The 59650-nt window shown below is 34.5% G+C and overlaps 7 protein-coding genes and 1 long non-coding RNA gene across 10 annotated transcripts; 5 read left to right on the forward strand and 3 right to left on the reverse strand.

Annotated features, from left to right (window-relative positions):
• Nucleotides 1-3267: 3267 nt before the first annotated feature.
• Nucleotides 3268-5712, forward strand: LOC130993291 (late embryogenesis abundant protein At5g17165-like). Its single transcript, XM_057918125.1, has 2 exons — nt 3268-3481; nt 5197-5712. Exons 1-2 carry the CDS (start codon nt 3387-3389, stop codon nt 5447-5449), a joined length of 348 nt encoding a protein of 115 aa, XP_057774108.1. The 5' UTR covers nt 3268-3386; the 3' UTR covers nt 5450-5712.
• Nucleotides 5713-15399: 9687 nt separating this feature from the next.
• LOC130993292 (60S ribosomal protein L13-1-like) lies at nt 15400-17677 on the forward strand. Of its 2 annotated transcripts, XM_057918127.1 has the most exons (5): nt 15400-15596; nt 16397-16509; nt 16662-16795; nt 17039-17197; nt 17282-17677. In XM_057918127.1, exons 2-5 carry the CDS (start codon nt 16404-16406, stop codon nt 17483-17485), a joined length of 603 nt encoding a protein of 200 aa, XP_057774110.1. In that variant the 5' UTR covers nt 15400-15596; nt 16397-16403; the 3' UTR covers nt 17486-17677. The 2 variants fall into 2 exon arrangements, with proteins under 2 accessions (XP_057774110.1, XP_057774109.1); XM_057918126.1 differs by having other exon boundaries at nt 15449-15596; nt 17039-17677.
• Nucleotides 17678-19081: 1404 nt separating this feature from the next.
• LOC130993293 (aluminum-activated malate transporter 4-like) lies at nt 19082-23993 on the forward strand. Its single transcript, XM_057918128.1, is given in 7 exon segments — nt 19082-19872; nt 19949-20086; nt 20271-20534; nt 20645-20781; nt 20870-21016; nt 23056-23109; nt 23111-23993. Coding segments are annotated over 7 exon segments (1743 nt in total). The 5' UTR covers nt 19082-19502; the 3' UTR covers nt 23744-23993.
• A 345-nt stretch (nt 23994-24338) lies between these two features.
• Nucleotides 24339-27166, reverse strand: LOC130993294 (uncharacterized). The gene is made up of 4 exons (XM_057918129.1): nt 26603-27166; nt 26402-26455; nt 25728-25853; nt 24339-24708 (listed from the first exon to the last, which is right to left on the reverse strand). The coding sequence occupies exons 1-4, from the start codon at nt 26981-26983 to the stop codon at nt 24523-24525; spliced, it is 747 nt and encodes a 248-aa protein (XP_057774112.1). The 5' UTR covers nt 26984-27166; the 3' UTR covers nt 24339-24522.
• Nucleotides 27167-30661: 3495 nt separating this feature from the next.
• On the forward strand, nt 30662-34267 carry LOC130993296 (uncharacterized). The gene is made up of 10 exons (XM_057918130.1): nt 30662-31166; nt 31272-31350; nt 31436-31530; nt 31720-31824; nt 31914-31993; nt 32601-32691; nt 32855-32962; nt 33426-33512; nt 33665-33733; nt 33836-34267. Exons 1-10 carry the CDS (start codon nt 30972-30974, stop codon nt 33989-33991), a joined length of 1065 nt encoding a protein of 354 aa, XP_057774113.1. The 5' UTR covers nt 30662-30971; the 3' UTR covers nt 33992-34267.
• Nucleotides 34268-34338: 71 nt separating this feature from the next.
• On the reverse strand, nt 34339-37329 carry LOC130993297 (uncharacterized). The gene is given in 7 exon segments (XM_057918131.1): nt 34339-34542; nt 34620-34715; nt 35582-35693; nt 35809-36110; nt 36112-36598; nt 36924-37018; nt 37116-37329. Coding segments are annotated over 5 exon segments (903 nt in total). The 5' UTR covers nt 36421-36598; nt 36924-37018; nt 37116-37329; the 3' UTR covers nt 34339-34458.
• A 9411-nt stretch (nt 37330-46740) lies between these two features.
• LOC130993298 (uncharacterized) lies at nt 46741-48873 on the reverse strand. Its single transcript, XR_009091617.1, has 2 exons — nt 48500-48873; nt 46741-48388 (listed from the first exon to the last, which is right to left on the reverse strand). It is a non-coding gene; the product is annotated as an uncharacterized LOC130993298 (long non-coding RNA).
• A 378-nt stretch (nt 48874-49251) lies between these two features.
• LOC130993299 (protein RESPONSE TO LOW SULFUR 2-like) lies at nt 49252-55863 on the forward strand. Of its 2 annotated transcripts, none has more exons than XM_057918133.1 (3): nt 49252-49440; nt 49628-49818; nt 55473-55863. In XM_057918133.1, the coding sequence occupies exons 2-3, from the start codon at nt 49636-49638 to the stop codon at nt 55626-55628; spliced, it is 339 nt and encodes a 112-aa protein (XP_057774116.1). In that variant the 5' UTR covers nt 49252-49440; nt 49628-49635; the 3' UTR covers nt 55629-55863. The 2 variants fall into 2 exon arrangements, with proteins under 2 accessions (XP_057774116.1, XP_057774117.1); XM_057918134.1 differs by having other exon boundaries at nt 49408-49496.
• Nucleotides 55864-59650: the final 3787 nt, after the last annotated feature.

Below are 59650 nucleotides of genomic sequence, written 5' to 3' on the forward strand. Positions count from 1 at the left end.
GAGTTGGTGGTGAAAGTGGTGGGGAAAATGGTGGTGAAAGTCAAAAAGTAGATTTAGTGGTAAAATGGAGTGGGGAACAAAATTAATGGAAAGAAAAGAGAAGAAAAAGAAAGGAAAAAAAAATGTAGAGGAGAATTATTGATGTATTTTCTCTGTCTCGGTGATTCTGTAATTGTAAGATGGATCGTGTGCTCGTATATGCTTGATACTGTTTATTTAAATAAATCTCGTATTTCGACATGTGATTTCTCACTAAAATCGATAAATTATAAAATGAATCTAAATTAAATCCGTAGATTTAATTCGTTCGTTGTTCTGATATCTAAATTAAATCCGCAGATTTAATTAACTTCCTGAGTCGGAAATAATTCACGATCTGAGTAAAAATAAAATCAAATTCCATCTCGCTTAAATAAATAACGTGACTTTGCTAAGTCAGTTATAACTCTGAAATAATATCATTAACTGCTTTAACAATATAAATTCAGGATCATAAGCTGAATTCATATTAGGATAAAAACCGTTTTCATTCACTGATGAACAAAAATAAACACTCATTACTGGATTTAAAATATATAAAAGAGCGGGTCACTACATTTTAACAACTTAATTAATATTTGTGTCCAACACATAATAAGACTATTTTTCATGAACAACGAATATTTTTTTTAACGTATTATATATTTATAGTTATTTTGTGCCTTCATAATGAGAAATTTCTGGATCCGTCCCTGTTGATAGATATCGTATTTTAGATTTACTTGGTTTATGGTATTTAAATTTAAGAAAAGAGAAGTAAGAAATGAATGACACGTGAGTGCCGCTTAAAGAGAAGGAATCATATTCTTAACTGTGTTTTGATTTCGTTCGTGTATAAAGGGAATCATGAATTCTCCACTCGGTGCTATTCATACTAATAATACTAATAATTAATAATATACTATTAAAAAAAGTAAATGGTGTCAATACCACATCAGTTTTGTATCAAATAATAAAAGTGTGATTACTTTAGAATTAAGGTAAATATATTAATTCTCATTTCCCTATTTTGCATTCTTATTCTAATTCTTTTCACAAATCTAAACCTCGCAAGTTAGCTTTTTGTCTAATAGTTCGATTAATATTCCCTGAGAATATCCTTTGCTCAGAATAAAGAATTCTGATTTACATAAATACATTTAGTCAAATGCTTAGGCCTCAAAATCAGACTCCGAGAGTAATTTTGTTGACCATTCCGCGTATCTGTAGTCTAAATTATACTATTACAATTTTACTTTCCTTTTAGACCATTCACACTATATTTAATATTTTTATCAAGTTCTTGTATGTTAATTAATACTCCCTCTGCTGTCATGTCAAAATAATTATAATTTTTTTTTCTTAAAGTGTCCATAAAAAATAATCATATTCTATTCATAAATATTAGTACTTTATAATAGGTACCCGCCATGCATTAACTTATTACCAATTCTACGCGATAATAGGATTCTATCTCTATTTACAATATAATTAATTATCATTATTACACTATTTTTATGTTGAGACCATTTCTTTACTTATAGCATACTCCCTCTCCTCACAAAAAGTAGTCCTTTTTTTTGTCATTTTTGGAACGTCTACAAAAATTAATTCATTTCTATTTTAGAAACTTTCTATCAAATGGTGGACCACTTTCTTCACTCACATTACAATTGATTATCATTACCAATACTACTGCTAAGTAGGATCCATTCTCCACTCATAATATATTAATTATTTTATTAATATTCGTATCACTCTCTTCTACGACTATTTTATAGGACGGTTGAGATATAAAGTATATATTATAAATATAAATTTATTTGTACGTAAAAAAAATAGCATAAATGCTTGAACGAATTGGGATAATGATACGACTTGGAAGCTTCGAGGTAGCTTCTTTTATTCAATTTTTATTTTTTATTATTTCTTCGGGGAGTTGTCGAGGTACCCCATTTCACCAAATGGGATTTCTCTATTTCAAATGTGATGTGTACCATTCTTAATTTTTTTATAATTTTAATTATTTATTATTTAATTTTAATTTATTATACTTTAATATAATATAAAAATAATTAGCAAAGGTTTACTCATTCAGTTAGGATTTATAATTATTTTTTTATATTTATTTGAGTTAATAATATATTATTAGAGTTCATTCATTCAAAGTTAGAATATATAATTTTTTACATTCTAATTTTAGTGATAAATATTAATTAGACTTGATAATATAATAATATTTTTTTATTTATAAAAAATAATATTAAATAAAAAAATTAAGAATTATACACGATGAGTCGATGATACACACTACATTTTGGAACAGAAACAGAGGATCCCATATGTTCTCTTCGCAAACCCAAAGGATTAACTCGAATGAGAGGGGGCATAAGCGTAATTTTATTAATCAAATCAAACCGAAAAAATAGTTAGAACAGTCCCAAGTCCCAACGGATAAAGCCATTGTAGGATCCACGTAATCTACCATACCTTACACATGGATTTATATGGATATTCCCATTTATCCCATTATTATCGTACTTTGACACACAGATCCATCTAATTTTTTTAATTTTTTTCAAGAAGATGAATACGATAATTCCATCTCCTACTTTGTTACCATGAAGAAACGAAAAAAGTTACAATTACAAAATTATAAAGTACTGTATATCATCATGCAAGCCTTAATTATTTATTTTTTTATTAAAGAATTTTAAATTCCATTATTTTAATGAAGAATATAAATTAAATAAAATTAATTCAAATAATAAAAAATTAAAAGGATCTTGACATATTCAAAATTTAAATCTAGTTTAATAAAAAAATTATATTATTTTATCTATTTAAATTAATTTTCAAAAAGGTAAATTGCACCTATAAAGAAAATAATTAACTGGTTGAAAGATGAAATTATTTATCAACCGTGTATACACAAATATGGAAACAAATAATTTCAGACAATAAATTATCAATTAGGCATACCGCATACGACCAAACTTTGTTGCAAATGAGAACGACAATATTTATATAATGAATAATCCAAAAAGGTTTAATTTCTACAATCCAAACAGTGCCTTTCCCGATTCCGTTAACTGCGACCGCAGCCGACACAAAGGCGGTCCATAAATTTGACGGATAGGGTGCCAACCAGGCGGGAAGCAAATAAACAAAAGGCAATATTCTGTTTGGATGGAAGAAAATAAAAATAAATAAAAACGAAGAAACAATGATAACAGTGTTGCAACCTACCTCGCACACTATAAAAGGAGCCATTCTCCCTTCACATTTCAGCACTTATTTACTTCAATCAATTCTTCAAAATTCTTCAAATTTCCTTCTCTCTCTAAAAGAAAATTTGTGTTATTTGTATGGCAGCTAATTTGCAGGGTTCCAGACTGGCGAGCTTCGGAAAGCGATTGGTTGGCGGCCAGATCCGTTCTGTCATTCCTTCACTCTCCATCAGGTGTGTGTGTGTTGTGCGTTTTTTGTAATTGTGTGCGTATAGTTACTTCACTGCTTGGCTATGGCGGATTGTTCTGTCTCTGTGCACGTGTTGGTTGGGGACTTTGAAGAATTCGCAGTCTCTGCTTTCTAAATTTTGTTGATTTGTTTCCTGTTGAGGTTTCGTCTTTCTGATCGGTGTTGTGGTAGTGTTCTTTGCTGAATAACTCCTATCTTAATTTTTAATTACGTACACGGTTCATCATTAAATCTGCTCTACTAACTGAAATGGTTTTTCTGGATTATTGGGGATTTTTACTTTGCAGCATATTTAGGATCGATCTGTATTAATTTTTATTTTACTTTCTGCAGCTAAAGTTTCACGTAAATATAAATGCGGAATTTTGTTAAGTTTACTGGAGAAGTTGAAAAGCAATATCATGCAGATTAAAATTCTAATTAAGCTACATCATGGCGTAGATCAATGATATGCCCGTAACAGAAATTCTCTTGTTACATTTGTTGAAATGTCAATTTTTGGACTCAATGTATCCATAGTTCAAATCGGCTGGCTTAAAATATTGAAATTGTCGCCCGGTAAATTATAACACTAGATAATCTTATGTTAATCTAATTCGTTTCGTATTTGGTAGGTTAGTTGGGATAAGGACACCACATGAGCCGTAAATTACACTTCATGATCTCCAGCATAGGTGGGGGCGAACTAGTGTCTAGCTAGTGACCTAACTTATGTATTCGTGATTTAGTCATTTATCCATACGTCTTGTTAAATTTTTATGACATGGTAGAAGTTGAGAATATATCACTCATACTTTTTTGCAATTGGATCAATAGTATTTGATAGATCAGTAGAAACCCCAATGATGCGTGATTCATTTAACGCTTATTGCGCCATAACTACTGCATAAATGAGATAAAATGACTATGACTGAGTAGGCCTACTCAGATGCACCATTTCTTCAGATATAGAGTTTCTTGCAGCTTTTGCGACCTACATTAAGAAATGAATTCAAATGTGAAATTAATGTACGTGATTAAGTTGCAGTCATCTTGCAGCTGTTTGACTGTGTTCCAGTGGCACTGCTAACTTCATTATTCAAGTTAAAAACCTGATGTGCTTATGTTTTGTTTGTCTTAGGGTGATTGGAGGTGATAAATTTAAGAAATTCAGCTGAATTATGTATTATGATCTCATTTATTACGAATATTGCTATTTTCCATAGTTTGTGTCGACTAGCTATTTATATGTCTTAATTGCTTCCAGGTATGGCAGGCCATCCCATGTTAGGCACTTATTTTGACTTTGATCTTAGTTCAATCAGATCCATTAACTCAAGTCTAAATTTGACGGCCATGTAATTTAATATTGGGGGTTCTTATTTAATTATCTGTCCTCGTAGCCCACATTACAAGATTATGCATGGAAAAAATTTGGGCTTTGATTTTATATTCATTATTAATTGGCTTGTCTGAGTTAGGTAGCACGCTGCAAAAGTTAATTGTGACACTTAGCCCACTAAGGTGGGATGTTATCTCATTATATATATAGCACGTGTTCACTACCTAACTCATATATGCACCTGCTATATACTGTATCAATTAACCAAATTATGCAAGCTTCTCAAACATGAAACAATCTTACGAAAAATGCTCATTGTGTTAGGCAACTAGATGTATGAGAAAGTATGATGGTAAGTGATTGTAATGTATATGCAGGAGGAGTGTCCACGTGTCGGTGTACGACAAGAACCCCGAGGAGCACATCCGGGCGACTTTGGTCCCGGATGATGTGATACCACCCCAGCCTGAGCATTACTGGTCTCCTCACCCTCAGACCGGAGTGTTCGGCCCTGCCAAGGATCACAGGGCGGAACGTGGGTTGCATGTGAGAGCGGCTGCAGACTCGGTGCTGGAGCAGAAAGCCTTCTTCCGCCCTCTAGAGGACCTTGACAAGCCAATCCACCATTGAAACTAGCCCCCCCACAAAGCAGCAACTTCTTCACGCCCCTATAATAATAGGCTCTTACGCTTTCTAACATGTCTTTATCAAGACACTACTATTTGTAGTGAACCGGAATAACTCATCTTTCGCTTTTGGTCGATATGTATACTTGTGTGGGTGGGGGAGAGGTTGCTTGTAGTCAAATGATGTTGTTATGTTATGTTTTCGAAATAGTGGATGTTGTAGCTTCATCCTCTATAGTTATGGAAGAAGTTGTATTACTTTTGGTCTTCGTTGTCTTTGGCTTTCTACTTGGCTTCATCTATATATATATATATATATATATATATATATATTTAAAATGCATTTTCATCTATATATTCATAATAATAACATGAGCTATAAAATTAATTTCAAATATTGTGTAACTCAAATATATATATAATATTATGTAATGCCATAACTTAATTCTCTACATAAAGTGAGGATGGTAGCTAGTGAATAGTAATTATAAGAGGATAGTGGTCTATCTTGGATTGCTAGTGACTAGAATTCATGAAAAATGTTCTCTCCAAAATTGATGTTTCTTTTGTTTACATGAACTAGAGTGTAACGAGTGATTCTTGGTATGTATTAAACCGTTTCGTAGCATCAAATAGAAAGAAACATAATTATACATGAGACATGAAAATTGTTAAGTCGTTGAAACATCGCTTAGAATTAGGAAGTTGTTGTTGACCACTGACCAGTAGAGGTCATTTCAAAATTAGGCTTAAACCATGACTTCTTCATTAAAAAAATTAAATAAAACTATGCTCACATGTCACGCTACTTATCCAATTAATATTCTAATATAAGCCAATTTCATGGCAGCTGTGTCACTACTAAGATTAGATTAACTCTATTTCCTCAATAAAAAAATACATAGCAAAAAAGGAATAGATAACTCCGAAGTTGAGCCCAAAAAAAAAAACTCCTAAGCTGATCCAATTTCATTTTTTCTTTTTCATATTTTATGCTTTAAAATAAATGAGACCCTTTTACTTTATAGCTTTAAACAAGATTTTTTTAGGGTTATTAGCCTGTAAATACACGAACTTTATTAAATTTCTGAAATTTAACATGACCTTTTTTTTTAGCCCATAAATACACGAACTTAACACATTTTTTGATTTTTGACATGGCACGAATTTTTTTTTTAATTTATTGGTGACGTGGAGGCCGGAATAGATGACATGGCTAACCGGAATAGATGACATGGTCACATGGCTAACCGGACGCTAGAATAATTAAAATTAAATTTTGAGGTAGCCACCAAGATTAGGGCTTGCAGACACCATTTTCCTCTCCGTCCGTCTCATTTCTAGCTCTCTTCTCCATCAAATCCTGAGAAGAACAGACCTGGACCATGTAACCTTGAGCCTTGTCGGCCTTTATCCGCCATGTGATTCCCGTGCCCCTGCTCTTGGCCTTGTCGTAGCGCTCCTCCGCGGCCTGATCGCCTCCGTCAAATTCTGCTGCGCCACCTCCCAGGCTGCTGCTCATCTCTAGCCTTATCAACTGGCGACTCGAAGTGAACTGCCATCTTCGAAACCAGATGGGCAATCTCTGATCCATCTGTCAACTCCAATTTCAGGATCAGGAACATCAATTGGGAAGCTATTTCTGGAAGATCGTCATATACTTACGGGGGCCGAGATAAGGCTGAAGCATGAAGTAGTTGAGATTTGAGAATGTCTCAATGGATGTCTAGTAACAGACGAAGGATGAATTTGAATGCTGATGCTTTACTAATAAATATGTGTTCAATTAATTGTATTTGTATTAGGAGAATTCTATTGAAGTGCCACCAAGCCCTGCATCTGTATGTATGCAGATGATGATTTCTGGAGCATAATTTGATTCCTCTGTCAAATCTGCGCTACAATTTTTTGTATCAATTTTACTTAACTAGCTAAATGAAGTTTTTAAACAAGATTATAGTGCTTTCATGTATCCATTGATCTTGTTTCTCCTTCCATAACTAGGCTGTGATATTAGTGCTTTCTGCAGCAGCAATATTTACAGCTATAAAACTCTGCAGCATAGTGGGTTCAAAATATGACAACACTCAGCTATGAAACTCTGCAACATAGTGGGTTCAAAATTATGAACATGTAAAATCTACTCATAAGTCATCAAAATCAACCAATATTATACCACCAGCAGCATAAACAGAAAGCTTCCAGTTAATAATTCATCATATACTTCACATTACAAGCAATAACCACCATTGTCACAAAATCAACTAATATTATACCAATGCCAATAGTATATGAAAAACCACATTGTATCTTACAAAAAACCAACAATTTCTTAGCTATTGCATTCACAAAAACTGAACTCAACCTATGTTGTCTAATTAATGCTTTCTTGAGTTGCTGGGGACTTCGTTCTTGGTGGCTTCCAAGTTGTAGGATTTATCGCTTTCACACTCTTCCTAGAGCTCGACTTCACATAGATATTACCGCTTTCAGTTTGCAACACACCTATTCCCTTGTTTGCCAATGCCCTTTCCTTTGCAAGAGCTCTTCTGTCAAATGTTGGGTTTGAACATGCTTATGTGGTTATAGTTGTTGCTGAGCTTGCTTGTGAATTCCTATTCATTTCGTTGATAGTTTTTGGTGGTCTACCCCTTCTCCCCTGCATCAAAACAACATAAATGAGTATCAACAATAAATGCATGAAATAGGATTATAGACTACAAATTATACCTTCTCTTTCTTAGGTTTCTCAACTGGCGCATTTTGGCAACGAGCCTTGTTATGTCCCTGTTGAAAACATTTCTGACATGTCATTTTTAACCCGAATCTGCGCAGCTTATTTGGATTGGTAGAGTCCCTCTCATCAGCATCTCTCTTTCTTTTAACCCTCTGCCTTCCCGGCATTCGCCTACACTTTGGTGCTTTAACAACCCACCCTTCTGCATTAGGCCACAGCTTCTCACCATTTAATGGTGCTATACCAAATTCATATGCCTTTTTGTACCTTTCAATTGTGAAGTAGTCATGGACTACTTCAGCCGGATCCTGCTTCAAAAAATATATTGCAGAAATGGCATGGACACATGGGATTCCTGATAAGTCCCATGCTCTGCAAGTACAAGTCTTACCTTCAACACTCACAACAAATTTATCATCAAACATATCCACTTCAAAAAACCCACCTAAGGCAGGATGTGGAATACAAAATCTGCTTTGAGCCTTTAACTTCTCCAACTTCTTCCTAACCTTAGGACATAATCTATCATGAAGGGCCTCAATTTCTACTATTTTCTTGTATTGTCTCTCCATCAATGAGCACCTAATATCCTCTAGCATGTCTATAACATGTTTACCTCTAGCATTTATTATGTACCCATTGAATGTTTCACTAATATTATTGTCTACCATGTCACAACAAGGAAATGTGTTCAGAAAAGCCTTACAAAATTTTTGTGGCCCTCGCTCAATGAAATCCTCATACGCTGCAGGCTTCTCACTTTTAATCTCCTCAATTGCCAACTTGTATTGTTCAACATATGTGGCTCTAACTGCATTCCAGAACATATTCTTCAGTGTTATACCTTTGTGTTGTTTCTTCCAATTAGCATATGCATGTCGGGCACAATTTCTATGCTCTACTAGTGGTGCCAATGTGCTAACTGCATGAATAAGACCCTGCATGAATAACATGAGTGTTGAATGAGATAAGTGTTATGGCAATCATGATGAATCAACAATATATATGAAACAAAAATCTACCTTTTGTTGGTCCGAAATGAAGGTAATTCCTAGTCCATTATCCAGTTTTCAGTGTTCTCAACCTCCACAACAGCCCATGAAATAGGGAACATTTGATCATTCCCGTCCTTCCCAATAGCACACAACAACACACCTCCTATATGAGTCTTCAAGTGACAGCCATCCAACCCAATGATTGGCCTGCAGCCATTGATGAAACCTTTCTTGAATGAACTAAACCCAACATATATACCTTTAAACACTGACTCCTGACCCAAAAGTAATTCAAATCTGCCTTCTCCATCAGCCATTTTCAGCTCAGCTATGTAGCTCCTAAGCTTAGCATAATGCTCAGCTACTGTCCCTCGCAAGGTATCAAGTGTTATAGTTCTTGCTTTATACAACCTATTCTTACCAACATCCACTTTAAACCTCTCCATCAAGTCACCTTTTAAATAAGCTACCGTGAAGTTGTGCTTCACTCTAAAAACATTAAGATATTGCTTTGCAATCCATTTAGAACTCACAAGCAAATTTTTCATTGCCCTATGACAGTTATGTGGTTCTTCGAGGACTTTGATTATGAAAGTCTCATCACCCGTAACCATACTGCCATAGCACCTCCACGGGCATGGTGGAGTGCATTTGGCTTCACATCTATCCCTGCTGACCCTACTAAAATGAATCTCCCACCCTTCAGCTATTGCTTTGTTCGTAAGTGCCTCCCTACATTGGATACCACTCTCAAACCTCATCCCAAGCTTAAGCTCTAATGTATTATAGTCACATTTTGGATCATAGGTCACTTTCTTTCTTTTTCTATCATAATCATCATCATCATCATTTATATCAGAATTCACCTCAGCATCTGAATCATCATAGTCAGATTCACACACTATATGCTCATCTGGTACAATCTCAACCCCAACAAACTTCCCAATGTCATTAAAGTATGCCTTATCTATCCTAAGATTCCTCCTGCTCGTCACATACTCTTCATCATCAGATCCTAATTCATTGTCACTAAGACAATCATCAGTGTCTTCATCATCACATGGTACATAGTTCTCATCATCTTCAGATGACTCAGCTCGATTTACATCAGTGGTTTGCTCACCCTCTCTACCCTTCTCTTTTTCAATTATTTTATTCTGTTTGCCTTTCCCCTTTGCACTGACATGCTTTAATTCATCATAAACTTCAGCTATATCATCTTGTAATTTACAAAAAGGATCTTCTCTGTATAACTCATCTAGCTCAGCTGCACTCAATTCCTCTACCTCTACTGCTCCAGAATCCCCTACTTTAATCCCACCATCAACATAAATATTTGCATGTCTACATGTCAATGTTAGATGGCTCAACATATCAAGTATATCTTGATCATTTTTTAGAGACCTATAATTCTCAGAAGAAGGGATTCTATAGCATAATTTCAACCAAGATTCATACCCTAAACCCTTAATCACATCCTCCAAATCAAAATACCCAAATCTGTCTACATCAAGATGATGCTTTGTAAATATATCACCCTTAATATATAACTCTCTACCTCGATATTCAACAAATTTGCCACCATGCGTAATATACAGTGCAAATGTGTCTCTGCAGCAAAAAGTTTTAACAAAGTTTCTCAATTAATTGCCAAATGCAGAAAGGTAGAATGTCCTAAAAATATTCAAATATTCTAAAGTAATAAAGCTATAAAACAAAATTCTATACATTCGATTATTGGAGAATAAAAGAATAAAAAAGGGACCTACCTGTTTTCCATTGTAATTGTAGAAGTTTGAACCACCACGAGCTTCAGAAGATGTGCCTGACAACAAACCCCCACTTCCAATTAAAAAGTTACTCACCTGTATTCACCAAACGAGAGGAAATTTCAAAGACCTCAATGCTTTATTGTGGCGGCGGAAATAAAGGAAAATCTTGGAATTAAACAAATGGGTTACATGTTCAGATTGTTTGATTCTAAATGAATGGATTATTCGCCATTTGCTTGGGAAGAAAACTAAAAAGGTTTAAACAAATGGTGGAGGCTTGGGAAGAAAACAAAAAAGGTTTAAACAAATGGTTATTCTCCAAACGTGGTCGTTTTCATAAGGCAACAAATTAATATAAAAAAATATGCCAACAAATTTGCCATATCAGCAAAATAATTAGCCATGTAAGCAATAAATTACACGTCATTATATATAAGTCGCCGGATTTCTTGCCGGTGTCAAAAATCAGAAAAGGTGCTAAGTTCGTGTATTTATGGGCTGAAAAAAAAGGTCATGTTAAATTTCAGAAATTTAATAAAGTTCGTGTATTTATAGGCTAATAACCCATTTTTTTAATATGCATGCTCAAAACACTTAAAAATCAAACTTAATAAGACGGGGTAAGTAACTTGCTCATGCATGTGAGTGGTTGAGTTAATTTATTTTGCAGCACTGTGTCCCAATCATCCTAACATTTTGCATCACGTATTCATGTAATATCGAAACTTTAACTGAGAATAATACAATGACGGTTGCCCAAAATCGCCATATGCCTACCTCAATTAGGAATGCTGAATTTGATTGATGCATACCTAGCTTTAAAGTGGCGTGGAAGCATGAATTAAGAACAAAATATTTTAAGATACTATTAAACAATCTAATTAATTTTATCATGAAATCTTTAAAAAACCTAGACCATCCTTTTTTTCCCATTTGGATCGATTGTATTAATTTGTTTGTTGAATAAATTTATTGGTGCTCTCCACAAAACATAAAATTAAAATAAAATCAAAATCTTGTTGGTTTTAGCAATTGAAGGGGCGTTGCGTTTACTTTGAATGATATGATTGATTAATAAAAATAATAAAAGCACCATTTAATTTGATAGATTGATTAATTTTCAACTTGTTTGATCTTCTTATCCTTTAACTACTCAACTTCATATTTATCAATCTATCACTTCATTCAAAAAGCAAACGCCTCCTTCGAAACCTCTTCTTACGAGGATAATATGTTAGATAAAAAGGGGATAATAAAAAAGATAAATAAATAAAAATCTTTGTTTACCCATGAAAAGAAAAACTCGAGATGTATATTTCATAACGAATATACTGATTTTTTTATTTATTTATATTCTTTCAGTTTTATGCAAGATTTTTTTTAATATGTGGCTAATTATTATTTGTGCATCATACACACAAGTATCTCGATTTAAGAGAAAGAAATTCAATTTCATTATCCATTAATCCGATTACTGTCACTCTACTAGGCATTATGAAGAACCCAATTTTATTTGGTAAAAAGTGTTGCGCGGCCCATTTTAAAACAAACAAGTCCATTTTTCTTTGGGGACATTTTAGGTGGGATGCACAATACTAATTATTTAATTAAATTATTAAAAAGTATAAGTAATTTATATTTTTTAAATTTGAATGTCTTTTTATATTATACTAATATAACTACGATAAAATTAATAATATTTACATAACTTAAAAGATAACATTCATAATTTTTAACTTATAGTGACTAATACTATAATTGTTCAAATAAAGGTGACTTTTTATAATTGTATGTGAGTCAAATTAATGACCAATATGTCAATTAACAACATATTTTTATAAACGATCATTATTAGCTAGTTAAATGTCCATCAAAATATCCATGTAGTATATTTTATTTTAGGTTTCTACTAAGCAAGAAATATTTTCTAAATTTTTTTTAATGCATATTAGCAAAAAAGATTTTCTAGAAGTTTTATTCTTTGATGCATATTATACAACTCATAATTTCTCAAAATACTTCATTCGTCCCAATTATATAGGCTGATTGAATTCTGCACAAGGATATATTAAGAAAATCATTGGAAAAAAAATTATGCAAGTAACTTCTTAATATGTCCGTATTTATTATTTGACAATACATTAATGCTAGAGTTAATCAAATAATTAAATAGATATGTATTATAAATAATTTATAAATACATTACCTTTTACGGAAATCGACCTATATTTTGAGATATCTGAAAAAAAAATGTCTATTTAATTGAAATGGATATAATATGTTTTATCATGCGGATCAAGACAATAGAGATGAGAAGAAGTTGGATGATTCTTTTGAGTACACTAAAACTAAAATTTATACACTTTTCGGTGTAAATTTATGATATTTTTTAGATAAATTTGAAACTAAAATAAATTAAATTTTTAATGGAATAAATTGAATGAGGAAAATGACATAAGATAATATTAAAATTTAAGATTTTTTAAAGAAAGTAAATGATTTATTTTTAAAAAATTCAATTAAGTGAAATTATTTTGAATTGACATTTTCACATTCTTGCTTTATTTTTATAGAGAAATAGACGCTTCATGAAAAAAATTGATCATCCTCATAAGTTCAAATTGTAATAATGAATTTGATTCGATTCTAAATTTTTTAATCCTACTCACCTCTTAGTTCGTATTTTATACTGAAAAATTATAAAGTTGGTAACAAACGTAGTAAATCACTTGTCTTGATCGAGAGCTAGTGAGCTACTACTCTATAATATCCTCAAATTTTTAAAGGTGAAAATTTAATCTTTTTATGTTTATGTATGTGAGTGACAAATTACTTTTAATGAACTACTTTGATTTCATATAATATTGCATGTTATGAGTTATTTTGTTTAAACAATTATGATTTAGAATATTTGGATGTTTTTGCCCCTTCTGTACTATTATATATAAATATATATTAGATTGAATTAATGAACATTCATAGACTATAATATCTCATCTATTGTAGATTACAATCTATATATACATATATACACACATATATTGTATGAAATATATCATTGATATAACAAAACTAGTATTTGCACTCGTGCAACGCACGAAAAATATTTTTATATTTCATTATATATAAAATTGATATTAATTTGATTATTATATAATTTTTTTTAAATATAATTAAAAAAATACTGAAATTTAAGATAAATATTTTAGTTTAATATAAAAAAATAAAGAATAATTCACATTAACAAAAACTGATATTGTGAAAAAAGAAAACTATATAAGTTAAAAGATATTTGAAAAAAATAGATTTATTCAAAAAAAAAGAGGTGAGAGGAGAGATAATTTTCTTAAGTTTTAATCTTTAAATAAATATAATTTTTATATTTTAAATCTAATATTTACATAACATGTATCAAATTAACCCTCTTGTCATGATCTTTAATTTGATATGCATATCAAATATTTTATTATTAGTAGAATTTCACAATTTTAGAAAGAAAAAAATAGAAAAATAAGAAGTTAATGAAGGAGAAAAGAAAAAGATGTATAGCTTATATATAAACCTTTAATTTTATTGTAATCACAAATTTGCCATTCAATTTTGAAATTGATTTGAAATCAATTTGAAATTGAAAACTCAATTTTTAATATAGTATAGATATATTATTAATTGTATATAAGTAAATCTTTTTAAGTTTATTACATATCACCATAGAAATAACATTCAATTAAAATATTAAAATTAATTTGTTGTCATGAGTTATGTCATTGCAACATTTGTTATTAATTATTGATTATCAATATATAAATATGATATGCCATTTATACATATCATTTATTCTCCGAAACTCGTTGGGTAAGCCTGTTGCAATGGGTTGCCAGAGGATTGGTTATACTCCCACGGTGCTCTTGGCTGAATTGCATACTCTTTTAGTGGCGGTGGATTATTGTTTGGAGAATGATTCGGGACCAGTGGTGATGTATACAGCTCTTTATTGGCTGTACATGTTCTTCAAGAGTCTAAACAGGGGGCGAGTCTTTGTGCGATGAGCTTTGGGAGGCCTTTGCTCATGCGCGCTAGTATATTGTGTTGGATTTTCTTCTCGTTCATTGTGAGGCTAATCGAGCAGTTCATGAGCTTGCTCATTTTTCTTTGTCTTCTTCTGATTATTTATTTGAAAGGCCGATTTTTCTAATTGATTTCTAGACATTGTTGCTTCTTATTTGAGTTAATATGTTGCACACGCCTTCTTCCAAAAAAAAAAATATATACATATCATTTTTAGAAACTATAATAACAATATGGGGTTGTTATTATATACTCCATTATATAGATAGATTAAATCGAGGTCTAATAATCGCTTCCATTCTTTTCAAAAACTATAATAACAATATGGGGTTGTTATTATATACTCCATTATATAGATAGATTAAATCGAGGTCTAATAATCGCTTCCATTCTTTTCAAAAAAAAAAAGAAAAAAATCGCTTCCAAATATATTGGGCCTTTTCAAACGGCCCATATTTACGGCCCAAGACAATGAGGTAGGGTTTATCTTCGATGTATACATATTTTATCAACGCAGTCGCCATTCTAAAATAGAAGCAGAGCTCCACTCCTTCCGCCACGGCCCCAACCCTCGCTACCGTAAGTTCAAATTTGCATCCCAGTCGTTGCCTTCATTTGTCTACACGTTTCCGTTGAAACTTATTGGATGAAAAATCCAATTTTTAGATTAATGTTGTCTAAATTGCTTTATTTTTCGAGCTTGAATTTAGTTGAATTTGAAATGGGCTGTTCTGTCTTTTCTTTATTATCTGAGGAATGTTTTAACTAATTTGAAGCGATCTATTGCGCTACAACTAAGCTATTTAATTGTTCATGGTTTTTTGGGCTGTGTGTGTATTTGATATTCCATTTCATGTTTCTGTAAGGGCATTTTGTGATCCGGTGTTCAAGTTTGTTCGTTGGCTGCTTTAAGCTTAGTTATGGAATTAGGTTACAGTTATGCTGGAGTTCATAATTCTGCACAATATTTTTAGATTGTTAAAGGTGTAATCTGTAAATCTCGCAAACAATATATGCATGGGACCTACTTGGTAGTGCTTTCCTTTACTTAGCTGAAGCCAACTCTTTGATAAAAGCGTTGTTGATGTTGTGTTTGAATGATTTAGTTTCATCGCAATTTTGCTGGCCCTTTTCCATGCTTATCTTTTGCTGTATTAATTTTTTATCATGTGCATGTAAAAATTGATTATTTTCATTGAAATTAGCGAGAAGGTTGTATTTATTTTAATCATACTCATGTTGAGATATACAATTATACTTGTTGAGAGTTGTTGTGATTCTCTTTAACCTTATATTCTATCTATTGTGTTTGTATGAATGTGTGAGGTTCAGTTTATCTGTTAGATCGTGGTCTCAATGGTGAGTCTTTTTTGCTTTAGATAAATCATGAAGCATAACAATGTTATCCCAAATGGGCACTTCAAGAAGCACTGGCAAAACTACGTGAAAACTTGGTTTAACCAGCCTGCCCGAAAGGCCAGGAGAAGGACCGGTAATCATTTTGTCTTGTTCTGTCTTCTTTCTTTTTCATTTGATTAGTTTGGAATTATGTTAGTGCATTTCTATTCCAAGCTCTGCTGAACTGATTCATTTTATCATCCTGTATCATATGATTGACTCTGGCTTGGTATATTTCATTTTCAGCACGACAAGAGAAAGCTGTTAAGATTTTCCCCAGACCTACGGCTGGACCCCTTCGTCCCGTTGTCCGTGGGCAAACACTGAAGTACAACATGAAAGTCAGAGCTGGCAGGGGATTTTCTCTTGAGGAGCTTAAGGTGAGCTCCTCTCACTAGCTGTATCTGATTGAACTGATTGCTAGTAAGATCTACATATGTTCTTTTTGGCTCAGGATTTGAGCAAGTGCTCTGCTATTTTTTTTTTCTATTTTATTTGTTGTGAATAATTCACTATAATGTGTTTGATTGAAGTGTCCCCACATAATTCCCAGTTTTAGTCTTAGTAATTGTTGTGACTTTTTTAGTTTGCTAAATTTGCTGTTGCTATATTGTATCAATCAGGCTGCAGGCGTCCCTAAGAAACTTGCCCCAACTATCGGCATCTCTGTTGATCACCGCCGCAGAAATAGTTCGTTGGAGGGTTTCCAAACTAATGTCCAGAGACTGAAGACATTCAAGGCTAAGCTTGTTGTCTTCCCGAGACGTGTTCGCAAGTTCAAGGTAAAATGGGCCCTTGAACGAATGAAGCTTTTTTTTTTTCTAGTTATTGTGGATCTCTTATACGCGCATCCCTTTCTCTTTCAGGCCGGCGATTCTACTCCCGAGGAGCTGGCTACAGCGACACAAGTTGCTGGTCCTTACATGCCTATTGTTCGTGAGAAGCCGACTATGGATCTTGTTAAGGTCACGGAAGAGATGAAATTGTTCAAGGCATACGACAAGCTGCGTCTGGAGAGGACGAACGCTCGCCATGTTGGTGTTAGGGCCAAGAGGGCGGCTGAGGCCTGAGAAGGAAGATAAGAAGTAAAGCAATTAGAATGAGTTCAGAGGCAACAAATTGTTGGATTTGCATTGTTGCTTATATTTATATCTTTTAGTTGTCTGAATTTTGACACAACGTGCAGCCAGGTCTATGTTTTCGGACTGTTTCAGATTTTGTAGTTAATATTATTATTCTAATATAAATTCATGTGCTTGCCATGTTTATGATTTATCGATGATTAGAACATCTTTAGCCAACTAACTGTGTTGCAGGCTTAATTTGATAATCCTCCTAGACGTGCCAAGGTGAAACTTCTCTCAATAATCATGTATAGATTGCAAGTATTTCAACTCTCAAATAATTTGATAAAGGTTGTCGCATTTTAATTAGCTTTAGCTGTGACGCAAGCATTTGAAAATATGTACGATGTGATTTTGTCAAATTGCGTGACTCGTCTAATACGCGTTAATCAACAGTATATCTATTTCAGTGAGATCTTTCCTGTTTTTATTTTCTAGAGGAAGAAAAAAATTCGAAAGCACAAAAGTTTTTCCATTAGACTTTGTGAAAGGAGTCACCACACTTACCGACCTACTTGACCGTCTTGATCTATATGATGAATTTTAAGTATAGGAGATAAGCTATATGATGAATTTTAAGTATAGGAGATAAGCAAATATCTTGCGTGTCTTGACCAAGCGATAAGAGATTAATGTCTATTGTTTAAGATCAAATGTCTTTATTCGAGTCCCTTATGATGCGGTCTTTAATTTTTTTATTTAATACTGTTAATGTTTTTAAAAAAAATCTTGAAACAATGTAGCTTGTAACACAAGCACACATTTTACTGAAATAGAACGTGCCACGTACTCAAATACATTGGATGTAAAAAGTAAACATATACTCGGATCGTTGCATAAAAGTTTATAATTTTTGTTATTTTGATACCTTTCATAAAAACGTGTAATTTTTTATTTTTGGACATTGACTCACCACATAACACTACAATAAAGTTTTTTTTTTCTTCAATCAGTCACAACACACTCATTTAGTATTTATTAAAATTTGTGTCACTAAAAGTGATGCACACTTCTAAGGGACGGAAAAATATAATATAAATAAATTAATAAATAAGTATAGCATATCATATTAAAATATTAGTCTTAAATTAAATACTAAGAGATGTAATAGACAAACGAACTTTGTAAAACAAAGAGATAGGTAAGATGCGTGTTTATTTTACACTCGAATAACTCATCTTATTAAACTAAATATAATTGTATTTTGTTTTATCATCTTTATATACTTGTACATATGTAATAAATTGATAAGGACAGTTTCGCATTGTCAATAGAAGAGGAAATAATTTATTTGATAAAAAAATAATAGATTGGCAGTTGATCTCTTATCCTTATATCTAGAGTAGGACAGATATTTCACATTTCAGTTAACCACCCCTTTTCTTGAATTTGAGTCCACCTAAAAATTAGTGCTCCCAATATTTTACTATTATTTTAGGGCACGAAAATTAAAAAATATATAAAAAATTATAAAATTGGTTGAAATTATTTACATAATAAATATAGAATATATTATCAAAAATAAAATGAAACACTTATAATGAAACATCTTATTATAAAAAAATGGGACATTTAGAACTTATTATTGCTCGTTATTCATTACCTAGTACTACTATTATATACAAGCACAAGCAAAAGAAGATACTTAATTACGACATTCATCTTCTTCATCAAAAAGTGAAACTTATCCCTTCCCATATTCGTACATTCAGATTCTTTTCAACGCTCACCTACAAAAAAAAAATATGCGAGTCGAACTCGCCAGCATAGTACCAAACATTCGGAAATTTCCCAACCGCCCTTCACTGTCAAGATCCATAATATCACAACCCCAACTTAAATAAAAATTACTAAAAAAAATCCCCAGCCGTTAATTCCTGTCCGAAAAAGGGCAAGAATAAAAAGGTACTAGTATTAAAGTGGAGTTCTTGCAGAGATTTGTTTGGGCAGTCGCATAAAAAAGATGGCCGGTAATTTTGGGTCGTTGAGACAGAGCTTTGTAGAGAGAGGGAAAGAGCGGCTGCTGTCGAGAAAGTACTACTCGGAGGTGGAATTGGACGACTACTACGTCAGACATGAGGGCTGCTTCCACTGGCTCTTCCGAATCATGGGAGAGAGCTTGTCGAGGTGGTGGAAGAGTCTCGAGGAGATTGCAGTTAGCGCCTACCAGATGGGAAGATCCGACCCGAGAAAGGCCATGTTCGCCGCCAAAATGGGCTGCGCTTTGTCTCTCGTTTCTCTCCTCATCTTTTTCAAGGAGCCCTCCACTTATATCACCAAGCATTCCATCTGGGCCATTCTCACCGTTGTAGTTGTTTTCGAGTTCAGCATAGGTAACTCCCAATTTACCCATCATCACTTGTGTTGCCGTGTGCAAGTTGTGATTTTTTTTTTTACAATTTTGTGTAGGGGCTACATTAAACAAAGGGTTTAATCGAGCTTTGGGGACTTTCTCTGCTGGTGCATTATCTTTGGGAATTGCAGAATTGGCAAAGCTTGCTGGAGAATTTCAAGAAGTGGTGGTTGTCATCAGTATTTTCATAGCAGGTCAGTTTCTTCAGACAGATATTATATAGCATTTTCGTTTTTATGCACAGTTTGTATCTTGGATCGAATTGATTTTGGGATAGTTAGATCTAATGGAAAAGTAGCTGCAAGACTCTGTTTTTGTGGTTGAATTTGATGAGAATGGGTTATGATTGGTGATTTGTGCTGCTTCTGTGGACCTCAGGGTTCTTGTCTAGTTATTTGAAGTTGCACCCGGCCGTGAAGCAGTACGAATATGGATTTCGGGTATTCATGCTGACGTTTTGCATAGTACTGGTGTCTGATTCATCGGAGTTTCTTCAAACCGCTGTTTCTAGATTGGTGCTGATCGCATGTGGCGCTGGTGTTTGCTTGGTCGTGAATGTATGCATTTTCCCTATTTGGTCTGGTGAAGATTTGCACAAGCTGGTTGTGAAGAACATTAAAGGGGTTGCCACGTCTTTGGAAGGTTAACATCCTCTTGAATTATCTGTTGTGCTGTTGAATTATCTCATATGCAAAAGTTATCAGATTTAATCTTGTCTTAACTCTTAAGCTCATACCGTGCGTTGTTTACAGGTTGTATCAATATGTATTTGCAATGTGTTGAGTATGAAAGGATACCATCAAAAATCCTTATCTACCAGGCTTCTGATGATCCTCTTTACAAGGGATATAGAACTGCTGTGGAGTCCACGAGCCAAGAGGAGACTCTGGTATGCCTTGTATATTTCCTTTTACTCGATTCTCAGCACGATATTGTGGGGGTGATGAAATGTTGATTGTAACTCTCGATTTTCACAGTTAGGGTTTGCTGTATGGGAACCACCCCATGGCCGTTATAAAATGCTGAACTATCCTTGGGGCGACTACGTGAGAGTCAGTGGTGCTCTGAGGCACTGTGCTTTCATGGTGATGGCGATGCACGGGTGTATTCTTTCAGAAATACAGGTATTATAGTTTGTAAGCCTTGAAATGGTTGTTTATTTATATGTTTTTGCTTTTATGTTTTCACTTCCAACCATGTTGCCTTAAGCAATGTATTAGGTGGAACCAACCAACGATTTGGGTGCAACTTGTATTTATTTTATTTTATTTGTTTCCTTGCCTTATAAACACTCTTCAACTTGGTGTAAGCCGATTTAGTGAAGCTTTTGAGGCAAGAAAATGCTTCTGATTGATGAAGCTTCGTCAATCCTCACCTTTTTGTTGGCTTTAGGAAACAAATATTGAGGCTTGAGTCTCGTAGCTGAACCAGTTGTTCCTTCTTCTACCACTCAATCATGAAAGCTTATAATTCCATGTTATGGCATTTACATGTTCTTCTTGTAGAACTTTACACATTTTAAGTGACTCAAATTTTGACCTTTGTAGAACCTCTTAGGAAAACTATTGGGCCATTGGCATAAATTAGCATAATTTGGGTTCCTGTATAAGCTAAATTATCTCTTTATTTATTACATAATTGTTTACAGATAATACCTTGTTAGAAAACGAAGGTATGCATACTTAATCGGAAAATTAGTTTTAGATTGAGGGACCAGACTGTCGTCTTGGGGGATTTAAGTCCTTAGGGACAAAATATTCGTTCTTCTTTTGAAATTATTCTGTTGTCCTTCTCTCCAGTAAATAATATTTTCTTCTACGCTTCTGTGATTACGGAAGGCTAAACTGGTTCATTTTTTAATATCAGCCTTGAGGAAAAGTCTAGTTCTCTATGCATACTGAGGAAAACTGGTTCATTATATGCATTTATAGATAACATCCTCGTTGTCCCCTTGGGATGGCCTAGTGGTTGGGGTGGTTGCCTGTTGTCCAAGAGGTCACAGGTTCGAATACTCTCGGCCACAATAACCACTAGGTGGGGTGTGTGTGTGGTTTGTATTATTGTGTGGTTTGTATTATTTATAGGGTGTGTGTGTGGTTTGTATTATTGTGTGGTTTGTATTATTTATAATGTAATTTCATCAAAAAAAAAGATAACATCCTCGTTAGAGAATGGGGCATGCAGAAAAATAATCGAGAAATCAGTTTTTAGACTAAGGGACGAGACTATCAGTCTTGTTGGTGGATTTCAGCCTTAGGAGCAAGACATTCTATCTTGTTGGCAGATCAATCCCTCCATTAAATAAAATTTTATTTTCTTCTATAATTTTATGTCGTTTAACTCCATCAAGTTGATTAGCTTGTTTAATCTTTTTCTTGAAGCAATGGTGAACAAAAGTGAATATATTATACTCTTGTGTAGAATTCTCACCTTATGGACCTAGGATACCATAATGAATTCTGGAAGTAACACAATGGGAATACGTCTATGATTTCCACATAGCATAGACACAGTTATTGCTGCCAGTGTCCTTTGTCTCGGACTCTTGCTTGCACTCCCCAAGTTGGACGTAAATTAATACTAATGAGTGACTCAAAACCTCACTTTAAAACAAGAATAATAGAATTTTCTCAGTGGTGGTTAAGTTGCAAGGAATTTCTGCCTCTATGGACATTTATACTTTTGATGGAAAACACACGTTGCAATGTATCAAGTGAATTTCATCCCATCTTTTGGGCTAAGCATGATTCAGTATGACACTTGTATATTATATTCAGCGTAGCAAAACGGAAGAGGAATGTTTTGGTCACCTGACTAAATTATGTTAGTGCTTTGCATTGTTTATTTTCGATATAAAAGCAGAGCATGGTTGTATTTTGTCACCTCCAATTTGATTTTAAGTTCATACTTGGCTTCCTAGCTGTTGGATTATGTAGATCATGGAGGTCTTGTCCATACATTTTGAGTAGGAAAGAGAAACAGTGTGATGTTGGCTATCTTATCTACACACCTTTACATTGTGTTTAGTTTCACAAATCCTATAAAAGATGCATTTGTTATCTCCAATGCATATCTACTGATGTTGTGGTTGAGGAATATCAAACTAGCATTCTGCAAAATGTTATTTGACTGTCATATTCTCACTTGAGGCTTCTACTTGCAGGCACCTTCTGAACTAAGGCAGGTGTTTAGGGAAGGAATTCAGAGAGTCGGGACCTGAAGGAGCTAAAGTTTTGAGAATGCTTAGTGAAAAAGTCGAAAAGATGGAAAAATTGAATCCAGAAGACCCTCTTGCAGATGTTCATGATGCTGCAGAGAATTTGCAGATGATGATTGACCAGAAATCTTATCTTTTAGTGAATGCAGATAGTTGGGAGAGCGATAGACGGCCTGAGAATTTTGATCCGGAAAAGATTCGTGAGCTCAAAGAGAATGAAAACAAGCCATTCTTGATCAAGTCTCTCAGCTCAATCAATCAGCAATCGACTCACACACTGCGAAACTACGATGCAGTCAACGCAAACAGGAGCATCAATTTCTCCCGCTCCGAACTGGGTTCTGGAGAGGACGTCCTCAAAGAGCAGACCATGTGGCCTTCGCGCCTCTCTCTCATCGGTGATGCCATCCTCAACGAGCGTGAAGTCCGGACATATGAAAGCGCAAGTGTGTTGTCTCTAGCAACTTTTACTTCTTTGTTGATCGAGTTCGTTGCCAGGCTTCAGAACCTGATTCACTCGTTCGAGGAACTCAGCGAGAAGGCCAAGTTCCGGGAGCCGTTTGAGACGATGGAAACACAAACCAGCACCGGTTTCTGCTCCAAAGTGCTCAAATGCTTATGCTGCAAAGACTAATGCAGTCTCGAGAATAAATGGTTATCACTTGTATTACCAGTAAAACAATTTTGTGAAATATGGCCATAACACAGCTTTGGGGTGAATAATATGCCCCATATAAATCAAGCAGTTTGCTGTCTTTAGAATTGCACTGGGAAGCAGGTTTTTGAAGTAAGCTCCCAGAAAGTTATAGAAAATGTAATTCTTCACCATTTCTTCACCTACTTTTTATTGAATCAAGCAATGAGAATGGTGTCTGTTAATTCAAGGGCTATACATTTAAGCTTTCTGCGACATACGATGTTTTGAGATCTACGTAGCATTAGTTCAAAACTGCGAACGAATCGACCCCTCACCCAAATAGTAGCAGCAAAAACGGAACAGCCTATACATGCTCGATGAAATAATAGTTACAGTTTGCAGGAGGATGATCTTGGGTAATTAATTGAGCCTATAAATAGTGTTTTTCTTGAAGATGCAGCAAGTTTGATGTTTCTATTTCTGTTTGCTGGCATAAACAAATATGCAATTATGGGCAAAGTTGGTGACTTTGTGCCACTAGGATGCCTTAAAACCAGCTACTATAAAGGTAAACTTGCACATAATTACACTATTTACAGCAAAGATGCCTTCCATTGGTGTGAGTAAGGTTCAAGGACTACTACATGAAGATGATTGGGGCGTGGGGAGTGATTGTCACAAACTGTTAATAAAAGGAATACATGAGTTCTCCTATATTTCTATAAGATAACAAACCAAGAATATCGACATGAAGAGGGCAAACTCACAGCCTTGGCTCATTTCTCTTCGAATTCAACATCGATGATGTCTGGTTGAGACTTTGACTTTGACGAGGAAGGACCTCTACCGCCTCTTGAGAAGAAGTCACCTTGTGGTTGCCAAACAATATTTCCACAGCTAGCACATCGTACAGTTTGGCTCTTGTATCCCACAAATTGCTTCTTACAAGCTGGGCATTCACCCTGCCACATATGAATTGGAAGAATTAAATGAGGGGGATAACTAAAATCTACAGCCACGCTAGGATTCAATCAAGCATCGAATAGAACAGAACAGAGTGGAAGAAACAAATGAAAATACTTCCTCCGTCCACAAAAGAACTTCCTATCTTTCCTTTTTGGGACGTCCACAGAAGAACTTCCTACCTATTTTTGGATTATACCCCACCACTTATAATCTTCTTACTTTTCACTTTTCACAACTCCCAATATTAATTATAACACTTTTTCACCACTCTCAATACATTCAACTATCTTTTATCCACTCTCAATACACTCAACAATATTTTTTCTTAAAATTCGTGCCACTCCCTCCTAGGAAGTTCTTTCATGGACGGAGGGAGTATTATTTAAGTGAGAAAAGAAAGCAAAAGGAAAATAAGAAAAAAGTTTCAATATATACTGAAGAACTAGCATTGCAAAGGGAGATCACAAAACTGCCATATGGAAGGTCTTGCAAAACTTTTTATCGCAAAATTATTTAACAACCTAAACAGTAACACATTTAAGACTTAGAGAGAGAAGTAGAAAAAAAATGACTAGAAAGTAAGAAGAAATAATCCAAACCATAGAGACTTAACCAAAATGAAATCAGCCACATGCAAATCTTGAATCTTATTTCCAGCAAAGCTTCTAATATTTGCATGTAGAACCAGATGAGCTATTCCAGAAGTCCCATACATTCATGTAGTTAATACAAATTTACAATGTTTCTCTACTCAATACTTTACACACAGGATGATATAGTATATCAAATTATGATTGAAGAACACAAGATCATAGTCATCTAGTGTTGTCCAAGAAGGAAATAACAGTAACTCAAATAAGGAAGTCATTCAGTAACCCCAATAAGGATTTACAAAATTAAGATGAAACATCTTACAAATACAGGGACACAAGTCATTCAAGGTTTTCCATAGATGAAAATAGCAGAGCAGATCTTTAAAATAAGGAAGAAGAAACTTAAAGAACAAAAGATTTACCTTAATGACTAGGTTATTTGCCACGGCCCCAATTAAGAGAGGACCAGCAAATGGCAGCACCCATGTAGCAAAAATCAGAATTCGGAATAGCCATCCCGACAAGGCAAACCATAGAAAGAAAAGTGTCTGCAAGGAGACATTTTCACCAATTACAAATCAGAGTGCAGAGGGGTACAGCAGCAAAATAAGTACACATCTAATATTTCCTCAATTCCAGAAAGGCGTGAACGTATTGATTCACGTTAACCAGAACATGCTCATAGAACTCATGCACAGATCAGTCATTCAGCAAGATCATCCTTTTCATGGGAAAAGATTGAAAAACAAAATCGAAAATATTCAAAACGAAACTCGACTAAGTGAGAAGTAATGTAGATTAGAAGCTACAAGACTGCTGTATACATAAAATTAGACTAGTGACAAACATGAGATTGCAACAATACATGGCTTTTACCAGATGTGAAATTCCACCATCCTAAGATTATCCAACTTCATCGATATATCCAAAATTGCACATAGAAATTGACTTCCTTCACTTCAAAAACTATAGAAACTAAATGACTACAGAAACTAAGCACTACATTTCATGATTTCATCTTTATTGTTCTACACAGTTTGAATATCAACTTTTTGAAACTTGAAATACATCAACTGATAATGTTAACGATGCTTACAGCGAAACTCCGCCCCAATGGAGTATCGAGAAAATCATTGAGCTGCTTCCTGTACTGCAAAAAATGAATAGAAAAACCAATTACCGATTAAAAATCTATTGTCATCGACGTCACTCGAAAAAAAAATTCTCAGAACCCCAAATTCACCGAGGCACAATAAATTGCATCATATAAACAAAATAGTTGCAGTCAATTATATACCCTTGGCAAGTTTCTCCTAAAATCTAGCGAAAATGTCCGCCAGCGCTGAGTAATTTCAAATTCACGATCAAGCTCACGCGCTCGGTCGGCGGCGGACTCCGCCACTGCGGATGCCCGCCTCGAGACGTCGTATCTTCGGTCTATCCGCTCCGCCGTCTTCCGCGTCTCATAGACGAACAACTCGAATCCGTCGTTGGCACTCCTCCAGGCGTCGCGCCACAGCTCGCCGGACGTGACGCGCCTGGCGAATCCGTCGAGGTCGCTGCGCCTGAAGGCGCGTATGCTCGCGCGGTGGTGGATGGAGATGGGATTAGGTCGGTGAAATAGACGCTTTTGGGGCTTCGCAGCCAGTAGAGGGTGCCATGGCAGGCTCGACGCCATGAATAAGGTAAGATGGTGAGCTAAGGTCACAAACAAGGTTTTTTGGGGTTTTTTTCTTTTTTCCTTTTCCCCTTTTTTTTTTTTTCGTGGTTCGCCTAGAAGGCTACGGGTAGTGTACTCGGGCAGTTGCACATAAAGTTTTCGAATATCTCGTTTTCACCCCTTACCTTTGTCATAATTGATTTTAGGGCCGGATTTCTATTGCAAATGTTATATCTCTCTATTACTTCTGTGGAAATTTTAGACCATATTTTAAATGTTTAATGATACTCCTATTTTTTACGCATGAACTAATTGTTTTGAGTAATTGAAAACATTGCTTTCAGTTTCAGGTTTACATCTCTTGATTTGATATTTACATAATTAAAGTTGCATCCTACTTTTCCAGAAGTAGTAGTAATTAATTCTTACTCATCTATATATTTCTCCAACAATTTTTCTACACGATTGGACATTTATGGCAAACATTAATTTTCCCAATTCCAACAAATCAATTCTCTCTATTTTAAACTTCGACTATTTCAAGATGATCTACCAAACATCCTGTCACCACACAATAATCGTTAATTTTATGTCGAATTTACTCTCCATCTCAATTTGTGACATCCATATTTCTTTTTCTCAGCCTTCACATATTTTAATATTTATTTTTATTTTTAGTAAAAGTACTTGAGATCATTATTTCAATTTAATTATTTTAACACTCATATAAAATATTTTATATGAGACTCTTATTCCACTCAAAGCACATTCAACTACGTGTCACTTTCAAATGAATACTGAAATATGAGACATAAGGAGTAATTATTTTTTTATTTTATTTAAAAATATATAATTAGTGTAAGTAGTTAAGATTAAACTAATATAATTAATTTAGATTGTGTTGTTAAAAATAAATGGAGTATTTAGTAACTTCCAACTTCATTTTCTCACACCAATCTATCATAAATTATGTTAGAATGAATCTTACTTAGTTTAATTAGTTAAATTGTTGGAATATATTTGTAGCTATTGTTTTTTTTTTTTTTGTCTTGAATATCATATCATAAGAAAATTCCATTAAGAAAATAGGGGAAGGGGATAAGACCAGCTTCTGGAGAGACAAATGGATAGGGGATGATAGTTTTGCTACTACATTTCAAAGATTGTTTAATATTACTTTAGATAAAGAAGTTATCCTTAAAGATAAAGGTGTTTGGACTGGAAACACTTGGGAATGGAAATGGAAATGGAAATGGAGTTGGAGAAGAGATTTTTTTGAATGGGAAAAAAATATGTTCTTGTTTACTTTCTCTTTTATCAACAGGTTTAAGTCAGCTCAAGATAAGGAGGATGAATGGAAGCGAAATGTTGAAAGTAAAAAGCAAACCAAAGAAGCATTTCACAAGATTTTTTGAGGAAGTTATGGTGCAAATTGGCCCCATTTAAAGCTGCCGCATTTAGCTGGAAACTTCTCCTAAACAGGCTACCAACCCGATAAAACCTTTTTAAAAGACGAGTGTTGCAATCATTGGAGAATGACATGTGTGTTCTCTACTTGGTACAATGTGAAAGTGTGGAGCACACCTTCTCTTCTCTTGTTCGTTTGCATACAAGGTCCGGTCGTCTTGTTACAGTTGGTTCGGACTCAGTTATGTCGGACATCTTGATTCAATATGTCACTTTAAGCAGCACATGGGTTTTGCAAGGCATAAACGTTCATCTGAGTGGTGGAAAGCTCTCTGGATATGTATCGTGTGGAATTTATGGAATCATTGAAATGGGGTGGTGTTCAAAAACTTGCCAAGTTGCTTGTGAGGACTTAGTCGAGTTGATCAAAGTGAGATTTTGGTTTTAGTTGTCTAATATTTTACCTATTCTCTCTTGTTACAGTTCGAGAAATTGGTTGTGTGATCCGTCTGTGTGTCTTAAGTTGTAATTTTGGTGTCTGAGTTGTATACTCTGAATTTTGTAGCTCGTTTTTGGATTGCACCCTTCGTGCATTTATTTTAATTTGATTTCACTTACCAAAAAAAAAGGAGATCATAAGAAATTTTCAGTATGCCTATAATATAGCCTTTCATCAAAGAAATCGATTGTTAGCAATCGTGAAAATAAAGTGTGACAAATAATGATATTTTGGGACTATAGTACTTAAAATGGCTCTTCCCAGAGCATTGTACGTCCGACAAGAACATCATTGTAATAATTGTATTAAACTAATAATTAGATAACTAATATTTACTACACAATAATATTCCATGACTATAATTCAGATCAATAAAATAATTCAATAACCTCAATAAGCTTACATTTTTTTTCGAAACTGGACACACATAAATAGTGAATTAAATATAAAATTATTGTATATTTCAACTTATGTATGTCGTATGAAAACGATGGTCTGAGCACATCAACACATACACACTCATCGAATAATGTGGCAATATACCGACATATAATACGTGGCAACTTCAATAGATTAATTAAATTTCACGCATGTATTTGTGGTGTATAACTGATGCTATGATTCCATCCACAAAAAAACTGATGCTATCATTCATGTATCGTTAGCGTTGAATTTTGTTAATTAAGCAATTGCCCTTTTTTTTAAAGGTAAAATAAATATAATTAAAGATTAAGATGGAGTATAAAGGATACTCAAATCCGTAAAGACGGTAAACAGAACGGACATACAAATATCGAAAGAGAGGTCACAACCTACTTCGACAAACAACAACTAAAAGGATCTAAAAAATCAATCTTGGAATGGGTAACAAAAACTAGTGGAGAAGAAAGCTTTCAACCATCTCCAATACTAATAATAATACCATCCATGGTTCTAGCAATATTGAAACTTTCGTCATTGAAAATTATTTCGGCTCATGACTTTTCAAATCTTCCAACAAACACATTGTCAGAAAGATGTTGCACATCATATTTTCAGACTTATTTTCGCCTTTCTCAATAGCCTCGTAAAAGTGGTCTATAATCGACGAAGAAGAAAAAAGGGGAACTTTCAATCACTTACCGATATACTTCCACACCAAATTAGAAAAATGTCATAAGAAAAGGATATGATCAGTGGATTCCAACTAAGAACAAATGGGGCTAGTTGTGGTCGTCATTATCGAACAAAATTTATCTCTTCATGCAAATTGTCTTGCGTTAGAATTCTGTCTTGAAATGCTTTCCGGACAGCAAGAAGAAAACTTTGCAATCAAATGTCATTGTACAAGTTGGGAAAGAACAAATACATTGCTTAGAGTTCAATTTAACTTATTCTAAAAAAACTTAAACGTTTTGTTTGTTTGCTTTTTTTTTTTTTTAATTATGGCCTACATTAGAATTACGGACCTTAATTAGGAAAACCTACAAAGCTATATCTATTTACAACAAGACTATAAATAAAGATGTTTAAATTTATGATCGGAGTCAAATGCAGCGTATAGGGCATTGAACATTAGCCTCTCTACTAGCATCCCAGTCTGCAAATTTGAGCTAATTATGGATACCTAATGACATGTTTGGTCCAATTTTGTGAACCATTTTTTTTTTTTTGGCTGCCAAAAATAAAATAGTATTGGAATTATTGAAAGTGTGTACGAGGGAGGCGTAGAAGCCGCTAGGTCATTTTGGTGTCAACGTGTGTAAATCCATGCTTTAATTTATTGTACATAACCGATATATGTGTACTATAGTCTATATACACAAATTTGATAAATTTTTTACTAAAAAAATATAAACAAACGGCTCTCTTCTGTGGCTGAAAGAGCTGACCCCATCTTAAAAATTCCCCTCTCCACCAGTTTTCCCAATTCCGATAAAAATAAAAATCAAAAATCAAAATCCCAAGATTTATTGCTCAAGCAGCAGGAAGCACCCATTTGTGTGTATAGCGTTAATAGGAGAGAAAAAAGCAAAGCTAAAAATCATAAAAAATTCTCTGCGAGTCCACCGATTAAATCTGAAATCTCGAATCGGCTGATCGGACGGCAAGCGTCATCCGATGGGGGACTCGCCGGGAGAATCATTAGCTGGCGCCAGCGAACTTTCGAGGCTTGTGGAGCAAGCAAAGGAGTTGCAGGAGGCGGCGGCGTCGCTCATCTCCCGCACCTCCCGCGAAGAGGATGCGCTCCGCCAGCGCGTGGCGTCGCTTGATTCTCGCATCAACTCGCTGCGCAGCTCCAAACACGACGACACAGTATGTTTCTGTAGATATTTGCAAACGCATGCGACTGTATATTACTGTCATTTGTTCTTGTTTAATGTTTTTAATTAGTAGTATTATTTTTTCTAAATTTGCTAGTTGGAGGATGAGTTGGTGAGAGCCAGATACGTGTTGAGTGAAGGAGATGCGGCGGCGTATCTTCCGAGCAAATCTCACGGTTTGTGGTTTTTCGTTTACTACTTCATTTAGTGTTTGTATTTAGGGGAATGGATTAATATAGTGGTTTAATTATGTGACTGTAGGAAGATTTTTGAGGATGTTTTTGGGACCGATTAATGTGCGGGCAAATAGGAAGGATGTGCAGTTGAAAGTAAAAGAAGAATACAATAACTTCAGAGTACGATCCTATTAGCATTTTCTGGTGTCAATCTCTGTGTGTTTGCTTGTTCGTATGTGTGTTTTGTTAATGTTTCATTACTTGCTTTTACTGTCTATTTGATTGTGATTATAGTATCAAGTTGGTCGAGTTTGTGTCGTTTAGGCTATGAGCTTAGCCAGTTAAAGTAATTGAGTGTTGGAATGGCAGGATAGAACGTCGTATCTGTTCCTGTTTTTGCCGTCTTTGCTGCTAGTGCTGAGGTCTTGGATTTGGGATGGATGCTTACCTGCATTGCCAGTTCAACTTTACCAGGTATTATATGGCGAGGGTTTCCTTTTGTACCTACCTAATGCATCTTGTGGATGTTCAAAAGTTATATCGAACTGAATGTCTTCATCCAGGCATGGTTGCTGTATCTCTACACAGGTTTGGCCTTGAGAGAAAACATCTTGCGAGTTAACGGAAGTGATATACGTCCATGGTAACTGGAAACATATCTGACCTTGTTCTCTACGATTAAGAAGTTATCATTTGAGCTGAAGCATCTTAATAGAAGTTTTGTGTCTTTTGAGAAAGAATCTGGTTTCTTTCTCTGAAAGAGCACAGGTTGCTTGTGTTAACCTCCTACAAGTTGTGTTGGTATTTCTACATGTATTACTGCTTAAGTTAGGAATATAACAAAGTCAAAGACTTTCATAATTTTATCTTGGATGTAGTAAACAAGGGGGGAAGACCTGCTTGAACTATAGTGACCATGAGAATTACGAGCAGTTGCAAGATAAAAGTCCACCGCTTTTGAATGTCAGTATGCAAGCCTTTTTTATTGATTGCAATAGTTGTCTGTGCCTTGCCAACACTTTTTGAGGGTCAAGTAATGCACATTATTCGAAGGGTAGCTCAATACTGCACAACAAAAGTTAACCTGCTAGTTTGGTTTAACTGCTGTATGCTACATCTTAGTTGGTCTTCTGACCTGGATATTATAGATAAATCCCAACTGCAGGTTTTCTTTTCTGTGGGACTGAGACTCGTAATTGTATTATGCAAGAGAGTGCATATTTAATTAAATTAAGATTTCACTTATGCAGGTGGATTAAACACCATTATTGTGCTATGGCTATGGCTCTTATTAGTCTTACTTGGGAGAATGAGAGAGGACCTGATTGTGCTCAGAAACAGGTGGTTTATGCATTATCATTTTTTTCCCTTACAAACAAAAATGCTCAACAACCAGCCAACTAGAAAATTAAACTAGCATAGATACTTTGTTTTGTTCATCTATCTGGTTCTTTCTTCTGCTCCATCTATATATTGTGTGATCAAAAGCAAAATGGTCATGCAGAGAGGCGTTGAGCTGTTTCTACGATGGGCTATCATGCAAGGAGTTGCAATGATTCTTCAGAATAGATATCAGAGGCAAAGACTTTATACACGTATTGCACTTGGCAAGGTAACAAGTTACCCTCTTGAGTTTTGAGTTGCTCTGTGATTCACTCTCTTGCACAGGATTGGTCGTAGGAAACTTTTGACTCCATTTTCGTATTGCCCTTGTACATTTTCTTACTCATTTGATGTTATATTTGTATGCACTTTTGCATTATTAACAAATTGTTTGGCATGTGATTTTCAAATATTGTTGCATAATCAATCATCATTTTGCATGATATTAAGGACTCCTCGTCTCTTATTTTGTTTGTTTCACTTTTGGATAAAGTTATTATCCGCCTTGTCCATTCAGTCTTACTTCCCATGAAAAGATTATATAGCCTTATCGTATTTCTGGAAGTCCCTGGAGCTTTGCCAAGCTATTGACTATGGATTTTTTTTTTTTAATGTAAAAACTACTATTCCTATGCAAAACAAACATGAACTTTGTTTATTGAAAATCTATTTTGATGTTGCTTTTGTTGTAGGCAAGAAGAATGGATGTTGTTTGGGGGGAAACTGCTGGAGTGGAGGGTCAGTTATTGCTGCTGTGTCCTATACTTTTTGTACTGCAGGTATGTGAATGACTAACCATCTCTTCTCTCTCTCTCTCTCTCTCTCTCGGTAGTACCATGGTTAAGACTTGATTCACTAGCCCCCCTTCATAGTAGGCTAGCCACTCAAAACTATCATTCTAATTTAGTGAGTATTTTGGTCCCTGTTTTAGGGTTTCGAAGCCTATGTCGGTGTCTTGTTGCTTAAAACGGCACTTGCTGGATTCAGTACAGATTGGCAGGTGGAGTATTCATGATTCGCAACTTTATTGTCTAATTACTTGAGAATATTGAGTTAGAGTTGATATCATAGGGAATAAGATGTTGACGCATACCTATTTCAGGTTATTACGTGCGGGATTGTATTCATAATCATGGCTGTTGGGAATTTCGCTAACACGGTGCAGACTCTGGTGACCAAATCTAAGGTGAAGGCAAAAATAAAGAAAGGTAAAAGCAGGCAAGAATTAAACCACGGATCTGGCAATAAGAGCTTATGATGAAGAGGAGGGCTCTCATTGGTAATAACGGTAAGGAAGGCTTAATTTACTCAGTTTGTATCTAGCAACGGGATTTTGACCTTTGTGCATGGGGGCTGTTGACTGCTTTCTGACACTGACATATTTCAAGAGTTTAGAGGTTGACTTATTGTCCTATACCAAATCTCGTGTTACTTATGATATACACGTTCTAATTTGTTAAGAGTTTTTACTTGTATAAACGTCGCCCCGTGTACAATTATTTTCCATAATTTTATTTAACGAAGCTTTGAAGAAGCCAAGCCAAGTCAGTTCGAACTATACACAATAAAAGCACCGGCAGCGGCAGCATATCATATTTGCGAATGTTGGAAGCAAAGGCATTTTTTGTTCCTTGATTTACAAGTATACATGGAAGCAAAGGCATCTTTTGTCCACCGACAAAAAAGTACTTGGTAGATAACATTGTTCAATTTCAAGATTATTTTCTACAACTCATGAAGGACACTGTGGATGTCCTTGAGCTCCTCCAACTCTTCCCCGCTTGCAATTCCAGGATCAATATAGCATAACTGGAAAAGAAACCAACTTACTTTACTTTTAAAATCACACACAGACTAACGGAGTTGAGGGTAAAGACACGACGAACCTGGTATTGCGGCTTCTTCAAAGTGTGCGTGCCTCTCTTTATCAATTTCTGCCAACCAGCATTTTCCCTCAGAGATTTCTCCAGAGCTCCTGTTCTCTACCACAAAATTAAATCCGAAATCAAATATTTTAGAGTTTTCAGCAGGTATCTGGAAAGTTCTAAATTCAATTTATACTAAATATTCAGCTTTAGGAATGAGAGCTCAGGCTCTCGTAGCCACAACTAGATTAACCAACACGAGTTCAACAATTCTGCTCTCAAGTAGACACTAACAAATCTATGCTTATCAAACTTCAAAACTTCCCAATATTTACACTTGAATCTGGTCATTTCCACCACCAGAACTGTGATTCAGGCATTGATTACAGAGCATTAAAAAATAAAACAACCAAAATAGGACTTAGAATCATTAAAGGTGAGACCATACTCTATAAGATGATGAGTAGATTCTCAAGTTATAAATACTCTTTATACTAACTCCATAAACATCAAAATTCCAAGCTGCAAACAACTTTTTTACATGGCTACAATCCATGCACTAGCATGACAGTGCCATAGAAGGAAACAACACAACCAAAAGTAGCACAAGGGAAAATCTCAAGTAACCAAGCACAGCAACAAAGTTCAGGTGTCTTTCATCGCTGTGCTAGGCCTGGTAACTAACCAATGAAATCCATATATTACTGTCAACATGTAGTCTCTCAACAGAATATACTTTCAAGCATCATGGCCATACAATTAGCAAATTGTTAGATATACGCACATACATATTGAAGGATCCTATGAGTAATATAGACAAATTATAGTCATGAAGGTGATATCCAAATTTGCAGCTTCATAGAGGCTACACAAATTCCACCTTTAAACACAATTTCGAAATTAGCATCATATCTCTGGACAAATATAGAAACATCGTTGACATATTTAGTTGATGGATTATGAAGGCAAATAAATTTTCTTACTTCACCAGGATCCAGAATTAGTAAGTTGTACTGCTGCATCCCGTTCCTCTCAGACTTAGTTTGAATGCCAACAATGGTTCTTGAATGGCCATCATGTTGGAAGTACAGTGGCCTGGTTGGGAATTCTCAGCATAAGTTAAGATTGTCTCACACATATTCAAATTAAAGTGGGTCATCATAATATAAGTACCTAAAGGATTTTTAGGTTAAATACAATATGTACTTACGATTTCTCACTAAGAACAACGCGATGATTGCCTGATCTATCCGCATTGCTGCTAGAAAAGTATTTCCAAACCCACCGAGCAAGAACCTGATGACCCTTACCCTGAATCCCGGGTAAAACACTAGAATCTCTATAGCTTTCTTTCCCAGAGGATACTGAGACTGAAGAGCCTACTTTCCCCTTTGAAAGAAACCTGTCCATTGGACCATAAACCTCTGTGGCTTTCCTAGTAGAAAAATCCACAATTCTGGCACGCAGACCAAAGGAACGGAATAGTGCAGCACACTCGGTGGTCCCAATCCAATTTCTCTGTGCCATAGATTTTCCGATCAAAATCATCTGAGCCAGGGGGGTCGAAACCTTTTTCCCAGGCAAGTTCAAGCCATCTCTGAAGTGATTCAATATTAGGTACAAACCCAGAACCACCATAAAGGACTTGTCTTGCTTCTTGTCTTTGTTTGATCAAGTGAGAGCTGAGCATCTGGATATTACGCCACCCACATCCCCAACCAACATCATGGGATACAGTGCTCTGAAAATGATCAATATACCCACACAATACAGTTCTTGAGCTTCCTGATTCTGATTCCAAACATTTTCTCAGCATAATCATCAAATCACCTTCAATTTTGTAGAATGCCTCCTGTTTCTGTGAGAGGACTAGAGAAACTCGTGCGTGATCATTATGGTTCCCTCCACTTGCAGTTGTAGCTACCTTGGCACTCAATACCAGAAGAGCTGCTCGGAGGGCTATCCCAAGAGGCTAGCTCACAAATTGAAAAATCTTTATTCTGCAAACAAAATTATATATTCATCAATTGCGAAGAATACCGATTGCTTCTGCGAGCAGACAACCTAGATTATTGAAGTAAAGCGCCTTATCACCTCGTTTCAATTATAATAACACTTCACAGTGTGGCAGAGCTTAAGGAACAAAATTACGCCAAACTGATACGACAACTTAGATACTTATTTTCAATTTGCAAAGTGGCTGACTGTATCTTAATCCGACAAACAGAAAAGTTTAAATAACCTAGTAACTTAATCAGCAATCACAAAAGTTAAACAATCGCAAACTCGAAAAGCGAATATAAATCCAATAGACATAGAACACACAGCTGGAGATGGACTGGGCGGAAGAAGAGCGATTCGGCGCGCGAACTCGATATCTCTCGCCTCATCTTCATCAATGAAAGTGCTGATTCGCATGTCTGAAGAATTGATTGAACTTGAAAATCAACAATAATTAACAAAATCAGATGTAAACTATCGCGTTAACAAAAGACCAAAAGATATTGGAGAGAATACCTCTGTAGTTCGTGAGTCGGAACGCTGAAATTACAAATAGGGCAAGCTGAGAAATCCATGAACAGAACAGAACAGAACTCAGAATTTTGAAATTATAATTTGTGTTTGGATTAACCGCGGAAAAGGGGGTCATTTGTGTGCGAATGCTGTATTTCCATTTTTCGAGGAATACTACTTTTTTTTTTCTCTCTTTTCTCTTTTGAGTTGAATGTAGTCTTAATTTTCTTTAGATTTTTGGATATATTATGCAATCTGAATCAGTTGAGAATTTGAGATTATTTTGCGATACTTACGCAGTTTACGATAAACTAGCATTTGTATCCCGGAAATATTTTTATAAAATTAATATCAACTCAATTATCATATTTATAAATATAATTAAAAAATTAATAAAATTGATATTATAAAAAAGTTAAAAATTTGAAAAATAAATTTATTCAAAAAAAGGTGAGCGTGGATAGATAATTTTTTAAATTTAAATATTTTAATAAATATAACTTTTAAATTTTAAATTAAATATTTATATAAAATATATTAAATTAAAGTTCTTTTCGTAATCTTCAATTTGATATACGTATTAAATATTTTATAATTAATCAAATTTCATAATTTTAAAAATAAACAAAAAAAAGAAAAATAAAAATAAAATAAAAGGAAAAAATATACTTACAAATAAACTTTCGATTGAAATCAATGTGAAATTAATTTATAATATATCTTATCGAATTTTAGATTCATGAGATTCAAAAATTAAATAAGGTATGAAATTATTAAAATTAATTTCTTTTTCTTTTTGATAAAATTTGAAATTAATTTCAAATTAAAATATTAACATTTTAAGCTAGAATAGATTCTCATCAAAGGACTATGTAGAATCGACCATCAAAAGTTTAAATTTGACTAGATGTATTATTTGAGAGAAAAGATACACGTTTTTTGGACTATGCTATTCATATTGCTTCTCCAAGTGTCAGAAACACAAAACACTATTCTTATTCTTTCAAAACGAAAAAATTATAAGAAGATGAAAGAAACAAAATAAATATGTGGAAATAAAAATACAAAAATTCACGTAATCCTCTGTATAGCCATATAAGTGGCTGGTCAAGTGACTTATTGTTTGGTAGAATTATGATTGGAATTGGGGATCAGAAAATCAAACAATGTTTATATTACTAACGGCCCAGCACTCTCTCTCCCTTTGATATTTTAGCCCAATAGCTGACTTGTGGAATATGGGGATCATATATTTCATATTAATGCTTTAGTATTTTTAAAAAAACTCAATATATATATATATATATAGGGAAGAGTTCAATGGAGACCACTCCCCTATATAGAGAATGAAGACCAAATCAGAGTCATTGATCTCACCAAAATCAATGAATCAGATTCATCTGAATTCTTCAAATTTAGGAAATCCCGTAAATTTCTCATTTTTCAATTTTGGGAACCAACGAATATTATTATGAACTTACGAATATAAATATGTTTATTTGTATGTTCATTTGTTTTTATACGAACATATCGACGAACATTAGTATGTTCATTTGTTTTTTATACGAACACATTGACGAACATTAGTATGTTCGTAAGTTCATAATAATGTTCGTTGGTTCCCAGAATTGGAAAATGAGGAATTTACGGGATTTTCTAAACTTGAAGAATTTGGATTAATCTAATTCATTGATTTTGGTGAGATCAATGGCTCTGATTTGGTCTCTATTATCTATATAGGGAAGTGGTCTCCATTGAAGTTGACCATATATATATGGGGTTAGCTTCTATGGAGACAACTCCCCTACATAGAGAACAAAGACCAAATCATGTGCGTCGATCTTGCTTAATCTATCGGTTCATATAACTTCCTGATTTGATTTTTCATGTAATTAAATACTGGTTGATTAAATCCACTGAAATCTGGGATCACGTTGAATAAATCTCGAAAATTTCGAAACTTCCTGTTCTGGGACCGATCCGTCAATGAACATAATATGTGAACATTATTATGTTCATTTGTTTTCCTACAAAAATATCGACGAACATTAGTATGTTCATTTATTTTTTTACGAAAATATCGACAAATATTAGTATGTTCATTTATTTTTTACGAACATATAAATGAAAATTAGTATGTTCATTTATTTTTTTACGAACATTAGTATGTTCATTAGTATTTTCTTCGAACATATCAATGAACATAATATGTGGATACATTATTCACGTAACAAACTCTTCATCAAAATAATATTCCATAAATAAAAGATCTCTTATATCTATGACAATTGACGAAAATATCAAATCTTCACCAGATGAATCATTACCCTTGGATATACCAAGATCGACGCACAAGATTTGGTCTTCGTTCTTCGAATTTTTTATGGTCTTCATAAAACTTTTAGGCTGTGTTTACTTTGATGGATAAATTTATCCATGAAAAATGATGGATAATAAAAATTTATGCCTTTAAATGTCTCATTTCTTTTCCCATATTTTACACAAAAGAGAAGTTCACTATTTTTCCTTTCTTATTTTCACTTCAAGGATGAGTAATAATATTATCCCTAATAATATTATCTCTCCTAAAATGGAGGGATAATATTATCCATCCTTGAAGTGAAAATAAGAAAGAAAAAAATGCTTTTGTGTCAAATGTTTGAAAAGAAATGAGACATTTAAAGGCATAAACTTTTATTATCCATCATTTTCCATGGATAAATTTATCCATCAAAGTAAGCACAACTTAAGAGTATAAAATAAGAATAGATTTACATCATTGATCTACTCATAATTTAACTATTAAGATTTAATTTGAAATCATATATAAATGTATGAATTCTATGTAGAATACGTATGAATCTGTTGTGTAAATGTCTGAATTGTGAAACATAAAATTTTCGCTACGTACAAAATTCGAACTCAAGACTATAAGTTCATCCAATAAGGCGATGAATTAACCGTGGATCTTGATGATCTAAGGGCAGAAAATGATTCTTATTTCAAATTTTAAAAGGTGTTTTTATTATATTATATTATTCTCTCCGTCCACCAAAAGTATGACATTTTTGGTGAGCACAAGTCTTAATAAAATTGAGGATCTCCACTCATTTTCAGCTAGTGCCTGTGGTGAGGCACGACCCACAAGCGATGGAGGTGAGTTTGCTGCCCTTTCCTTCTACTGATTCACCTTCTTCTCTCTTCATTTAGTCGGGGATTTCCTGCATTCCGCCAGAACTTTGAGACCTCCGCTCAACCCTGACTGATGGAACACCGAGAAGCCTTCCCCATTTATTGTTCAACCCAGGCCAGCCCAAGCATTGTTCTGTTTGGATATCGTACTGCTAAGCAGTCTTTAAGTAAAGTAGGTGATATGCCAATCTAGTTGCCCCTGAAATGTTCGATAAATCGAAGATAAAATATGGATTGATGGCCATTTTGAGAGCGAAGCTAAGATTTCGGTATGTCTTATATCCTTTCGATCGAGTGACAACTTCATTTCCTTCATTGCCCTTTGTTTGATGTTTGACAAAAGTGAAGAAATAAATAAATGGAAGATGCCTTTGGAATTTGTTTTTCTTAGTCAGTATAAGGAAAGTTTCTCGGGCTAAGGTACAGGCAACTCGGTCACATGTGCTCGTGAAAAATGGTCCTACTATTGTATGAGATATGTGGTTGTGATTGAATTTATGATGTTTTTTTTTAAATAAGGTGTATTTATAATTATAAAAGTTTAGAAAAAGATGTTGGACTGTGTTCTAAAAAGAATAGTATCATACTTTTGGTGGAAGTAAAAAATGACAAAGTGTCATACTTTTCATGGACGGAGATAGTACTAAAAATACCCAACTTAGAACAAACTAAATTATATTCAAACCAATAATCAAGCTAGTATAAATTAGATCAATTATATAAACAATTGAAAATACAACTCACATGCTGGGGAGATTTGAATCAATAACTTCTTACAGAAAGAACTTTGATATCAACTTTGTTACTTGGACTAGACCTAATCAATAACTTTTTTTTTTTTGATAAACGACATAAGTAAATAAAAAAAATTAAAGGCCGCATCACGATGAACTCGAACCCAGGACCTCAGACCTTAGACATTAACTACCTACTATTAGGCCAACACACACACAAATCGACACCTTTTTGAGTTATAATTAGTGTTCCTTTACGAAGAAGGGAGAATTGTAAATGGCAGTCCAATCATACTTACAATTTGAAATTGAGACAATTAGGCTTTTGAATTTTCATGTCAAACAATAAAATAGGAGTTTGAAATTGTATTTTTAGGCTCCAAAGTATAGATTTTGACCAAAGACGAAATATTTTCTCTGTTTATAAGATGAAAAGCTAATTCATTGATATGTACCATCTATTTATTTATATTATTATGCGATCACATTAACAAAAAAGGACGCGAAACACTTCAAAAACTGTGATTTATTCAAGGTTGATGTTTTTAACCGAAGAAATTTAGTAAAAGATCAAGGGCAATATCAAAGTAGACATGTAGATCTCAACTATATATATATATATAGGGGTGCGCTCCAATGAGACCCCCCTATTTTTCGTGTAACATGAGTACAATGAATAAGACATATAATACTAATGAACAAAACGTATATCTAATGAACAAGATGTATATACTGATGAAAAATAAAATTTAAAAAAATCGTAATGAATAAGACATATATACTGATGAACATGGCCGTATATACTGATGAACAATGCAGTACATACTGATGAATAATAAAATTTAAATATTCTGCTCCCTCTAGGCTTCGAACCCTGCGAAAAAAAATCACCCTCCAAATACAATATCAACCATAGAATTGATAAAATAAACGCATCATATCGTGCCCTAGATCTCACTAAAATTAGGGGGTCTCATTGGAGCGGCCCCCTATATATATATGTTTACAATATCGTACCTGCCAAACTTTGACAATATTAATGAACTTATTTTGTCAAAAACGAACTAAATGAACATTTTTTCCCCTCGATACTCGATGTCCCAACATGATGTGGTGGTGGCTGGAGATCTAGAATTAAGCAGAGTTTCCACAAAATAAAATAGATATGATTTAATTAAGCATAATTTTTTTAGATATTAAGCTCTTTATTCGTATAAAAAAATTGAAATGGACATATATGGAATGTCCAACAGAATATTCCATTGTGAAACACCATCATCACTACTGATTAGAATACAGAAAGGAAAAATAATAGCAAATGTTTTTCGTCATCTTTCGTTAGAAACTTTGAGGTCATAATTGGAGTTTTGGCCTTTTCTTCCTTGGATTTTTAGACTTCTTTCAGGACTTACGACTTATTATTAGGTACAGTTGATTGATGCATAATTAAGTTTAATAAAATATGAAATTGCCTCTTGTCCAAATACATATATATTTTTGCAATAGATAACATAATTACGCATGATGACAATCTTACTTAGCCACTATATTTTTCTAAAATTTGATAAACGATGGATAATTGGAAGCAAGATGACAATTAACTTCTTAAGCATGAAGTTCTTCTATTCGCCTTTATATAGAGAACACATAAATATGTCTAGCTTGATAAGAACTCTTTCATGATAATGATGATCGAATCCTCTAATAGTTATCCTTCAAGAATATAGAGTCCATTCGTCTTCTGCTGATCAGATTCGCAAGATAAGAATATCTGTTGAAGTATATCTTATGTATAATTCTACTTGAATAAGGAGTCTTGTATTTATCCATAAGTTTATCACAACTTCTGAACGTGTATCACTTCATGTACCTAATTTCGCAAGTACAATTTACATAATGACAAATAACAAAGAGTATCCATACTCTAACAAAATATGTAAAATATATCTATTCAAAATAACGACTACATCAACTACGTCATTATGTTTTATTTCATTTTGAAAGTGTTGGTTTTATTTAAGACATACTTTACATCTTTTATTCGCGAGAATGACAATAACAAATAAGTCAGTATCCATAAATAAGTTGTTTATAATGTGTGATTAACCGTAATTCGTTAATTGATGAAATTTTCGTTCATTTCAAAATTTGAACCCAAATTTGAATGAATATTTGTGTATTACAAACAACTTATTTATATTTATACTGATTTATTTATATTAATTTTCATTTTCACGAAAAAAAATAATATGTTCATTGGATTCAATCAGTATATATATGTATGGATAAATTAGTAGGAGAGCACTAGGTTTGTTAATTTTATTCAAAATGTATTCAACACTTATACACCACATATATATAAGTGGACACATCATCATCATCAATTAGTAGGAGAGCGTTCGTTTGGTTAATTAGATTAATTATATCTCTAACTATTATTGAACCAAAACAATATACTGCCGTGATACGGACCAAATAATAACTACTCTTCAATCTTCATCATCATTCACGCCAAAACTATGAATGCACAACTCTAAATTTTTGTGTGTTTCTACTCTTTTTTTTTTGTTTGTTTTTTTAACCAACTCCTAACTTTTATTAGTGCATACGAGAATTAACTATCTATTATATACACCCACATGACATGCTCACCACAAGTATGGTAATCTCGAGTAGGAGGCCAATTCCACCAACCATTATTTCCTTAACTTGTATCGCTTTAGAAAATTGACGAAAAAAATTTAATTTCTACGATCTTTCTTGATTATACTATAATGTTGTAACCAAAAATAGGCGATACGTGCTTAATTAAAACACCTGATCTCATATTTACAAAAAAAAATAAATAGTGTAATTTTAAAATAGTTTAAATACTTCCTTCGTCCGCCAAAAGTATAACATTTTTCATGAAATGATTTTTATGTACTTGAGATATGGTCCCATCATTATATGAAATGAGTGGTTGAGATTGAATTAAGATTAAATTTTTTGTAAATAAATAATATTTGTAAGGATAAAAAATAAGAATAATATGTGGGTCGTGCTCTAAAAAGAAAAATACTATATCATATTTTTGGTGGACAGCTAAATAACAAAAGTAATCATATTTTTCATGGACGGATGAAGTAATAATTTCATGAGAGATAAGAATTGAATATACATTTATCACAAATAATTGCTTTCCTTTAATTTTCATGACATCTATACTATGTTAAAAAGGGAGTTCTCAATTTCAAATTGATTTGAAATGGCAATTTTGAAAATATTTTTAATATGAAGGTTAGGAATTAAATAATCCATTCACAACCCCACTATCTCTCACTCACGTCACGTTCTTGCATATCTAATTAAACTATTAAAGCCCACTAACTCATGAAAGGTTAATTTATTTACAATTCTATAATCTATAAAAAAAAGTTTATTTTCTTTTTCTTTAACTTTTTATTTCTTTGTTTTATTTCTTTCTAAAATTATGGAATTCGCTTAATTATAATATATTTAATATGCATATTAAATTAAAAATCACGACAAGAGCTTTAATTTGATATTTTATGTACATATTTTATTTGAAATATAAAAGTTTATTTATTTAAAGATTAAAATTTTAAAAAATCTCTCTCTTCTCTCATCTTTTTTTGAATAAATCTATTTTCAATTATTTTTTATTTTTAACTTGTTTTTTTTGTCTTTACATAATATCAATTTTTATTATTATGAATTCTTTTTTATTTTTTCATTTTTCAATATTCAAATAAAATATATCTAATTACTTAAAGTTAATTTTTATTAAATTTATAAATATGATATTGAGTTGATATCAATTTTATATAAATTTAAAAATATAAAAATGTTCTCCATGCATTGTACAGGGTGCAAATGCTAGTAGTGTTTAAACATCGATACCAAAATTAGAAGTAAAATGTCAAGTTTGCCCGTCAAGAAGTAATAAAAAAATAAGTTAATCAACTTAATTTATTTAGTTTTCAGGCTAATCCTATTGAATTTGGACTATTTTCGGTTCAGTTCATTCGAACTAAATCTTTATTGAATTAAATTTTGTTGACATTGATACCATTTGCTTTATTTAGACCGAACTTTGGACTTGAGATTAAATTGAAAGACAATAGCAATTATTAATACAGAAGCACCCAAAGCCAAAGGGTGATGAGATGAAATTCAGTGTCCCACAATTTTATGTATGCCGTTGTGTTCTATGTTTATATCTATTTAAAAAATAAAATTTATTATAATATTCTGAAGAGTAAATTGCATGAAAATACCTGACTTTAAACTAAAATTTAGTTTTTTGACAATCTTTTTAATTGTAGCAAAAATTTTAATGACATTTCAATTGATAGCAATGTTCGTCTGGAGTAATTTTTCGCTCAAATTAAATTTGAGTTGGCAACCGTACCACCAACGTGGAAGCCGAAATGCCAATGTGGCGTCAGAAATGTCAAATCACACCCACCCTCCCCCTCCCACGTCACTTTCTCTCTTCCCCCTTCCCCTCTCCCCATCAGCTTTCCCATTTTCTCTACCTCCGTCAGACGCTTCTCCTTCCCCATCCCCTACCGCCGCCACTTCCTCTGCCCCATTCCTCTGCTTCCATCTCGCAGAAGCAGACAACTGTAAGCCCGACAGCTGCCGCAGAGGCGGCCCTCAAATTCGATTCCCCTTCCAAATTCTGACCAAACAACCCCCAAACTGCGGGTACCCAGGTTTCGACATCTACTGCAGTGAAAGAGGCGAAACGATGCTCGATCTGCCCATCACAGTCAACCTCACGGTGAAGAGAATTCCCTACAAATCTCAACGAATCGATCTCTTCGACCCCAAAAATTGCCTCAGGCTGAAGCTCCAAACCTTAAATCTCTCCTCGTCTCCCTTCATAAAATTGTGTGCCGTCGCCGAAAATTACGCGCTACCGAACAACTCAACGGAAAATTTTCAGTGTATTGAAATATATATTAATAGTGTGTTTCCAGATGCAGATCTTCCATTCTTTAATGGCTTTTGTGTGCGGTTCTGTTCGAAGATAGAGAGAGGATTAGCGAGGGAGAGGGGGGTGGCTGCTCGACAGCTGTCTCTCCGACGAGTTTCTAAAAGGGCGGGGTAGAGAAAGTGGTGGTGGTGGGGGATAGGGAAAGGGGAAGCGTCTGACGGAGGTGGAGAAATGGGGAGAGCCGACGGGGAGAGGGGGAGCGAGGGGAAGAGAGAAGAGTGACGTAGGAGGGGGAGGCTGGGTGTGATTTGGTATTTCTAATGCCACGTTGGCATTCTGGCTTCCACGTTGGTGGTCCGGTTGCCAACTCAGATTTAATTTGGCCGGAATATTACTCCGGACGAGCATTGCTATCAATTGAAACGTCGTTAAATTTTTTGCTACAATTAAAAAGATTGTCAAAAAACTAAATTTTGGTATAAAGTCAGGTATTTTCATGCAATTTACCCTATTATGAATTATATTTAATTTTTATTTCAAAAAAATTATTTTTTTTAAAAAGTATATGCCATGACTTTGAATTTATCAATCTATTATTAGCTAATAAAGTGAAATTAAATGATAAAAAATAATTATATACTCTAGATTGATGGAATAAACCTTAATTAATAATCACAAAATTAAACTAAAGCATATAAAATTGAAATTGAAGAAAAAAAAATAAAAAAAATTAAAATATTAAAAATGGGACACAAAGTGTGGTATACTGAATCTCATTCCAATGGCTGATTTAACAAGTCACATTTCGACTAATTCTTTAGTATCGTACTAAGAATTGCATAAAAAAAGGAGGTACATTCTGGACGGGGTTATTGTGCTAAATGAGGTAATCGAAGAGGTCAAAAAAAGGAAGAAGGGCTCAATCCTGTTCAAAGTAGATTTCGAAAAGGCTTATGACACAATTGATTGGGACTTTCTGGACCAAATGCTCGACAGGATGAACTTCGGCTTAAAGTGGAGAAAATGGATCTCGGGTTGCCTTCTTTCTGCCACCGCTAACGTCTTGATCAATGGAAGTCCTTCGGGCGAATTCCAATTGGAAAGAGGACTCAGACAGGGGATCCTTTATCCCCCTATCTTTTTTTTATTGTCGCAGAGGGTCTTAATTTACTCACAGAGAGAGCTATTCAGAAATGGCTGATCGAACCTATTGAGCTTGGGAATAATGGCACAAAAATCTCTCATCTTCAATATGCGGACGACACAGTGTTCCTCGCCCCGGGGAAAGCTGAGAATGTTTGGACGGTGAAGTGTATTCTTAAAATTTTCGAACTGCTCTCAGGCCTAAAAGTCAACTTTGATAAGAGCTGTATTTTCGGGATTGGCATCCAAAGACCAATCAGAGATCAGTTGGCGGCAATTCTCGATTGTAAAGTCGAGGATCTCCCAACTAAATACTTGGGAATTTTGATTGGCGCTCGAATATCCCGAGTCGATGACTGGAAGTACTTGGTTGAAAAAATAAAGAGAAGAATTTTCAAGTGGATGAACCGAAAGGTCTCCTTTGTTGGCAGACTCACACTGCTCCGATCGGTCCTCTTATCTATTCCGATCTATCAAATGTCTTTCTCGATTTTGCCCAAGAAAGTGGTGGCTGATCTTCGCTCTTTGATGAGCAATTTTCTTTGGGGAGGGGAGGGCTTGGAGGAGAGAAAGATCCATTGGGTAAAATGGGATGATCTCTGTCAAGACACCCGAGAGGGGGGGTTCGGCCTAAAAGATCTGGAAAGCTTCAATTTGGCCCTTATGACTAAGTGGTTGTGGAGATTTTTGTCGGAGGAGCATTCCCTTTGGGTTCGGGTGGTGAAAGCTTGTAAGGGTGATTTGGAGTGGAACGAGGATGGCTTTTGTTTTGCAAGAAATAAGAAGGCGAAAGCCGGCTGGTGGAAGAAGATTTTGAAACTCAGTTGGGGGGAGGAAGGGAGATGGCTCAATGAAAATTTGAAAAGGAAAATTGGAGACGAAAAATCTAATTTGTTCTAGCATCACAGGTGGGCAGTAGAGAAAAGGCTTAAAGACAGTTTTCCAAGACTCTTTCGCTTGAGCAGTAACCAGGGGGGAACTCTTTTCGACATGGGTGGCTGGGCAGACGGAGTGTGGGAGTGGAGACCTCTTTGGAAACGGGTTCTGAGGGAGCGCGAGGATGCTCAGCTCTCTGAAATCCTCTCTATTATCAATAATTTCCCTCTTTTCGCAGGAAAGCAAGACGGTTGGAGATGGAAGCCGGACCCCAACAGAATCTTTTCTGCAAAGTCGGCTTACAAAATTATCCGTGGAGCTAGAGCTTTGAGCAGAAACCAACCGAAAAATCTAGCATTCTCGAAGATCTGGAAGGCCCCGGCACCCTACAAGATGAAGACAACAACATGGAGAATTGTCAAAGGGAAAATTGGTGAATAAGATTAAGACGAGACTGTGGAGCTGGACGAAGGTGTACAAGATGGAGCAGTCGTCACCTAATCTTCTCTCGTGGATGAGGAACTTGGATGTCTTCGATTGTTCCTGAGCCCGGCTGACCCAACCGCCGCTCTCTTTCCTCTCTTTCTGCTCTTCTTTGTGTGCTGTTCTTTGCCGGACTCTCTTCTTTCTGGTACCGCTGGTACCATGGTTTTAATATTACTTCCCTTTTCTTGATCAAAAAAAAAAAGAATTGCATAAAAAAACTACCATTTCTGTGGTCTAAATTTGTTGAAGGAAAAAAGTCTAGAGACAAATTGAATAAAATTCACCTTGCGTGATCAATCAACTTTCACGAGATCCACTTTTCTTGCTATTTTCAGATACATTGAACCTGGACAGCCTTCCTAAAGAAAAGGAAAGAAACTTATTAATGTAGTAGACTTTGATATTGACATATACTTTATATTATACATTTTTTTTATTATTTCCACGCATTCGTCATTTACGTACAATAAATTTAATATGTATTTGTTGTAAATTTTGATTATAATTTTATTTATTTATTTATGAAAATCCACAACCACTATCTTAAAATACTTTCGAACACTACATAAAGATTTCCACTAATTAATAACACGAAGCTTGGTAACTATTATATATGTCATAAAATTTAGTGATATTTGATGATGTAATTAATCACTAATAATTATACTTTCAAACACCATTAAATTTTATGATACGAATATTAGCTATCAAGTTTCATGTCATTAATAGAAACTTTTTTTTTATATAGTGGAAAAATTAAGATAAAAATAAAATTTTAACTTTCTTAAAAGAAAAGTAACATACATGTAAAGTTGGTTTCATTATAGACGCTAACATACACACAAAAGTTTGAACCCCTCAATATGGAATTTATCATGCATTTATAAAGTTGAAGACGAGAATTTGGAGTGCGTAACGCAATGAGTAATTATTAGATGTTGACATAGTAATGGTATGTGATAAGGGTTGGGAGTCGATCGAGAGGTCAATTTATGTATCTAAATAGTTGTGAGTAATTTTGAATTACAGCATATAATTAATTGAAAGCACATGGTGCAGTGTAGTAAATTTGTCTATAAAAGCCCCTAAAAACCTAACATTTTCTACTCGCCAAAATTAATTTGTTTGTCTTGTTGAAGAAACACAGATGGCTCCAACGATCGCCGTGCCGATCTCCGGGAACCGGCGCGAGGCGGCGGCGGCGGAGACGCTGAAGAGGAGGAATGAAGAGCTGGAGAAGGAGCTGAGGGATAGCCTGGAGAGGGAGGAGAGAATGAAGGAAGAGCTGCGGATGACGTGGGAGCGGGTGCGGTTGGCGGAGGAGGGTGCGGTTGGCGGAGGAGGAGAGAATGATGATACATTTATATAATGACGGCAGCATAATTTTTGTGAAATTATGCGCCGATACTGGGAATATCGAACTGGGTTAATTTCATATTGATGGAATATCGTGACTTTGATGTTTTTTTTTTGATATTGTGCTCTTTAATTTAGTTTTGTGAAAATTTTGTTTGTGACGGTGCCGCCGTCAAAAATTTTCGGAACATATGTGGGAGATTTGATGGAAAATTCTTTTCTGCCAAAATTGATTATGTCTACAGTAAAATTGTTTTAAAAAAAAATGGATTATATAAACTTGTTTTCATGCGTGCAGAGAATTTTGTTGAAGTTATTATATTGGGATAGATGTATTAATATCTTAAGGATCTTCTCCCTATGGGATAGATTTTATTACGTCTTAAGGATCGTCTCCCAATAATAATATCTATTATTTATTGTGTATTAAATGAATTGATCAAAGTAAAATGTCACCAAAGTGACCTCTTTTATGTAGATAAATTTATTTAATACATTTGGTATGGTTGTGAGTTTATAATTCATGCGTTTATAAATTGACCCAAAGGTTAATTGATATTTGGCAGAATTATATACACACTTGTGGTGATAAATGTGTGACAATTATATATATTATATGTGCGCAACATGTTAATCCAAAGATTAATTCGTTGTTCGACATACCTTATTGTCAATGTTTGATTACTGCAACAAGAGTACCGTTTACAATTAATATTACTATCCAAAGATATGATATTAATGTTGTGTTTGGTATCTTGAGATGGGATTAACCATTATTTTGAATTTATTATCCAATTATGGATATTGATGTGAACTTGTTTTTTATTTCTTTTGTTTTATATTCAGCTACTTCGTCTTCCGCTGCCACAATATCTTCTAACATCAATTCTGTGCCCATGCTTAATGGGACTAATTTCAAGGAATGGAAAAGGCACTTGATGATAGTGCTTGGCTGTATGGAATTAGACCTTGCACTTAGGGCGGAACAACCCGCACCTCTCACTGCAGACAGCGCCCCTGATGATAAAAGGGATTTTGAGAGGTGGGACCGTTCTAACCGCATGAGTCTAATGATCATGAAACACAGCATTCCGGATGCCTTTAGGGGTCCAGATTCTGAGGAGATTACTAGTGCTAAAGATTTCCTTGACGAAATTGAACAACGTTTTGCGAAAAACGATAAGGTTGAAATGACATCACTTCTGACTTCTTTGATGTCTATGAAGTATAAGGGTCAAGGAAACGTAAGGGAGTACATTATGGAGATGTTTCATCTTGCTTCAAAACTCAAGGCACTTAAGATTGAGCTTTCTGAAGAATTGCTCGTTCTTATGGTCTTGGTCTCGCTTCCACCACAGTTTAACCAATTTAAAATTAGTTACAACTGTCAAAAGGAGAAATGGTCTCTAAACGAGCTCATTTCTCATTGTGTGCAAGAGGAAGAAAGGTTGAAGCGTGATAAGACTGAAAGTGCTCACTATACTAGTACCTCCAAAGATAAGGGCAAGAAAAGAAAGTATACGAATGAAGCTGCTAAGGGTCCGACTCAAAAGACACAACAACAAGCTAAAAAAGCTTGTTTCTTTTGTAACAAGTCTGACCACATGAAGAAAGAATGTCCCAAATATCGCGCTTGGCGTGCAAAGAAAGGTGACATTCTTGCTCTGGTCTGTTCTGAGGTTAATTTGACTTCAGTACCTAGAAATACTTGGTGGATAGATACTGGTGCTACTACTCACATAAGTATTTCTATGCAGGGTTGTCTGAGCTGCCGAAAGCCGAGTGATGATGAAAGACACATCTTTATGGGCGATGGAAATTCGGTGGAAGTGGAAGCAATTGGACATTTTAGGTTGTTATTAGAAACTGGTTTCTATTTGGATTTGAAAGACACATTTGTTGTACCGTCTTTTAGACGGAATTTGGTTTCTGTTTCTTTGTTGGACAAATTTGGTTATTGTTGTTCATTTGGAAACAATCAGTTTACTTTGTCTTTAAATTCAAATGTTGTTGGAACCGGTTATTTAAGTGCCTATGACAACCTTTATTTGTTGGGAACAATTGCATCATATAATGAAACCTTGCACGTGGAATCACGCGGTACTAAACGCAAATTAAATAAAGAAAATTCTGCATCATTATGGCACAAGCGTTTAGGTCATATCTCAAGAGGTAGAGTTGAACGTCTTGTGCATGATGGCATTTTGGAATCACTTGACTTCACAGACTTTAATGTCTGTGTAGATTGCATAAAGGGAAAACAGACCAAAATTAAGAGATTAGGTGCCAACAGAACTACAGACGTCTTAGAATTAATTCATACTGATATTTGTGGGCCATTCCCTACAGCATCTTGGAATGGTCAACAATATTTCATTACATTTACGGACGACTATTCACGTTATGGCTACCTATATCTAATTCATGAGAAATCTCAATCTTTGGACGTGTTCAAAGCTTATAAAGCTGAAGTTGAGAATCAACTCAACAAAAGAATTAAGATCGTCAGATCTGATCGTGGTGGTGAATACTACGGTAGGTATGATGGCTCAGGTGAACAACGTCCAGGACCATTTGCTAAATTCCTAGAGGAATGTGGTATCGTCCCACAATACACAATGCCAGGGTCGCCTAGCATGAATGGTGTATCTGAAAGACGAAATAGGACTCTTAAGGATATGGTGAGGAGCATGATTGCTCATTCTACCTTACCTGAGTCCCTCTGGGGAGAAGCATTAAAGACAGCAGCTTACATTCTAAATCGAGTACCAACTAAAGTAGCAGCTAAAACACCTTATGAGCTTTGGACTGGTCGAAAGCCTAGTCTAAAACACTTTCATATTTGGGGATGTCCTGCTGAGGCAAAGCCTTATAGGCCACATGAAAAGAAATTGGACTCCAAAACAGTTAGCAGCTATTTTATTGGTTACTCTGAGAGATCTAGGGGCTATAAGTTTTATGATCCCACATCTAGAAATATTTTTGAGACGGGAACTGCAGTGTTCTTTGAGGATGTTGAGTTTGGGAAGAGAAATAAGGTTAGAGACATTGTCTTTGAGGAGGAATTGAGTTCTACTTCAGTTCCTACTATCACTTTTGACGATGTTCAGGTGTCCGCACCTACCATTGATCAAGAAGTGAATCCAGAACCTCAACAAGACAATGTTGAAATCTCCATTCCAGAAGTGCAACCTCAACAACCTCAAGAACAAGTGTCATTAAGGAGATCCACGAGAGAAAGGAGAAATGCAATTTCGGATGATTACATTGTATTTCTTCTTGAACATGAGGACAATGGAATGATGGAAGATGATCCTATCAACTCTCATCAAGCCTTGAAAAGTTCTAACTCTCAAAATTGGATGGATGCCATGAAAGAAGAGTTTGATGCTATGCAATATAATACCGTTTGGAGAATTGTCCCATTATCTGAAGGTGTTGAACCAATTGGTCGTAAATGGCTATTTAAAACCAAAAGGGATGCAAATGGTAATGTGGAGAGGTATAGGGCACGCCTTGTAGCCAAAGGCTATACTCAGAAAGAAGGCATCGATTTCAATGAGACTTTCTCTCCAGTTTCATCGAAAGACTCTTTTAGGATAATTATGGCGCTTGTTGCTCATCTTGATCTTGAGTTACATCAGATGGATGTAAAGACTGCGTTTCTCAATGGAGACATTGAAGAAACAATTTATATGTGGCAACCAGAACACTTTGAGGTGGGAGACCCAAAGAAAATGGTTTGCAAATTAGAGAAATCCATCTATGGACTCAAACAAGCTTCTCGTCAATGGTACCACAAATTTCATCAGGTAATTATCTCATTTGGTTTTGAGACGAACGTTGCCGATGATTGTGTGTATCACAAGTTCAGTGGGAGTAAGTGTATATTTCTGGTTCTATATGTCGATGACATATTGCTTGCCACTAATGATATGGGCTTATTGCACGAAACCAAGAGATTTCTATCAAACAAATTTGAGATGAAAGATCTTGGAGAAGCCTCTTTTGTTTTGGGTATTGAGATACATCGTGATCGTTCTCGAGGCATCCTCGGATTATCACAAAAGAGCTATATCAATAAAATACTCAAAAGGTTCGGCATGCAAGATTGTAAACCAGGTGATACCCCTATTTCTAAAGGAGACAAGTTCAGTCTAAAGCAATGCCCAAAAGGTAACCTTGAAATTCAAGAAATGCAGAAGATTCCATATGCATCAGTAGTTGGAAGTCTTATGTATGCTCAAGTATGTACGCGTCCGGATATTTCGTACATTGTTGGGATGTTAGGAAGATATTTAAGCAACCCTGGTATGGAACATTGGAGAGCAGCCAAAAGGGTTTTAAGGTATCTTCAGAGAACAAAAGATTACATGCTCACATATAGAAAATCAGATAATTTGGAGGTCGTAGGATATTCGGATTCTGATTTTGCTGGATGCCAAGATAGTCATAAATCTACATCAGGCTATGTATATCTATTGGCTGGAGGAGCTATATCTTGGAAAAGTGTCAAACAGACACTGGTAGCTTCTTCAACCATGGAAGCAGAGTTTGTAGCATGCTATGAGGCATCAAACCATGGAATATGGTTGCGAAATTTTGTCACTGGGCTGCGCGTTTTGGAGAATGTTGAAAGACCACTCAAGCTATTCTGTGACAACAAATCAGCAGTACTGTATTCCAACAACAACAAGAGCTCGTCAAAGTCAAAACACATCGACATAAAGTTCCTTGTTGTTAAAGAAAGAGTGCAAAATAAACAAATATCTATAGAGCATATTGGGACAAACTCCATGATTGCGGATCCGTTCACAAAAGGCTTACCACCCAAGGTCTTTCATGAGCATGTTGCTCGTATGGGTGTTGTATCATTTGATGATATTATGGTTTAGTGGGAGTTTGTATTCCATTTGTTTTATATTGGTTTCAGATGCTTGTGTATTTGAGTATTTTCTGCAGAAATAAAGTATTAAGTATTTCACTCTTTTGTGACCTCACTTAGTTAAAAGAGGACCAGTCGAAAATATACATGTTTGATTAACATTGCGTGTTATTTTCGTTTGACCATTGATCTATGTCATTTGACTATATTTGTATATGTGACCATTGATGAGTTAAGTCATGTTTTTTATGACGAAAACTGCTTTGATCCTATATGTATATAGTTGATGGACGAGATTGTTAAAGAATATACATTTTATGATAGCATATTAAGAGCTCATAAAGTCTTACATTTATTATGTTATATATGTTGTCCAAGTGGGAGATTGTTGGATTAAATTCTTAATTAATCCAATTAGTGGACAAATATATTATATAATTAATGTAAATAAATACTATCATATTATGTATATATTAAATGTTATATTTATTATTTGTTGAGGGACCAAATAATAAATATGAATAACTTGAGAAGTTATAAATACGGGGTCTGGTCCCCGGGAAACTGTACCATTCTGTATTCTTTTTCCCATCAAAAGAAATACGCAAAAGAAGATACTGTATTCCTGGAAGATCAAATCTTCATACAGAATTCATCATGGCTTCAGGTTAGTGATTATGGTTTAATTAATATCAGTTTATCATCATAGACTTTGTGGTAATTACATGAATTACTTCTGACAGGAGAGGCTGTGCAGCCAGCTCGGCGAGCTCGAGGCGGAGGCCGTCGATCATGTCAGGGAATCTACGGCACAGATTACGCTTCTCATGGACAAGCTTTCTCTTGCCCACAAACTTCTGCAAGATGCTTCCATCGATGCTATCTCTCTCACTCAATAATCTCTCTCTGCTTTCTTCATGTGTGTGTCAAATGTAATTACAGAATTAACAAATTTGTATTTCGTAGTTTGGGTTTGAAATCCTTGGGATTTTCGTTTTTGCCCCTTTGGGATTTTCCTTGGGATTAAGTGTTTTATCACTTTATCTAGTGTGTGTGTGTTTTTTTTGTTGGATTTCTTGATTTTGTAAATTGTAAGTGTGATGTTAATGGTTGTATATTATTAATCTTTCTTCATTTAGCATTTCAATCTGTACATACTTTGTTTCAAAATGATTATACATGGAAAAATTATACTAGTATTTTATATTATAAATAATTGGTTTTTTTTTTTTTTTGAGAAGGCTAAATAATTGGTTATTTAAAAAAAACAATATAAATTATTGATACAGTTAAACACATGGACCATATAAAAAAATTCGTTCTTTAATTTCTTTGCTACGAGTTTATGCTGTATCATCCCATTGGCCTCTAGTGTTTAATTTTAATTCTAAAATTTTCAAATTGTCATTCATATTTGTTAAAAATAAGGGATATTTGCCGTAAAATACATGAAATTTCATCAAATTCTGATTTTTTCCATAACCTTTAAAATTCGAAAAAAATTACACCATCTTTCGATTTTTTTTTATTTTTTTCATCGGTATGAAATAACCCCAAATAGAAGCTGATTTTTGGGCTTTTGACTTAGATTTGTTGATACCTAAACCGATGCATCGACTTTATTATGCCATATTTATTTTCCGTCATGCTTAGGTATCAAAAAATCTAAGTTAAAAGTCCTAAAATCAACTTCTATTTGGGAGTATTTCATACCCGTGGGAAAAATCAGAAAAAATTGAAAGGTGTTGTATTTTTTTTCAAATTTTAAAAGTTATGAAAAAAATCAGAATTTACTGAAAGTTTGTGTATTTTATGGCAAATATCCCTAAAAATAAATATTGTGCTGAGATTTGTGGATTGTTTGGATAACCTCGTCAGAATCAAACAGTAGAGTGTTTTTGTATTTATTGTAGTTATCAACATATAAAGAATTATTGGTGTATAAATTCACTAATTTTAGATCAAGTTTGGTTCTGGAATCAACATATAAAGAATTATTAGTGCATAAATTCACTAATTTTAGATCAAGTTTGGCTTTCAAAACGAATTTTAAGTGACAAAAAAATATACTAATTTTTTTTTATTGTAGTAATTTTAATTAACATGAATTCAACTTTCACCCAAATTGAATTAATGTGGCACATCGAAATGCAAATTGTGGACAAATCAAATGCCTACAAAACATAACATCATAGACATTCTTTAAAACATAAACATTTGTATGTTGAAATTGGACAAATATCAACTCAAATCTATGAATTATTAATCATAATTTAAGTCGTTAATATATTTGAAGACTTGAAGTCATGAGCACGAGCGGTGGTGGACACCACACGTTGCACTCGATTTTGTTTGATGAAATCTTTTGTTGATGGGTGACATATATGGGTCAACTTTTAACCCCTTAAATGAGAATTTTGTACTCCCTCCGTCCCCAAAATAAGTTCCTCTTTGGGGACGGCACGGGTTTTAAGAAAAAATGGTAAAGTGTATTGATAATGGAGAAAAATATGTTATAATTAGTATTGGGAGTGGTGAAAAGGTGAAAAAGTGTTATAATTAGTATTGAAAGTGGTGAAAAAGTGAAAAGTAAGAATAAATAAAGTATTATTAGTGGTGGGGTAGTTGTCCAAAAATGGAAAGAAAGAAAGAGGAACTTATTTGGGGGACGTCCCAAAAAGGAAAAAGAGAAACTTATTTCAGGGACGGAGGGAGTATATAATGAATGGTTTACTCTGCCGACCTATGAAATCAAAGGATTTGATATTCGAGATTTTTTACAAGTAGCACGTGACAATCACCAAAAGCCACAACTTTTATTTCCCACAAAAGAAGCGGACAAACTTGTTTTATTTTAGTACCGAGAAGCGGAGAAACCTAAGTTTTATTTCATAATAATATAATAAGAATAGACTTTAGTGACATTGCGTGCACACTGCTTATTCGCAAACGAGAATCACCACTCACCACTACTTCATCTTTGACTTTAGTGGTGAAATTAAATAAATTATAGTAGCATTGTTTTCCTAATTTTGCTGTATTGATGGTGATGTAATAAAAAGTTTTTTAGATATTAATTGACGGATACTCAAAAGCCATGGATTTGTGGAAAATACATACATTTTCATGATTTTTTTTATTGTTTGCTCAAAAAGTCCTGATATTATATACTCCTTCCGTTTTTTATTAAGTGTTCTCAGCCGTTAAAATACGCATATCAATAAAATAAGATATTTTACATTTGTAACCTTAATAATTATCATAATAAATGCATATATACAACTAATTATTACATTCATACAAGTATTAAATAAAGATAAAATAGGAAAAATGTCATAAATATACTCTCAAATTTTGAAAAGGGACACTTATTGAGAAACAAAAAAATGAGCTAAATAGGACACTTATAAAAAAACGGATGGGGTATAGATTACAACATAACATTGATAGTAACGATGATATTTTTGTATCGCTAGCTCAATTCAAGAGCAACTAGATTCCGATACTGATTGTTCGTTACAAATTTCATCGCTAACAAATTTGATGATAACAACGTATTTTTGTTGTGTCTCTTACTAAGAAATATAATGTCAGAGAACATAAATGAATATGTTACTCTTTCCAATAACTAAATAATACTCCCTCCGTCCCATTGATCTTGTCCCGTATTCCTTTTTTGTTTGTCCCACGATCTTGTCTCATTTCTATAAATGACAACAATTAACTAAACAATAATAATTTTAATTACATTCTCTTGTTCGCTATTTTATTTAACACGCCGCAAGTGTACGGGTGCAATTGTGTACAGTAGCAAGCAAGGTCGTATTCCACATAGACTAATTATTATCAATTCCTATCCTAAATTATTCTACTCTATCTTGGACAAACAAAATTAAGAGTTTTTGTTGTTAAATTAAATAAATAAATAAACACTGGAAAGAAAATAAATCAAGCTGTGAAACAGAGAAACAGATAAGACAAGATTTCCCAAGGCAAAGGTTTCAACAGATTCTCCTAGCTAACATGTTCAATTCAATTAATAAGACGATTCCTAAGGCAATCTCTAAGCTAGTCCATACCCACTCCCGTGTCATACAAACCGTTGATTACATGCAAGGCTACCATCCCTGGATCGCACTTCTAACATGTAACTCCTAAAAGCTCATAGGATTAGCGCCCTCACAAATATCAATTCCCTTTAGAATTAAATATATATGTTCTATGTTCTTAGTTCAGGTAATAATTATCATCTCCCGATCTCAAATTAAAACCTATGATTATGCTAAATTGGTGGCCAATCAATAAAGCAAACAATTATAACAAGAACATAGAAAGGAAAACAGTCTCAAATAATTGAATCAAACAGTTAGAAATTCAAATCATGTCTACTCCCTAAACCCTGGGAAAAAGGGATTCTAGCCACACATAGACATATGAACTAGAATACAATTCTCAATAAAACAAATAAACATCCAACAAGAAAAACCGTAGTAAAATTGAGAATCTTCAGTTCTTGCTCTCGCTCCGTTCTCCGTCTCTCAGCTCTCAGGAAAAGTAAAATATGATAAAAGATGATAAAAGGTTCTTAGAAATAAGTTCTTGGGGAGTATTTATAAGCCCTAGGTCTTGTAGCTCTCAAAAATACCCAAAATCGCTAAAAAAAACGAATTTTGGGCGGAAATACGGCGACTCGCGCGGCCCCGTCGCGCGGCCGCATGGCTGGCCCGCGTGACGAAACAGAACTCCTGACAGCTTTGCGCAGCGATTTTGTTTTGGCTCGTTCTCCCTCTTCCGAACTCCGATTTATGATCCGTTTGCGCTCACGAACTCCTATCGAGACGAACTACAACTTGTATTTCAGCCAATTCTTCCAAATTCTGCTGCATTATTTCTGAAAATTCGTTCAAACACAAGCAAGTAA

This window comes from Salvia miltiorrhiza, chromosome 7 (genome assembly GCF_028751815.1).
Source record: "Salvia miltiorrhiza cultivar Shanhuang (shh) chromosome 7, IMPLAD_Smil_shh, whole genome shotgun sequence".
NCBI lineage: Eukaryota > Viridiplantae > Streptophyta > Magnoliopsida > Lamiales > Lamiaceae > Salvia > Salvia miltiorrhiza.

Coding starts and splice junctions, on each gene's coding strand:
- LOC130993291 (XM_057918125.1), top strand. CDS start 3,387: ATGGCAGCTAATTTGCAGGGTTCCAGACTGGCGAGCTTCGGAAAGCGA. Junction 3,482..5,196: donor ATTCCTTCACTCTCCATCAG/GTGTGTGTGTGT, acceptor ATGTATATGCAG/GAGGAGTGTCCACGTGTCGG.
- LOC130993294 (XM_057918129.1), bottom strand. CDS start 26,983: ATGGCGTCGAGCCTGCCATGGCACCCTCTACTGGCTGCGAAGCCCCAA. Junction 25,854..26,401: donor CATTGGGGCGGAGTTTCGCT/GTAAGCATCGTT, acceptor GTCTCCTTGCAG/ACACTTTTCTTTCTATGGTT. Junction 24,709..25,727: donor CAAATAACCTAGTCATTAAG/GTAAATCTTTTG, acceptor CATATGTGGCAG/GGTGAATGCCCAGCTTGTAA.
- LOC130993292 (XM_057918126.1), top strand. CDS start 16,404: ATGAAGCATAACAATGTTATCCCAAATGGGCACTTCAAGAAGCACTGG. Junction 16,510..16,661: donor AAAGGCCAGGAGAAGGACCG/GTAATCATTTTG, acceptor TTTCATTTTCAG/CACGACAAGAGAAAGCTGTT. Junction 16,796..17,038: donor TTTCTCTTGAGGAGCTTAAG/GTGAGCTCCTCT, acceptor TGTATCAATCAG/GCTGCAGGCGTCCCTAAGAA.
- LOC130993299 (XM_057918133.1), top strand. CDS start 49,636: ATGGCTCCAACGATCGCCGTGCCGATCTCCGGGAACCGGCGCGAGGCG. Junction 49,819..55,472: donor GGTTGGCGGAGGAGGGTGCG/GTTGGCGGAGGA, acceptor TACTTCTGACAG/GAGAGGCTGTGCAGCCAGCT.
- LOC130993296 (XM_057918130.1), top strand. CDS start 30,972: ATGGGGGACTCGCCGGGAGAATCATTAGCTGGCGCCAGCGAACTTTCG. Junction 31,825..31,913: donor TGCCAGTTCAACTTTACCAG/GTATTATATGGC, acceptor GTCTTCATCCAG/GCATGGTTGCTGTATCTCTA. Junction 33,513..33,664: donor CTATACTTTTTGTACTGCAG/GTATGTGAATGA, acceptor TCCCTGTTTTAG/GGTTTCGAAGCCTATGTCGG.